This window comes from Dama dama, chromosome 15, assembly GCF_033118175.1.
Source record: "Dama dama isolate Ldn47 chromosome 15, ASM3311817v1, whole genome shotgun sequence".
Classification (NCBI taxonomy): domain Eukaryota; kingdom Metazoa; phylum Chordata; class Mammalia; order Artiodactyla; family Cervidae; genus Dama; species Dama dama.
In genome coordinates this window covers 70,360,467-70,432,555 of record NC_083695.1, presented here as the reverse complement: position 1 = coordinate 70,432,555, position 72,089 = coordinate 70,360,467, and the positions used below count along the sequence as shown (strand labels likewise).

General features: G+C 39.7%; 2 protein-coding genes across 2 annotated transcripts; one reads left to right on the top strand and one right to left on the bottom strand.

Moving 5' to 3' along the window:
- The first annotated feature begins 14,898 nt into the window (after window positions 1-14,898).
- Window positions 14,899-41,498, top strand: PCGF6 (polycomb group ring finger 6). Its single transcript, XM_061162520.1, has 10 exons — window positions 14,899-15,288; window positions 16,022-16,121; window positions 16,214-16,310; window positions 17,105-17,160; window positions 17,261-17,320; window positions 18,240-18,348; window positions 22,851-22,878; window positions 30,678-30,776; window positions 36,836-36,922; window positions 40,247-41,498. Exons 1-10 carry the CDS (start codon window positions 14,926-14,928, stop codon window positions 40,301-40,303), a joined length of 1,056 nt encoding a protein of 351 aa, XP_061018503.1. The 5' UTR covers window positions 14,899-14,925; the 3' UTR covers window positions 40,304-41,498.
- Window positions 41,499-49,150: 7,652 nt separating this feature from the next.
- On the bottom strand, window positions 49,151-61,507 carry INA (internexin neuronal intermediate filament protein alpha). The gene is made up of 3 exons (XM_061162519.1): window positions 60,383-61,507; window positions 52,500-52,624; window positions 49,151-51,148 (listed from the first exon to the last, which is right to left on the bottom strand). The coding sequence occupies exons 1-3, from the start codon at window positions 61,445-61,447 to the stop codon at window positions 50,839-50,841; spliced, it is 1,500 nt and encodes a 499-aa protein (XP_061018502.1). The 5' UTR covers window positions 61,448-61,507; the 3' UTR covers window positions 49,151-50,838.
- Between the last annotated feature and the right edge of the window lie 10,582 nt (window positions 61,508-72,089).

Sequence of the window (72,089 nt, the reverse complement as noted above, 5' to 3'; positions counted from 1 at the left end):
ACTTGGAGAATTTTGAGAATTACTTTACTAGTGTGTGAGATGAGTGCAATTGTGCAGTAGTTGGAACATTCTTTGGCATTGCCTTTCTTTGCAGTTGGAATTAATACTGACCTTTTCCACAGAATATGTGAATAGGTACAACAAAAAGAAGAGTTTAACACACCACTTCCAAAGGCTGACCCTTCAGGAGATGTTTTGCAAGACCGAAGACCTTTTTACTTTACTTCTTCACTGTATCTTCCTCTCTTTCCTGTCTTTTGACTTTAGTTTCTCATTGATTCTCTCTCTGACTCTACAAAAGAATCTGGCATGCAGACCCTGACAAAATGGTTATTTTGAGACATTAGTCTGCCATCTTCTCGGTCAGCTGGCTTTCTCAATAAAGTCATATTCCTTAACTCAACTCCTTGTCTCTTGGATTCACTGGCCTGTCATCGGGCAAGCAGAGGTAGCTTGGACTCAGTAACAACCCCACAGGGTCTAGCTCAGTTTTAGGAGCCCCACAGTGTCCTGCTTGTTCTCACATATGCAGCTTGAAGATGAGCCCAGAAAAACATTTACAACTCTATGAGAACATTTTATTGTCTGCCTTAATCTCCCTTTAGCTAAGGGTCCTTTAAGCTCCCTTTAAGCTAAAGTCCTTTAGCTTCCTTGCTGTTCTGTGCTCTCCTTGAACTGAAATTGCATTGGGGCCCAGCAAGAGTATATATAGTGAGAAGAGCACTAGGAGTGCTCCCTTGCTCTTGGGGTCAGAGTTGTCTCAGAGTTTAAGGTGCTGGCTTGGCCTCCTCTGTGAGCTGCTCCATTGCAACTGTGGATTTGCCTAAGGACTGGTGTGGGACAGAATGGGAAAGCAAAAACAAAGGACATTTTGGATTCCCCTCACTCTCTATGACCTATGGAGGCCCCTTTTCCTGACACTCAGACTGTACTAGAGAATTTCTCTTAGAGTTTTAGCTGTTTGTTCCTGGTGCAAAGTTCTGAGTTTTAGCTTGTTTTTGAGTTCAGGCCAGGAGATACCAGAGGAAAAACAAAATGGGAAATGCAGTGATGGTTCAGTGGTACTTTGAGTTCTTGTTTCCTTCCCTAACCTGTTTGTTGACATTTGAGATAGCTGTTCTATGTATTCTATCTAGAGGTTCTACCTGTATTTAAACTAAGATCATGACATCTGGTCCCAACACTTCATGGGAAATAAATGGAGAAACAGTAGAAGCAGTGTCAGACTTTATTTTGGGGGGCTCCAAAATCACTGCAGATGATGATTGCAGCCATGAAGTTAAAAGACGCTTACTCCTTGGAAGGAAAGTGATAACCAACCTAGACAGCATATTAAAAAGCAGAGACATTACTTTGCCAACAAAGGTCCGTCTAGTCAAGGCTATGGTTTTTCCAGTGGTCATGTATGGATGTGAGAGTTGGACTATGAAGAAAGCTGAGCGCCAAAAAATTGATGCTTTTGAGCTGTGGTATTGGAGAAGACTCTTGAGAGTCCCTTGGACTGCAAGTAGATCCAACCTGTCCATCCTAAAGGAGATCAGTCCTGGGTGTTCACTGGAAGGACTGATGCTGAAGCTGAAACTCCAATACTTTGGCCACCTGATGCGAAGAGTTGACTCATTGGAAAAGACCCTGATGCTGGGAGGGATTGGGGGCAGGAGGAGAAGGGGATGACAGACAGTGAGATGGCTGGATGGTATCACCGCCTCGATGGCCACGAGTTTGAGTAAACTCCGGGAGTTGGTGATGGACAGGGAGGCCTAGCGTGCTGCGATTCATGGGGCCGCAAAGAGTCGGACACGACTGAGCAACTGAACTAACTAACTAACTAATGTGGAAATACAGTGTAAATAAAGTTCTTATTGTCCTGACCAGAACCCAGTAATCTCAGTGTTATTTTACTTTTTTTTCTTTTTCTTTCTTTTTCTTTTTTTTGTTTCCTTTTTTTAATTTATTTTTTAAATTATTATTATTTTTTCTTTTTTAATTTTCTTTTTTTTCGGTGTTATTTTAATTTGTTTTCTCTCATTAGAGAGTTTGAACATCTTTCTATATTTGGGGAGCTGTTTTTATATTACTTTGGGGAATGAAGTTTTCTTTTTTTTTTTTCTCTAATTAAGATCTGTTAGGTTTATTAGCTCTTTATCCAAGAAGTGTTGCAAATATCTTCTCCCAGTTTGTCCATTGTCTTCTAATACTGTTTATATTTTGGGGGCCATGCAGAAGTTTTGTTTTTAATAAAGTCATATTTACAATATTTTATTGCATCTGGATTTTAAATCAAGATGGAAATCCTTTTCTTTCATCTAAGTTAAAGAAGAACTCACCTATGTTTTTCTAGAGTTAACATAGGTGACTAGAGCCTGTATAGTTTCCAAGTAGCTCTCTAATCAGTTTGAGACTGAAGTGAATCTTATATGTGGTGTGAGATATAGATCTAACTTTATCTTTTTCAAAAGTGTTTCATGGGACTTTCCTAATGGTCCAGTGGCTAAGACCCCATGCTCCCAATTCCTGGTTAGGGAACTAGATCCTACATGCCACAACTAGAGATCCCACATGCCGCAAGAAATATCGAAGGTGCCACAACTAAGACCCAGCACAGCCGAATAAAATTTTTTTAACAGTGTTTCAGAACTCCTGCAGCCTCCTCAAGTTTGGCAACTCATAAAACATAGTCACAAGATTCAATTGCAGTTTCTAGTTAAGGCTAATGTTTATGACAGTAAAATATGCAGAGCAAAAGCAAGCAGGAAAAAGATGTACATTGGCAGATTCCAAAGGACAAATGCTGGCTTTTGCATCTATTCCTTCCACAACTACACAGGACATGCTCTCTCTCTCTCATACACACACATCAAACTACAGACATATGTGGTATATCTCTGCAAAGGAATCTTGTTTGAGTTTTAGAGTCTGAGTCTTTTGTGGAGGGGAGCTAGTCATATAGTAGGCCTATCCTGCTACACAACCAGCCATGGCAACAGGCTGGACCCCAGCAATGAAATCAGGTGCATGCAAATCATCAATCTTGCTATTTATGCAAAGCAATCTGACAAGCTGGGACGGCATGGTCCATTGCTCCAGGTGTACACAGCAAAACCATCAATTTCTGACACAAACACTCTGAGGGTCACATTCCAAGATGTTTATCAAAGGTCAATTGTGGTTCTAGGTTCCCTTGAAGACAGGAAGACATATGCAACCAGATCTGCTATTTTAACTCTTTTCTTGAAAAAATGGCTAACCAGGTTTCCTAAGGACTTTAAGAAAAAGTCTTTCTTTGCCCTAGTGTTTTGAGATGCTACTTATATCATATAATGAAGTTCTATATGTACTGACATCTACTTCTGGATTTTCTATTCTGTTCCTGTCTTGTCTATTTACTCACACAATAGTACACATAATGTGTTTTTCATTTGTTTAGTTTTGGCCCCACCTCACAGCTTGTGGGATTTTAGTTCCCAGATCAGCAATTGAACACGTACCCTAGGCAATGAACGTGCAGAGTCCTAACCACTGGACCACCACAGGATTCCCCACAATGTTTTCATTAGAAAGGCTTTATAGAGTGTTTAATGTTTATAGAAATTGTCCATTCCTAGTGCTTTCCTGGTTATTCTTGTGTGTTTGTTTTTCCATATGAAGTATAGCATCAGCATATCTATTTCCATGAAGAAACTTGTTTCTACCTGGCTTCTTTTCTTTTGATAATTTTTATCGATTTTCCAATCTTTAAACGAACATTTTTTCTGCAAAAATAAGCCACATTACAACAAAAATGACAAAGAAAAACCACATTAATCCCAAACATAACATTGATATCACTTTGTTATTATTTCTTTTTACACAATTTTGATCATGTTATTAGAATCTTATAACCATCTTTTTTTTTCCATTTATTTTTATTAGTTGGAGGCTAATTACTTTACAATATTGTAGTGGTTTTTGTCATACATTGACATGAATCAGCCATGGATTTACATGTATTCCCCAACCCAATCCCAATGACTGTAGTATTTAAACAAGGAGATACTTGTAAAGTAATTAGCCTCCAACTTATAAAAATAAATGGGAAAAAATAAATAAATAAACAAGGCGATAGTCATAATTTTTTTCATAACCTATTTGATTATTCTCTTATTAAAAAGTATTCATTATGCCCAAATTTTGGCTGTTATAAACAATGCTAAATATTATGTATCCATTTATTTATTTCTTTGAGATAGAGACTCCTAGAGTGGAATTGCTGTAAGGTAAAAGGTGTGAGCATTTTTAAGTTTCCTGATAAATGTTAATAAATTGCTTTCTTTATGGTTGTACTAATTAAACTACTACTACCTATTTTCACCACATTCTTAGCTTTCATTGTAAACCCTGGCTTAAAATATAATCAAAACTTATCCATTTCAACGTTTGGCCAAAACGCAAAGGTTTAGACCTTCTGACCCACCAATTCCACCTCTAGAATTATGGAAATAACCATCTGATATGCAGGTGCAAGGATGTCAGTGTGATATCAGTCATCTTACAAACATAAGTGTGTTAAAGTCCATGTAAAGAGTGACCATGGGGAAAGACTTCCGTATTTTGCTTTATAAACTTTCACGTTGTTTTAATTCTTCACAATGAGAATGTATTACTTTTTAAAAAATTTGTGATAATATACCTAACATGAAATCTACCATTTTAACTATTTTTAAGTGCACAGTACAGTGGCATTTAGTTCATTCACATTGTTATGCAACCATCTCCATGATTTTTGTCATCTTCCCCAAATGAAGCTCTGTACCAATTAAATGATAGTGGCCCATTATTCCCTCCTCCCCAGTCCCTAGAAACACCTTTCTACTTTCTGTATCTAGAAATGTGACTACTCTTCAGTTCAGTTCAGTTCAGTCGCTCAGTCATGTCCGACTCTTTGCAACCCCATGAATCGCAGCACGCCAGGCCTCCCTGTCCATCACCAACTCCCAGAGTCCACTCAAACTCATGCCCATCGAGTCGGTGATGCCATCCAGCCATCTCATCCTCTGTCATCCCCTCTCCTCCTGCCCCCAATCCCTCCCAGCATCAGGGTCTTTTCCAATGAGTCAACTCTTCGAATGAGGTGGCCAAAGTACTCTAGATACCTCAAATTAGTAGAATCCTTTAATATTTGTCCTTTTGTGTCTAGTTATTTCCACTTAGTATAATGTTCTCAGGGTTCATCTTGTTGTGGCATGAAGCGCATTGAAGAAATGTTTAAAAAATATTCTTTCCTTTTTGAGGCTAAATAATGCTCCATTGTATGTATATACTACATTTTCTTTATCCATCATCTACCAAAGGACACTTGGGTTGCTTCCACCTCTTGGATTTGTGAATAATGCTGCTAAGAATATGGACCTACAAATGTCTCTTCAGGATCCTACTTTCAATCATTTTGGGTGTGCACCCACACGTGGAGTTGCTGGATCTATCTGGCTCTTACACTTTGATGTTCTTCAGGGCTAGAGTTGAGACGCTCTTCTCTCTCTATGTTTTCCCCTTACATTATCTCACTGATTTGCAGGAAATATAAATACCAAGGACTATCCAGTTTTTATCTCTAGCCCATACCTCCCTCCTGTATTTCTAATGCTGCTGCTGCTGCTAAATTGCTTCGGTCGTGTCTGACTCTGTGTGACCCCATAGACGGCAGCCCACCAGGCTCCTCCGTCCATGGGATTTTCCAGGCAAGAGTACTGGAGTGGGGTGCCATTGCCTTCTCCGGTATCTCTAATACTTTGTCCTATATATCTTCTTGATGACTATCCAGCATTTTAAACACAATATATTCAGAGCTGAGCTGCACACCTACTCCCTCCCTATGTCAGTAGTGGGCATGGCCATCATCCGGGTTTCTCAGGCTTGTACTCATTAAGACGTATCAGTCATCTCCAAGTCCTAGTTTGAAATAGATCTCTATTCTGACAATGTATTTCCCTCTTCACTGCCATCATCTAGACCAGATCATTAATTGGCAGCTGTCATGTGGATTACTCCAGGAGGCTCCTAAAGGATCTCTTTACTTTTCTTACCCTCTGTCATAGTTTTCCTGAGGATCCTATAACAAAATATCACAGGGGAATTCCCTGGCAGTCCAGTGGTCAGGACTCAGAGCTATCACTGCTGATCCCTTGTCAGGAAACTAAGATCCCACAAGCCACATAGTGTGACCAGAAAAACCCAAATTATCACAAACTTGGTGGTTTTAAGCAACAGAAATTTATTCTCTCATGGCTCTGGATGCCAGAAGTCTGAAATCAAGGTGTGGTCAGGGCCCCGTTCCCTTTAGAGGCTCTGTGAAATGTATTCAATCCTGAATTCTTCTAGCTCCTGGTGTTTACTGCCTTTCCTTGATATTCCTTGACTTGTGACCATGCTACTCCAATATCAATCTCGGTTTTCACATCACTTTCTCTATGTGTCCATCTCTTTTCACCTTCTGTCTCTCAAATCTCATTCTACCTTTCCCTTATAAGAACACGTCATCGGATTTAGTGCCCACCTGGATAATCCAGGGTTAGAGCCTCATCTCAAGATTTTAATTGCATCTGCAAAGATCCTTTTTGCAAATAAGATAACATTCACAGGTTCACGGGATTCAATGTGGATATCTTCTTGTGGGCCTTTCTTCAGCTTACCACATCCCTTCTTTTTCACCTAGCAACTAGAGTGATTTTTTGAAATGTAATTTTATTTAAAATTTTATATGTCTATAACCCTTCAATGTCTTCCCACCCCAGTTTTAATAATATACAAATTCCTTTCCTTGATCCCCAGGCTCCTTCCTGTCTGATCTCTCCAAACTCATCTTCCATTCATCTGCTCCCCACGTCACCTAGGCAGCTCTCCCCTTCACTATCCACATTTTCATGCAGTTAACTCTTACTATATCTTCTCTCTCCACAGGTTAGCCTATCAACCGGTGTGGGAGTCCACACCTAATTCTAGGATATTAGTTGTTCTACAGTGCTTATGTGCTCAGTTGCTCAGTCATATCCAACTCTTTGTGACCCCATGAACTGTAGCCCACCAGGTTCCTCTGTCTGGGATTTTTCAGGCAAGAATACTAGAGTGGGTTGACATTTCCTCCTCTAGGGGATCTTCCCAACCCAGGGATGGAACCTGCATCTCCTGCATTGGCAAGTGGATTCTTTATCACTGAGCCTCCTGGTACACAACCTACCTGGTACAGTAGGGGTCAGAAAACCTTCTTCTTTCTTTTTTTTCTCAGCTGCACCACATAGCTTGCAGGACCTTAGTTCCCTGATCAGGGCTTGAACCTGTGCTGTCGCGATGGCGTGAGGGGGTGTGGAAAGGTGTGGAGTCCTAACTTAACCACTGGACAGCCTGGGAATTCTCAAACCTGTCTTTCTTTATAAATAAAGTTTTATAAGCACACGTAATTCTTTGTTTACATATTATTTATGGCTGCTTCTTAGCTACAGCAGCAGAGCTGAGTGGCCCACAAAGCCAAACATATTCACTATATGGGCCTTTACAGAAAAGAATTTTCCCAGTCTCTGTTCTAGGATATTGGTTTCCTATTTAGTGCTATCAGGTCCATTATTCGGTTTCCTCTTTTCTCCAAATATTTAACTTCTTTCCAGGAGCTATTGCTGCCTCCTCTAGTAAATTCTCTAAATTTTCAATAACTTGTATTATTGTAGATTGTGTTGCTTGGCCTATTAACAGGACATGGTGTGACTTGTGGAACAGGCAGGTGACATCAGGCAACCACTGACCTTTGTCCATGCCAACTGAGCCCTTCCTAATGAAGAGAAGGAGTGATCTTGCCCATCTGGAGGGAATTTAAATGACTAGCACACTTTTATTTTATAAAGGAGTGACCATTTCTGCACTTCTCCAGCTCCTGTGCCTGGGTCTGTAACAGGCTCGGACTTACAAATGCGAATGGTCTTATTTACTATGCCTAGCAAAGTGCACGGGCTTCCCACCTGCAATGGGGGACACAGGTTCGCTCCCTGGGTCAGAAAGATTGCCTGGGAAATTCCATTGACATAGGATCCTGGTGGGCTACAGTCCATAGGGTCACAAAGAGTCAGACATTACTGAAACAATTGAGCATGCATGCATGCAGCAGGTGCCTATGTCAATGCCAATGTTACTGCCCTACAGACTGGGTACTTATTACATCAAACTGTCTCTATCTCTGTTCAAATACACTGTTATTCATGGAGCAAGATAAGCATGACCCCGTTCTCCTATAACACTGGAGTCCTGACCTGGCTCTACTGTGGGAGTCTGTTCTTACTGGAGTGTGTGACTTACTGATGCTTTGTCCACTCCTACCTGATTACCCTGCAGGGCATGAACCACTATCCTCCAAATTGCAAGCTCTTCTGTCACTTACATACATTCATAGGATCTGGCTAAAGTCCTGTCTGAAAGGAGGCTATCAGCTTTTCCAGTCTTTTCTGACTCCTGTCGAGTAGAGGTTTTGCCTTAGAATTCCAATATTTCTAGTGGAAGAGCATCCTATCCTCTTACAAGGAGAAAATAGAGAAAAAACAAACTCCCAAAGCCAGGAAATTGCTGCTGGATGATTTATACAGCATATGCAAAAGTATTCACTTTCAATTGCTTAGTTAAAGTATTCTCTACCTATCTGGACCCAAAGTGATCTGAAGGAGATTGTTGCTTTGCTTAAACATCTTCCAGTGGTTTGCCACAAACTGGCTCTTTTTCTTTCCTCAATGGGCCCTTCTGATCGTAGTCTCAACCAAGAAGCCATGTGAGAAGTGAAAATGAAAGTCGCTCAGTTGTATCCGACTATACAGTCCATGGGTTTCCCCAGGCCAGAATACTGGACTGGGTAGCCATTCCCTTCTCCAGGGGATCTTCCCAACCCAGGGATTGAACCCAGGTTTCCCACATTGCAGGTGGCTTCTTGACCATCTGAGCCACCAGGGAAGCCCAAGAATACTGGAGTGGGTAGCCTATCCCTTCTCCAGTGGATCTTCCTGATTCAGGAATCGAACCTGGGTCTCCTGCATTGCAGGCAGATTCTTTACCAGCTGAGCTACCAGGGAAGACCAAGAAGCCATGGGTTGCCTTATCTTGCAGAATATCTGGTCTGAATTAAGCTAAACCTGCACTGAGTGTTTACCAATGTAGCCATACCCCCACCCCTAATGACAAAACTCTGCCTTATACACTTTAAAATATTTGGATTTTAAAACTATCAGTTGGAGACATTTCATTAGCTCACACGCGCGCATACACACACACACACACACACACACAAACCCCTTTTAAACTGTTTATTTTTTAAGGACAGGAAGGAGCTATCTAACGTTCCTTAACACGTAATGATGTGTACCTGACATATATCTGTGGGTTCATGAAAGCATGTTAGAAAAATTGTTTAATCTTATTTAGTCTGTTTCTTTCATTCAGTGTCATCTTATTTTTGATGGATAATTTTTTTGGGGGGCAAAATTTTTGATGAACAAAAGTTTGAGGACTTTTTTTAAATTCAAGAGTTATTTCTATTACACAATTTTTATGACCTCTTTTTTGTCTTCAAAGTCTTTGAACATAATTTTGAAGAGAAAGTTTAATGTAATCATAATATACCATTTTCATATTTGCCATTTTACTTTTAACTATCTTTATTGAGAATCATTCACATATCATACTATTCACCCATTTATAGTGTACAGTCCAGTGGGTTTTTGCAATCATCACCACATTAAATTTTCATGCCTTTCATCACTCCCAGAAGAAACTCTGTACTTGTTAAACGTACATACCCCATTCACCCCAGCCACGTCAGTCAAAGGCAATCACTATTCTATTTCCTGTCTCTATGGATTTGCTTCTTCTGGACATTTCATATAAACAAAGCCATACCATATGTGATCCTTTATGACTGGCTTCTTTCACTTAGAAAAATGTTTTCAAAATTCACTCATGTTGTAGCATATTTCAGTACTTCGTTTCACTTTGTGGTTAAATAATATCCCACTGAATAGATAGGCTACATTTTGTTTATCCATTATCTGGTTGACTATTGGAATTCTTTCTTGCTACTATAAATTATGCTGCTATGAACACTCACGTAAGAGCTGTTGAGTGGGCATATATTTTCATTTCTCTTGACTATATACCTAGGAGTGGAATTGCTGGGTTATATAGTAACCTTATTTTTTGGCCATGCAGGCATGAGGGATTTTTAGTTGCCTGACCAGAGATCAAACCCATGTTCCCTGAAATGGAAGTGTGGAGTCCTAACCACTGGACTGCCAGGGAATCCCTGTATGGTAACTCTTAGTTTAGCCTTTTGAGAACTGTCAGGCTGATTAAAGTCTTTGGTGAATTATTTATTTTGTAACAAAAGAAATCACTCCAAGTTCCAAGGAGCATTTATGGATTTTTTGATCCCCCCAACCAGTCCTACCATGTTGGTCATGGATCTGCTTTAAAATTTTGGTGCTCAGAAGGAGTGGACCTGAAAGCATCTGGCAGCAAGAACAGCAGCTCCAACAGAGAGAGAGTTCCAAAGGCTGTACCAGGAAGATTAGAATGGACATTTCTCAGATGGGCCTTAGCCCATGGAGATATTTCCCAATCCACCCTTCTTATCCCAATAAAAACAAATTCACAAGAAAAAAAATTGGTTCCCAGGGACCCACTATTCTTTACAGACCACCAGACTCTGCTATCTCGTAAAGGACATAGTGAATTAGTGCATGAACTAATGTCAATTTTTATTTTTTGGCCACGCCAAGTCGTTTGCAGGATCTTAGTTTCTCAACCAGGGATTGAACCCTGGCCCTCAGCAGTAAAAGCCAGGAATCCTAACAACTGGACCACTAGGGAATTCCCAATGATTTTTAGGTATGTCTTTGCTTTTATTTATTTGTTTTTGGCTGTGCTGGGTCTTTGTTGCTGTGCGGGCTTTTCTCTAGTTGTGGAGCGCAAGGGCTCCTTTCTAGTTGTGATGTGAGAGCTTCTCCTTGCAGTGGCTTCTCTTATTGTGGAGCACAGGCTCTAGAGTGCACGGGCTTCACTAGTTGTGGCTCATAGTTGCGGCATATGGACTCAGTAGTTGTGGCTCCCAAACTCTAGAGTACAGGCTCAATAGTTGTGATGCATGGCCTTAGTTGGTCTATGACATGTGGGATCTTCCCGAATTAGGGACTGAATCCGTGTCTCCTGCATTGGCAGGTGGATTCTTAACCACGGAGCCACCGGGAACCCCCTAGATATGGCTTTCTATTTGAAATATCAAAGCAAACCTCTCTCCCCCGACAAAACAAACAAACAAAAACACCTTCTGATATTCATATTTTATATTTTCTACAACTAATCATGATATATGGACTAGAATTACTGGTTGTGCTAGATCCATTTTTGCTGTTTTACATTTATACCATTCTAACAAGATAGCATCCAGGGTGAGAGTGAAGTTCTGGCTCAATCTAGGGCATGACTCAGTTGTGGCACCTTATCAAAATGTAAAGATCCCAGATAAGTGCTCCAAATATAACTTCGATGTGGTAACACACATGATCACAATGGAGTACAAGAAATTCTCATTTGACAAAACAGATACATTGTGGAAGGCCTGCATATTACAAATATCACATAATTGAGCCATTGAGCCATATGTATAAGTCAGGGTTCTACCAAAGAGATATAATCAGTAGGAGATAAATATATATATATATATATATATATATATATATATATATATATATATGAGATTTATTATTACAAGGAATTCCCTTATATGATGGTGAGTGCTTGCTAAACAGGGTCTGAAATTTGTGGGGCAGGCCAACAGAATGGAAACTCCTGTGCATGGGCTGATAATGCAGTCTATAGAAAGAATCTCTTCCTCAGAGAAATCTTAGTTTTGCTTCTAAGGCTCTTTAACTTATTGTATGCGGTCCATTCAAATTATGAAGGATAGTATCTTTTACTTAGTTACTGATTATAATGTTAATTACATGTACAAAATACTTTCACAGTAACACCTACATAAGCTTTTGAATACTATAGCCTAGCCAAATTGTCACATAAAATGAGCCATCATGGGACTTCCATGATGGTCCAGTGATTAAGACTCTGCCACTCCACTGCAAAGGACACTGCTTCAACCCCTGGTTCAGGAATAAGATCCCACATGCTGCATGGTGTGGCCAACAAATAAATAAGTGATTTAAATTTAAAAAACTAGCTATCATACCAAAGGACTGACAAAGGCTGCAGATACTTTAGTTTACCAACTATACTGACACACCCTTGTGGCAGTAATGCAAGTTCATAATTTACTCAGCTTATCAGCTTTGAAAATACTGCAATTCTTGATTGTATTTTTAAAAATTTAAAGGTTTTCAATATTTCATATTTTTTACATAAAGTAAAATTTTATTAATGTTATTCATATTTTTATATAACACTAATTTAAAATTATTGAAATGCACAGTACAAGCAATTCTTTTGTCAGAGAGCTTTTACAATGTCAATCAAGGTTGGAAACTATGGCTTTTAACGTAATTATGTGGAGGCTTTTGCAGTTTTAGGCCTTTTAAGGAGAGCGCCTTGAATATCTAGGTCTGCCTCTTTCAGTTTCTTCAACCATCCTCTTTCAGTGTTATAGTCCAGTTCTCATCCTACTCCCTTGAGACTCTACACTCCTTATAGGAGGAGACATTTTCTTCCTTCCTTCCATGTCTTCTTGGATCTTGCAAACTTCCATATCTCAGGCTTGATCAGACTTTGGGGACTTCAAAGAGAGGTGAGGCCGAGTTCAGGAGCCATGGATGCAGACTGAAACAGGACGGAACGGGGCAAGGCACAACCTCTAAAGGAATGACACAGCCCTTGAAGATATAACGAAAGTGGTTAGAACCAACCAGGTCCAAGAGAGTAGATTAGACTTCCAGTAAGCCTTGAACCTCATCACACACTCATTGCAATACATTAGCATGCTAAATGACACACCCACATATACTATGTCTGTTTCGAGGTTGACCGTAACTGGGTGGTGGCCCAATTCCTGGAAATCTCTACCCCTTCTCCAAAATATTGATAGTTGGAATAATCCTCCTATTCATTAGCCTATGAAGTTACTCAGTCCATAAAAACAACCACCCCATATTTTGCCTTCTGAGATGGCCCACAGTCTCATTATAGAGTGTGCTGCTGCTGCTGCTGCTAAGTCGCTTCAGTCATGTCTGACTCTGTGCGACCCCATAGATGGCAGCCCACCAGGCTCCCCCGTCCCTGGGATTCTCCAGGCAAGAACCATGGAGTGGGTTGCCATTTCCTTCTCCAGTGCCTGAAAGTGAAAAGTGAAAGTGAAGTCACTCAGTCGTGTCTAACTCTTAGCGACCCCATGGACTGCAGCCCACCAGGCTCCTCCATCCATGGGATTTTCCAGGCAAGAGTACTGGAGTGGGTTGCCATTGCCTTCTCCAGTAATAGAGTGTGTTTCTCTCTAAATAAATTCACCTCTTATCTATCACTTTGTCTTTCACTTACTTCTTTCTGCATTGAGACAAAGAGCCTGAGCTTCAGGGCTTCCTTTGTGGCTCAGTGGTAAAGAATTCACTTGCCAATGCAGGATACACAGATTCAATCCCTGGTCCAGGAAGATCCCACACACCATGGAGCAACCAAGCCTGTGCACCACAATTACTGAGCCCATGTGCCACAACTATTGAAACCCTCACCCTAGAGCCCATGCTCTGCAACAAGAGAAGCTACTGCAATGAGAAGCCTGCATCCCTTAACTAAAGAGTAGACCTGCCAGCCACACCTAGAGAAAAGTCAGTGTAGCAACAAAAACCCAGCACAGCCAAAAATAAATGAATACATTTTTTAAAAAAGAAGAAACTGAGCTTCACTAAATCCTGAGACCAGATGTGTGATCTCAGTTAAAACACCACGGATTCAAGTCTCAATCTGAGTTTTGGCAGCATTTGAAGTTCTAACATAGGGGTTTGAGTTCCAATCTAAGTTTTTTGGTTTCAGCATCAAATCCAGCTCAGTTTTACCCAAATGAGCATAGGAACTTGATATCTTCACCAGTTCCCTGAGAAGTATGTACACCACTCCCAAGACAGCATTAATTTTACTCGGTGACAACACATTCTCTCACAGATGTCATTTCCCATAGCATTATTTCGTTAAGGGACATTTGACTCCTCTCTGAATCTGGCTTCCAAACTTCACGACATTAGTTGCCAATATCTTACCAAGAATAAAGTACACCAGCTCCAAATCTCTCTTCTAATAAGATTGGGGGGTTGGGATGCATTGGTAGGTTTCAGTTCCTGCTTCAGCAGGCCCTCAATAAATATTTGCTGAATTAAGTAGAATGGACATTCCTTTATGTGATGGGAAATCACAAATGGCCTTTGGATTATGATTAAATTTCCACCGTGTGGCAATACAAGCATTAATTCCTCCAAATAAACTTACATATTTCCAAGTAGAAATTTCATACTTCCTAATAGAAATATTCTTGCATAGAACAACATCACTGGTACTCAAGTTGAAATTATTATTATTCATAATGCAACATCGTTATAGCAGCTATTTCAGGGCTCCGCGCATCAATGCAAACAGAATATTGTTGTCTACAAGGAACCAATTACGTCGTTTTTAGTAAGCAGTGTGGAGTGCATCAGTCTTTCGAAGTAGAAAATGGGTGAGGTTATTCTAAGTTGTGACCTGCAAGCCCCGCCCCATATACCTGAGTGGCTCCGCCTACGGCCCGGCTTAGGTGAGGGGCGGTGAACCACATTTCCCAGCGGGCCCTGCAGGCCTCTAGCGCCTGCGCGTTGGCAGCTCAGGCAGGCGGACGGAACTCCCGCGCTATCCAGCCACCTGGTCTCGCCTCGTCTCTTCTCTACCTACGGCATGGAGGGGGTCCCGGCGGTAACCGCAGGCAGCGCGGGCGCTGCCAAGGCCGAGGAAGCCGCAGCCATGCCGCCGCCGCCTCCCGTCTCCCCGCCTGCCCTCACTCCGGCGCCCGCAGCGGGTGAGGAGGGCCCGCCGCCCCTACCCGAGGCGGGGGATCCCGGCTGCTCGGGCTCCAGGCCCCCTGAGCTGGAGCCGGAGCGCAGCCTGGGCCGCTTGAGGGGCCCCTTCGAGGACGAGGACGAGGAGTTGGAAGAAGATGAGGACCTGGAGGAAGAAGAAGAGGAGGAAGAGGAGGAAGAGATGAGCCATTTCTCGCTGAGGCTGGAGAGGGGCCGGCCGGACTCCGAGGACGAGGAGGAGGTATTGATAGCCCTTGTTTGACCACGCTGGCCCTGCTCCGTTAAGGCCGGGCCGGATGTCCCCGCTCGCCGCTGCACCCTTTGGCACTGGAGTCCACCCTCACCTCTCCTTGCGCCGCTTGCTTGTGGCGCGGACTGGCCTGTCCCTGCCAACTCATTTTGTAAGATTCCGGCAGTCACTTAAGCTCCCTCGGTCCGACTCACTCATTATTGAAGCCACTGCGTGCCAGGAATGTAGGCGCCAACGGTACTGTTCTCCTGCCTTCTAGAAGCTTACAGTGGCTGGGAGTACAGTCCAGTTCTACAGGATATTGAGAGTGTGGGGGAAACCCTTCCCCACCTAGTCAATCTCTAATTGGGAAGATTTTTTTTTTTAATTGGGGCAACGCGTACTTCATTGATTCAGACAGTATACCAAGCCAGTCAGAATTTGTGTATTAAACACCAGTATCTGGAAAGTTTGTCCATTTTGTGATAATTCATAAAGTAAGATGCCCTTCATCTGGCAATATACAGTAGCTCCAAAAAGAATGAGATCTTTTTGAAACATTGGTTCATATTGTATTATTGTAACTTTGAGAGTATTTGAAGGGTCTGAGGTGTTACAACTTGTTTCCATGTTGCAAAGTAGACTACACATTGTTAATAAAAAAATTTAGGAATTATGACTTGGTGAGGACTTTTTTTTTTTTTTTTTGGCAAGGACTTGTAACCTGTTTCCATTGCATTTGCAGCGCCTGATCAATCTCTCTGAGCTGACTCCCTACATCTTGTGTTCCATTTGCAAAGGTTATTTAATAGATGCAACTACCATTACAGAATGTCTTCATACATGTAAGTGTATAGTTCATTACATTTCCAAATAATATATTAAGTTTTTGAAATGTCTTGAAAACATTCTAATTCCAACATTTTTTCCCCAACAGTTTGTAAAAGCTGCATTGTCAGACACTTTTACTATAGCAACAGATGTCCAAAATGCAACATAGTAGTACATCAGACACAACCTCTTTACAACATAAGGTAAGAAAAATAAGTAACATTTATATTTTAAGTATACTTTTTCTGAAACATTGAAATTGTGTAGTTGGTAGTAAATTTGTATCTCAAAATGACGAGAAAGGGAAATGCATATTCTTTAAAGAAATACATATAGAGCACTTACTGTGTACCAGGCACTGTGACATCTGCTGTAAACCTTAAAAGAAAAGAAAAAGGTACAGACCTCTTTTCTTGAGAATTTTAATTCCATCACTAAAGTTGATGAAGCTAGTTTAGGCTTGTCATTTTCTGTGTATCTAGAATTCTGTTTTTAAAAGTAATAACAAATATTACTGGCCTCTTTAGAAAAACCTATCTGTCATAGGTCATTGTGGCTTATTAATCAAATTTTCAGTTCATGCTCAGTTTGCTAAGGGAAGAAAAACACTGAAAGTGGACTGCTTTCATTTGTTTAGCAAATGGTATTATGTTTTTACTACTTCATAGAAGAGTATTTTGCAGATGATACACAGAATTTTTAATTACTTTCTCTGCCCTCAAACTCACATTCCTATTTAGGAAATAAGACCAGTTCACATGGAACAATTTAGCAAACTGTTCAAGAGTCTATAATTACTTGTAAGTATGACTACATGTAATTACTTGAAGTTCTCTTAGAAGAGAACCATTAGTGCTACCTAAAAGTAACTCACCTCTGAGAAAGGAGATATTCACTCCTAAGAGAAAACAGTTAACTTACAAACAGCGTCATTCACTCTGTACCAAATGCGTCTTTTCTGAATTCTGAGGTATTCTCCATCCTTTCCTTTTATTAGGTTGGACCGACAGTTACAAGACATAGTGTACAAATTAGTGATCAATCTAGAGGAAAGTAAGTTTATTTTATTACCTAGTTGTAAGTCCCAATATATCTTCTGACTCTACTAGTTACATTTTAAGTGTAATTTAGTCTGTGTTTTATCATTTTTTAGGAGAAAAAAAGCAAATGCATGATTTCTATAAAGAAAGAGGTCTAGAAGTACCTAAACCTGGTAAGTTTGGGTGTATATCATAATGAATTTATAGATTAAAGAATACTAACTTAATAAAATTCACTCCCTTTGAGGTTCTTTTTTGGTGATAGCTGGTTATTTTTTGATCAAAGAGAGAGAAAGATTTTGAATGCAGTGACTTACTGTAATCCAATTTGTAAGGCTTAATGAGTAGAGGCTCTGGAGCTGGATTGTGATCCTGGCTCTGCCACCTTATTAGGTGTATAACTTGGGCAGATGACCTCATTGTTTCAGTTTCTTCTTCTATAAAGCAGGGATAATTGTAGCACTTTATAAAGTTGTTGTAAGGACTCACTGAGTAATGCAAAGCACTTAAAACAGTGCCTGGAACATAGTAACTGCTCAAATGCTAGTTTTTATGGTGATGGTAATGTCACAGTATGGAAGTTAGATTTGAGTTTAAATCCTCATTCTTCCACTTACTATGTGGGTGACTACAGGCAAATTGCCTAATCTCATTAAGTTGAATCTCATTTTCTTTACAGTTAAAGTACATAACAAGTACTTCAATTAAAAAGAAAAGCAATAGTACCTATGCCATGGAATTATAATCAGGGTTAAATATGATAGTGCATATAAAAAGTGCTGAGCATGAGCCCTGGCATTTGTAGTGCTTATTAAGGATTACTCACAGCTATTGTTGCTTTTATGCTGAGCTTTCTCTGTGGCCCTGATAAACTAGCCACATATGTTTGCCTTCCACTATGGAGCGCTCCCCAGGCTTGTCTCTAATTTCACTGGCTTTGACAGATAAGCTAATGTTATTTTAAAAAAGGAGAGTGAGTGCTTTATGATTTTTAAATAGTCAACATAGTTAAATCTGTGCAATTATTTTTCAGAGATCTCAATTTATGAAGTGTTTATTCTAACTCAACTTTTTTGTTTGGCTATCAAATAGCTGTTCCACAGCCAGTCCCTTCAAGCAAAGGAAGAACTAAGAAAGCCTTAGAATCAGTGTTTCGTATTCCACCTGAACTTGACATGTCTTTATTACTAGAGTTTATTGGGTGAGTACCCTAAACCTCTACCTCTGAACTTTAAAATAAAGAAATTTTAAAGTCCCAACAGTTAGAAAGTCATCCTGAGCTAAGGTACTAGAGAGTATCACAATAACTACTTATATCTCTATCATCTGGCTTTCAAAGTCAGCCTTGCTATTATGGTAGAAGGCACTTGGCTACCTCTCCCTATTCATTCCCTGCTTCCCTTAGAGGTTAATAATTACTCTCCTAAAAGTAATGATTGTCATTCCCATGCATTTTTTTATGTGTTTACCACGTGTGTATGTATTACTAAACAATATGTAGAATTGTTTTTGTCCATTTAAAAACCTTAACTGGTGTCATACTATGTTTTCCAACTTTTTTCACTTAGCACTGTATGATTCATCCATGTTAAAATATATAACTAGTTCACTCATTTTCACTGGGTGTTCCCTTAAAATAAACATACCATAATTTATCTTTCCTTGTACTTTGGAGCACTTAGGTTGTTTCCAATTTTTTTTGCTATAGTACACAGTGTTGCTTTAAACATTTTTTTACAGATCTCCTTGTGTCTTTGTGAGATAGTTCTCTAAGAGTGTAGGTTTCTTGAGTCTTAGGATATGTTCAACTTCAACTTTACTTGGTTTTGCCAAATTATTTTCCAAATATTAGATATCTCCCTAATTCATATAAGTTGCTTCTTTCCAATGCTGTAACATATAGTGTACTCCATTATATTGCAGCATTGTTAGACCAACTGTCATCACAGAGTTGGCCTGTATCAAACTGTAGTTTTTGAAATAATTACATGGTTTGCAGGATAAACTAAAATGCCTTTCTTGGAAAATCTAGATCTTCCATTTTATGTCCCTGATGACTATTTGACTTCTCAGTCACTTCCTCCTTATAACTCTAGGCTGCCTGTATTATTTATTTAGTATCTAGCTTGTACTATGTTGTATTTATCTCTTTATGTATTCATCCTGTGTTCTCAAATATTATGGATCCCTGAGAGGTGAGAAACCTTTCTTATGCCTCCACTGAGCCCACTTAGTAGTGTTTTATGATAAATAAAATACAGATTCTTTAGAAGAATAAGAAATCATATAATATCAAACTTTAAAACAGCACTTTCTGTTATTAAAGAATGTGTTCAGCCTAAATGACCAAAAAATGAACTAGTAAGTTAATGGTATGTGGAACATGAGCATGTGCTAGTAACATATGTGCTAGTATGGAACAATTGCCAAAATTCACTTTCTTAAGTGAAAAAAATAAGATGTAGAAGAGAATATATAGCATGTGCTCATTTATGTTTCTCTTAAAAGGGGGTGGTGGACATTGTGTGTATATGTATATATTCCCCCCCACAACAAGGATAGACCATTTCTGAAAGGACATTTAAGAAAATGTTGATAGCAGTTAGTTCTATAAAAGGGCACTGGAGTTTATGAATCTAGGATCAGAAAAAGTCTTACTTTTCATTGTATTTGACTTTTTACTGTGTAACTTGATTTTTAATAAGTTTAGTTCATTAAAATTGAAAATTGAAAGGAATTTGTATTTCTGAAACATTATTTTGGGGAAATGTAACCTTTTCCACTAATGCACAATAGGAACTTTTTTTAAACCTTTTTGGAAAAGTGGCAGTAATGTAAAGATGGCAGATATGTTCCAAGTGTGCTACATTATCTCTGCCTCTGCCAGCAGCACAAATTAGTACTTAATCATGACATGCTTGACCACAGTACTCAAAGTAGTCATTACCATTTACCAGGGCTGTTCGATTTTTAACACATTCCCTGCTGTAGGAAAAAAGAAGCCCTCACTTGGAATAAGAAGATCTCTATTTAAGTCCTAACTCCTTTGTTATATAGCTTTGTAAAATTGAACTAACCACTTGCAGTTAATGCATTAGATGCTTATTAAGGTGCTGCTGTGTGCCAGCGCAGCAGTCTGCTAACTGTTGGGAATGTATTTAAATAAGTCAGCCACGGCCCTTACCCTCATATAACTTGTAGTTTTTAGCTTCTTCAGCTTCCCTGTCTGTAAAACGAGAGAACTGACCCTTGTATGTTGTTGATTATGATGGGTAATCTGTGTACATCAGAAAATAGTCTTTTATCTGTTTTCGAATGGTTATGGGGAAGAAAGCTTCCAATGTGGCAAGAAGTCCTTTTGAAGTCACCAGTCCTCAGAGTTAAATCCCCATGTTTATTACATTGAAAAGCTTGGTGTTACCCCTGAAATCAGGCTACTGAGGGTAACCCATAGGAAGCTCTTTCATGGTAGGACAAATTGCAGGTGAGATTTTTAACCTAATGCAAGTACAAGGGTAAATTTGATCCAGCTAATGACCCTGCTTGAACTGGAGGAGCAAAAATACTTAGCTGGGTTCAGCCTGTGGACAGTGATTTTTCAACCGCTGAAATGGGCATGAAGTGAGATTCCCTACTCCACCTCCAAATTTGGTATGCATCTTTTGTGATCTTAAAGTAGTCTTGTACAGTGCTTCTTTTTGTTTTTCAGTTTCTATGTGTAAGGTAGAAAATTATAAAAAGAAATAATCTTAGGCAGGCAGTATAGTGTATACAGACAAAGCATAACTCAAGGTATGTAACCCTTAGGATGTAGCTTAACTTCTCTGGTCACCGGTTTCCATATTTCTAAATTGGAGATTATAATACCAACTCACAGGATTGTCATAAGAATCTACATGCGGTATTCCTCACATGTCTAAATTACTATAATATATGCATATTGATATAATGCAGGCTTATTCAGAAATAAAGGTTAGTCTGGTGCTGTAATATGTACAGCATCTGCCTGGTAAAGAAAATGGACTCACGTGAGAGTGTATGAGAGAAGATACGGCAAAAATTTAATGTGATCTTAAGCTCAGTGGTGTTTAGTAAACCAGAGAGTTGCTATTCCACTGTATGCTATGCTAGCCAACTAGGGTCTTGTGTTCAGCTCTGGGCACTATATTTAAGAGAGCTGTTGGTAAATGGAGGTGTAATCAGAATAGTAAAAGGTGTGAAAACCATGTCATGTGTGGTGGCAGAAAAACTGAATCTAATTCACAAGAGCACCAAAAGGTGAGACTAGGGCCAGTAGGTATGTTACAGGGAGAAACATTTGATTCAGTGCAAACATTTTCTAAAGTTGCCCACAAATGGAATGAACTGACTTGTCAATAGGAAGCTATCTCTTTAGACATTTAAGCAGAAGCCAGATGCCCATATCATGGATTCTATAGAAATAATTCTTATGATGAAGAAGAGGATGTTTTACTTTATTTGATGTTATTTATTTATCTTTCGGCTGCATGGCTTGCTGGATCTTAGTTCTTCGACCAGGGATTGAACCCACACCCTTGGCAGTGAAAGCACAGAGTCCTAACCACTGGACCACCAGGGAATTCCTGAGAATATTTTGTAACTCTTAAGATTATGTTATAATCTTAGGTTTAAGTCTATATATAATATGTATACATAAATTATGTTTTATATTTATGTCAATATAACATACTTTATAAATAGTTAAAACGTATATTATATTTTAATGTCTTTATATTTGTATTATTAGAATACTCTAGATGATGCTATTGTGACCTTGCCTATTCTTCACATGATAGGAAAGAAAGCATGTGGGCTTTAAGAATTCCCTGGTGGTCCAGTGGTTAGGACTCTGCAACTCTCACTGCCATGACCCATGGCCCAGGTTTAATCTCTGTTCAGGGAACTATGATCCTGGGCAGCATGGCAAAAAAAAAAAAAAAAAGGAATGTGAGCCTTGATACGTACACCTGTGTTTGAAACCCACCTTTATCACTTCCTGGCTCTATAACCCTAAGTAAGTTATTCATCATCTCTGAGCTTAGTTTTCCTTATCTATAAACTGGAGATTCTAGTGCCTGATTTACAGGGCTACTGTGAGGACTGAATGAAAAACATTCATAATATATGAAGACTTAATATAACTCCTGGTGCATAGTAGATGCTCAAAAAAGTTTGTTCCTTGTCTCTTCATGATATGAGTAATTGATTTAATCAAAAGTCTTTGTTCTTGTAGGGGAAAGACAAATTGAGTAAATCATGCCCAGGTGATTATGCTACAAGTAAAACAAGAGGAAATGTAGCAGGTTTCTTGTAAGGACTCTATCTTGTAAATATTACTGTCGAGAAAAAAACACATTAATTATGATAAAGAAAAAGACATTTTACTTTAAACTGGAAAATGTTAGAATGCTATATGTGGGGGAAATCTAAATATTAAGACTGCTTTTGATTCCTGGAAGAAAATACACAAAACAAAATAAACTATGGTATAAAACTGCCTTTACCTTACCACTAGGTGGCAGATATGACAGTTAATTGTATCTGTTCATTTCATAAAGGGTTAGGTGACTGTGTTTTAAGATTAAATTGATGGTTCTCAAATATTTATATTATGTTATTTTTCTGTGTTATATAATTAAATATGTAGTTTAAAAATTGATTAATTTTGCTTTCATTTTTCAGTGCTAATGAAGGCACAGGACATTTTAAGGTATTTTACTCTTATTTTTCATTTGCTTTACAAGAGGGCCCTATAAGACACAAATTTAAGATTAACAATCATGTGGAGACTGTCTTTGATAACAATAAAAAGTGTTTTAGAAATAAAACTTGTTGAAATTTGGAGTATATTCAATAATGCTTTCTTATAGATTTTTGAGAAAAGAGTTATTAAGTAGGGGTTTATTATTATTTCACAACAATGGTCTAAGGAAAAATAAGTGAGTAATTTTTAAAAGTGAAGCCAAATGCTGTGCTGATTTGGTGATTTAAAAATATTTCAAAGCGTTTTTTGCATAGTTGGCATTTAGAGTTAAATATGAACTTATAATTTCATTTTCATGTAACATCTTTGGTTCAGATTAACTTGCCTCAACTTTTTATTTCAATCATTTAGTGAAACTTTAGCAGTAAGAATGAATTCTTCAGTTCTGCTACTGCTAAGTCACTTCAGTCATGTCCAACTCTGTGCAACCCCATAGATGGCAGCCCACCAGGCTCCCCCATCCCTGGGATTCTCTAGGCAAGAATACTGGAGTGGTTTGCCATTTCCTTCTCCAATGCATGAAAGTGAAAAATGAAAGTGAAGTCGTTCAGTGGTGTCTGACTCTTGGCAACCCCATGGACTGCAGCCCACGAGGCTCCTCTGTCCATGGGATTTTCCAGGCAAGAGTACTGGAGTGGGGTGCCATTGCCTTCTCCATTCTTCAGTTCAGAGTTGTCTTAAAAGGCTTTGGTATCACAGGTGCCATTGCACACTGTAGCTCCTGTAGTATGAGTCACTCAGGAAAAGGAGACTTTCTTAAAGGGGGTAAATCAGGCCTTAGAGTTACTTGGGATTATAAAAATATAAAGAAATAACTGACTTTGATCTGCTTAGATTTTCAGTGACTTTGTCAAAGTCTGCACGAAAATATGGGTGAATTATACCTGGTTGGACATAGTGTTTTGTTTTGTGACTGTAGTGGCTTAAAGGACGTGAGTTGATGCATAGGAATAGGTGAGTACTTTTTTGGGCGAAGTATATTATAGGTTTTCCCCAGAGATCATTGTGATGGAGGGGATGCAGTGTTAGGTTTAGTCACTTTTAACCTCTTCTAAGTTGTAAAATACCAAACTTATGATGATAAACTTTAGGAAGTCCTTTCATAGTATGGTGGGTGGGAAAGTAGCATAAAAGTTTCTATATGGGACAAGTATAGTCATAGGCTCCTAGAGTTCACTGAAGACATCTGTGTAGTGACCTGTAATAGCCAGGTGAGCCAACAGAATATAAAAATCTCATGAAGAAAGAACTAAAAATTAAGTTGGAATATTAGCCTATTCCACAAAAGCACATGTGCACTTAGAATATGTATGTAATTCAGAGCCTCACACATCAAAGAAATATGACATTGCCTGCCACCTATGAAGTGTTCTTGCCGAAACAAATGTGAAGCTGATCATATCCCTGGATTACTAATTTACAGGAAATCCAGGGAATACAGGAACTTATTTAATTATTCTGTAGGAATATAATAAGCCAAATCTAGATACTGGAAGACTGCAGGACAAGGACAAACAATTCTGTTTCTTCAACAAATAAAAGGGAAAGACATAAAGAGGGAACATGTAGATAGAATATATTGATTAGAAGAGACTCAAGGGACATCAGTGTATAGTGTTTATTTGGATAGGATTTGAAAACTAAAAAATTTGTGAGACAATAGCCCCCAGTGGTAAGTAACATGAATATCCATCAACTGATGAATGGATAAACCAAATATGATATATCCATGTAATGGAACAGTATTTGGCCTTACAAAGGAATGAAGTAGTGATAGGTGCTACAACATGGATGAACCTTGAAGATATTTAAGTGAAAGAAACCAGGCACAAAAAACCACGTGTTTTTTTATTCCACTTACATGAAATGTCCAGTATAGGCAAAATTATAGAGATATGGAGTAGATTAGTGGTTGCCAGACACTTGGGGGTGAGAGGAGGTTGGGAGTCACTGCTAATTGGTATGCATTTCTTTTTTGGGTGATGTTTGGAAATTAGGTAATGGTGATAGATGCACAACTACATAAATATACTAAAAACCATTGAATTGTATACTTTAAAATGTGGTGAATTTAATGATAAGTGAATTATATCTCAGTAAATCTGTTAAAAAACAAGCCAAGGCCAAGAAAACTTCAAATAGAAGCATTGTTTGTATAAATTTAGTGCATACATTTTGAGGAAACAAAAATATATCTGATAAAAATAATATATACATAAATTAAATTTTTTATTCTCTCTGTAATGACAACCCTAAAAATAAAATCATTTTCTACTAGGTAAAAAAATTGAGACAGTTGGTGAAATTTGTACACTTACTGTAACTGTTACTGCCAAGAAGCAGTTGGGATAGGAAAAGGGTGGGATTTATTTAAAACAAGATTGACTTTGAGTTGATAAAGCTAAGTTTATAGGAGTTTATTTATACTATTATTAAACTTTTGAAGCATTTAGTTTTCAGTGTTAACTAAAGATTCCCGTGTTAATTTGCAGATGTATGTCTGTATGAGGTAATGAATGTATTGTTTTAGAAACAAATGATCCTATTTTTGCATTTTTTGACTGTTTTTACTTTGCTAAAACAGTCTTTTTAAAAAATACTTTCTTAGCTAACACTTTGGCAATCTTATCATTTTTCTTTTAATTCTGCATTTATAGGGGAATTCTAGTTACAGTTTTTTATATTATAGCTGAGTATAAACTACTGCTTAAAAAGCTGCTTTTATTTCTTATTTGGAGTTCAAATAAATATGTCTGGCTAGGATAATGCTTAGTTAAACTTTTCACCACATACACTTATGGCATGACAATCATAAAGTCTGTTTGCTGCATTCACTTTAAAAATATTTCACCAAGCAGTAATACATGTCAGAAAATTTTTCCCAGGAATCGTCTTTTCTGTAACTTTTAATTATGAAAATATTCGAACATACTGAAAAGCAGACAGAATAGAACCTCCATGCATCCATCACACAGTTTTACCAGTTAACTAATGACCAGTTGAATTTCTTTTATAATTCCATCCACTTCCCTTCTTTTTTGGGGGACTTTGCCACGGGCTTATGGGATCTCAGTTTCCGAAGCAGAGATTGAACCCGTGCTATGGCAATGAAAGCTCTAAATCCTAACCACTAGGCCACCAGGGACTCCCCACGCTTCCCTTCTTTCTGATGTTTTTCTGAAACAAATCCCTGGCATTTTGCCACTTCCTCTGTAAAGTATTTCAGTACTCTTAAAAGATGAGTCCCTTTTTTTTAGTGACCATGTATCATACCAAAAAAAACAAGTTACAAAAATGTCAGTGTTGTGAAAGATAAAAATAAAGTGACAGACCTATTCTAGATTAAAGGAAATTAGAGAAGCATGGACAACAAAATGCAGTGTGCATTCTTTCATTAGATTCTGGATTGAAATAAGAACAACATACAAAGGACATTATTAGGACATTGGAAAAATTTGAATTTGGACCCATTTAGATAATTGCATTGTATTGTTATAAATTTCCTGAATCTGTCTATAAATTTCCTAATAATTATAGTTATGAGGGAGAGTCCCTTTATTCTGAGAAGATAACTGCAGGTATATTTAGGGGTAAAATAGCTCAATTTCTGCAGGTAACTTAAAAAATGGGCTTCCCTAGTGGCTCAGACAGGAAAAGAATCCACCTGCGATGCGGGAGGCCTGGGTTTGATCCCTGGGTTGGGAAGATCCCCTGGAGGAGGGCATGGCAATCCACTCCAGCATTCTTGCCTGGAGAATCCCCATGGACAGAGGAACCTGGTGGGCTACAGTCCATGTGATTGTAAAGAGTCAGACACACTGAGTAACTAAGCAGCAGCAACTTAAGAAATAATAAGTATCCATATATGTATACACACATACATATACGTTGGAAGAGATAAAACAAATATAGCAATATGTTAATATTCTAGTTCATAAAGTAGGTGAAGTCTATCTGGATTTTCATTTTACTAGTCTTATAACCTCTTTGTAAGTTTGTGATTTTTCAGAAGATTGAAAGTGGGGAACAAAAAAAGATGTTTCTTGCCAGGTATCTAGTCAGTGTACAAATTTTTATCTTAGTTGCAGTGAGTGTTTTATTTTAAATCAAAATCCAAATAATGTTCATACATTGTGATTGGTTGATAGATCTTTAAATCTGTAAGTTTCCTGTTTCTTTTTTCTCGCAGTTCATCTCTGTTTCTTTTTTCTTGCAGTTCATTGTTGACAAAACTGAGTCGTTTGTGCTATATGGTTTCCTACAGATTGGGTTTTGATGTTGCATCTCTGTAATTTAACAAGTTCTTCTGTCTTGCTTATAAACTGGTAGTTAAGTCTGTGTTGATCATACAGGTGTGACTTGAGGGAACTAAGAATACTTTATAGGTGGGGGTGTTTTGTCCACCTGGAGGCACATGATGTCTGGTTGTTTGTGTGTGTGTGTTTGTGTGTGTGTGTGTTTGTAATGCTCACAAGTATTGGTAGTCAGTGTCAAGTCTGTTAACTTAATAGGGTTTGGAAAATGATGTTGTTATTCCTCCTCTGTTTATTGAGATACTTCTATAAGGGAAACTTCTGATTAGCCAGCAATACCATTCATATAGGAAAGAAAGGATAAATGCTGATTCTTTCTCTTTACTTATCAGGTTCAAAATAATGAGTTGATTCTTTAGCATGCTCCAGTTATAATCAGTGTTTTTGTTTAACTTTGCGTTTAAATATATTTGTGGTTTAAATCCATCTTAATTATCTATTTTGATGTTCAAATTGTCATATCTTAAGATAATCATGGCTGTAATAACAAGATATTTCATATTCAACTCGTACATCTCTTGCCCCAGACACAGAATCGGTCATTTCTCCAAGGTATCCTTGAGTGGTATTTCAGAATTACAATCTGGTTGCTAGGGATTTACCTTGCCACTGGGTTGGTAACTATTTTCAATTGACAGAGGCAGGAATTTTTTCAAGGTAAAATGAGTTGATCTTTTTAAAAGATATTTTTAGTAGTATGCATTTTCTATAGCCAGGAAATAACTGAATGTCTCTTAAATCTCCCTATAGATTTTATCTCATTACTCCAGCTTTCTTATCAAATTGACCTTCTGTGTTAACAGGTGGTAGGGAAGATTATTGTGCTTAATTTCAAAGAAATATAATTCTTCTGGGAAATTTTACTTTTCTGTTTATGTGCAGATGGTAGGAGGCTATTAAATGTAGCAGGAAAAAAAACTAAGTTGACCATTTAGGTGAGAACTGGGTTATATATAGCCTTAAGAAAAAAAAAGCAAAAATCAGAAGGTACATTTTCTTCTAAAAAAGCTGGATCTGAAAATTATAGCAGAAAAAAGCATTACCTAGTGAGCCTGGAGTATGAAGACTAAAGGTAACCATGTGAGAACCCAACTTTGAAAGCTAAGGCCAATGTTTTCTTTCAGATGTTGGCAGATTTCATAATTCTGTTCTGGATAATCTAAAAAGTACAGTATGGGTAACCTCAACTAAGTTGGATTAATCTTAACAAACACATAGGGGTGAAGTGCTCATCAAGAACTAGAAATGAGGAATATTGAACTATCCACTGTTGGTATACCAGAAGCCTACTATTAAGATGGTAATGAGAAATTGACCTTCAGAAATGGACTTGTTGCCAGGCAGGTCTAGCTAGATGACCCAGAATTGCAGCTTTTCAAGGCTTGGTAGGATTCAGGCTATTCCGGCAATGGTACCTACAGTGCAGTACCTTCATCAAGATTGCACTTGGAGCACTGCTGTTTCTGCTCCGTAGTGAGAAAGACTGCCATAGATTTGCAAGATGATTCTTACACCTGTGTTAAAAAAACATGAACCTTTGCCATTTTTGTCTGCATTGTATCAGTATCCATGATGACAACTAGGCCCTCTAATTACATTCGTTCACATAAAGGAACACAATAAATCAGTGCACTAGTAATAACTAAGTACATACTGTGTGCCAGGAATTATTTATAGTTATTTACATATATTAGGGCTTCTCTGGTGGCTCAGATGGTAAAGAATCCACCTGCAATGCAGGAGACCTAGGTTCAGTCCCTGGGTCAGGAAGATCCTCTGGAGGAGGAATTGGCAACCCACTTCAGTATTCTTGCCTAAGGAATTCCATGGACTGGGGAGCCTGGTGGGCTACAGTCCACGGGCTCAAAAAGAGTCGGACACAACTGAGCAACCAACACACACACACACACACACACACTTACTTTTTTAACACCCTTTCCTCATGATAATTCTGTGAGGTAGGTGCTGCTAGTATTTCTGCTTTGCAAATGGGGAAATGGAGACACAGAAAGCTTTAGCAAGTTGTCCAAAGACTTGCAGCTAGAAAATTACAAAACCAAGGTTAAAACCCAGGCAGTCTGCCTCTGGAATATTTGCACTTAATATGCTATCTGTTGCACTATGGTATTTAGGGATAAGGCTATCGTTAGGAAATTTCTTAAGAAACCAAATTACAGAGAAGAGAGCTGAGTGCTGTTACATGGGACAAATACGTGCTTAACCTGCCTGAGTCCTTTTGGTAACAATTCTAGGATTCCTTTTTGCTAGTTCTAGAAAAATACTTTATGTTTTCCTAAAAGATGCCTTTTAGTTCTTATTACCCCAGCTTTTCATTTTTGTTAATAGTAATATCCTTTTATGCATGAGACAAGTGCTCTGGGCTGGTGCACTGGGAAGACCCAGAGGGATCGGGTGGAGAGGGAGGTGGGAGGGGGAATTGGGATGGGGAACACATGTAAATCCATGGCTGATTCATGTCAATGTATGGCAAAAACCACTACAATATTGTAAAGTAATTAGCCTCCAACTAATAAAAATAAATGGAAAAAAAAATAGTAATATCCATTTAATTGCCTCAGAGAGAGAATAGCAGGGTAAGCATTTAGTTTGTTTCTACTTTAAAACCCTATGGTCTCTCTACCCATCACCTTGGACCATTGGATCAGATTCCAGCCATTTATGTTTAGATGTTAATCTTTTTATTTTCCACTACTGCAAGAAAATTTCAAACTCATACAAAGTAGATGATAGTAAAATGAATGCCTGTGTATGTGTATTACTTAATGTCAATAATTATAAAATCATGGCCAATCTCAGTTTATCTTTACCTTTATCACTTCTCCTATATAATCTTCAAGCAAATCCAAGACTATCGTTTTATCAGTAAATAATTCAGTTTATTTCTGAAAGATGAGGACTTCTTATAAAAATATAATAATGATGCTATAGTTTTAAAAATTAACAGTAATTCCTAATCAAATATCCACATGCTATTTAAATTTCCTATGAAAGTTGTTTTATAGATTTTTTAAAATCGGGATCCGAATAAGATCCATATATTGTAATTGGTTGATATCTCTTATTTATAGGCCTTATATCTTTTTTAGTCTATGGATTCCTCCTACTCTTTGGTTGTTTTTTTTTTTCTTGCAGTTTTTTTGTTGAGGAGGCCATGGTCTTTTAGACATTGAATCTTGGGTATTCACTGCAATAAATTTTGCTCTAAGTTTTAAAGCCTTTCTATTAAAAAAATTGTTGACATTTTTTAGAGGAGAAGCTAAGCAAAAATTCTTTTTTTGTATGGGATAGATAAATTAACTCAAACTTTCTTTTGTAAATCTTTTGAATCATCTTTGCTGTGAAATGTGTTTTAAGGTTTGTGCATTTTATGTATTTTTCACCTGAAATTGGTTTGTTTGTTTACTTTTGTAGCCATTGGAAAAGAAGTTTGTCCGAGTTTCAGGAGAAGCAACTATTGGACATGTAGAAAAATTCCTCAGAAGAAAAATGGGTCTTGATCCAGCTTGTCAGGTAGAGTATATGTATATAAGAAGTCAGGGGAAGGGACTGACTTCCCTGGTGGTCCAGTGGCTGGGACTTCACACTCTCAATGCAGAAGGCCTGGGTTCAGTCCTTGGTCTGGGAACTAGATCCCACATGCTGCAACTAAGACCTGGCACAGCCAAATAAAAATAAATATTAAAAAACAGGGGAAGTTGTGAGATTACCTTTAGCATATTGAAGAAGGAACTGTCTCCAGAATTTCATGCAGTGGCTTTTGTTTTATGACATTGTAAATATTGTAAGTAGTAATTGAATATTGGCACACAGTGATCCCTACCCCCAAATTTTAATCATATTTGACTTCCTGGCTGTCTCTTGCTGCCATTGATTACCATCTCTGGGTGTCAAAGAAAAGCTGAGGATATGAGAATGATTAAACAGCTTCTAGAGCCTCAACTCCAGCTTTTTTCTTTTTGATAGTAGAGCAAAAGTATACTTTTCTATCCATTCAGTCTCTTCAGAGGCCATCCTTGTATCAGTATCTAGCTCAGGACACCTAGAAAAGTGAAATATCTATCTAGTATAGACCCTTATTTTTCTAAGGATTGAAAAAGATCTTCTTCCATTGTAGTTGTATAATACTCTCTTTTGTAAGATGAAAATCTCAAACACCATGTATTATTGAATATAAAGTGTAAGTATACTCATAGTTTAGTAATGTGGGCCAGTGAAAATGCACATTTATATAGTTTTGCTGTTTCATTAGTCAAATTTAAAAGGGATTTTTTGTTATTCTTCATCATGTGTAAAATTTTACAGAATAACTTTTTTCTAAAATACCTACTTACTATAGATTAAGTTAGTAAATATTTTAAAACTAGCTGAAATTTTGCTATGCTTTTAGTATCAATATCTGTTGGTACTAAATATATATTGTTCAGTCGTGTCCAACTCTTTGCAACCCCATGGACTGTAGCCCGCCAGGCTCCTCAGTCCGTAGGGATTCTCCAGGCAAAAATACTGGAGTGGGTTGCTGTGCCTTCCTCCAAATATATATTAAATGCAGTTAGATGTGACTTCCCTTACTGACTTTGACATAATGCTAGCTATATCTAATGGTAGCTGAAAACTGGAAATGACTTATTTATTACCTTTATTCTTAGTCTTTTGGTGAGAAATAGATAGCTGTTTACAGACTCCTGAACAAAGAATTGTGAGTGACCCCATAATAGTCTATTATTTCTAAGAGCAGAAATCAGAAGAGTTGCACCTGATTATATAGAATAAGAAGTGGCACCCAAGAGGCTTTCTTTAGGGTATAGATTACTTCCTCTGGGGCTAGATATTGATTGGAGCCATTGATAAATTTCACATTTGATGTTTTAAGAAATTCGGTTGCCAAAACTCTAAATTGACTCTATTGTATAAAAATGTGGGTTTATTTTTTTCCTCATTTCATAGAATTCAAGGCTTTTAACACTTTGAAATTTGTTTCAGTCTTTAATTTTCTCTCTCAGCTCTTGGTTCTCTAGGTAAATATTTTTTTCTAATTCAGGTACTATATAGCTGGTAACATTCATAAATTACTATTTCACCAAAATGTTAAAATAATAGAACAGATAATTATGCAGACCCATTTGTGACTAAAATTGTTGAAGCTTTCTAAATCTAAGAGAAAATAAACAAGAGTTAATTCTAATATGAATGAAACATTGAGCTAGTTAACCATTCAGTTCAGTTTAGTCACTCAGTCATGTCCAATCCTTTGAGACCCCATGAACTGAGCACACCAATGGTTAATAGTTAACCATTAGACAAAATAGTTAACCATTAAACAATTCTTGATCAACCCAGTCACTTGAGTCTTCTGTGCTGACCTTCTTTAAAACCATTTAGTTCCAAATAGAAAATGTATGCTTTGTTTACAGATATATGACCTTCATGAATGGTTATTTACTAGCAGGAATGAATGATTACTAAGGGATTGTTAAATGATAAAATACCTTTAAAGATATTATTTATTTGTGGCAGATAAAAATAAAAAAGGAAGATAGTTCTGAAAGATAAAAAAATATATAGATCACGTGTTCTTAAGAGATTTAAGTTAATTCAAATCAGAAATCAGTAATTATCTGAGTGGATTTTTTTTCATATAGAGACCCCAGTGTCTTTGAATTATCATGATTGACTTAGTGGTATTTTGAATTTATTCATGTCTTACTATATCTTCTTCTTTTTCGTGTTTTTTTTTTTAAACCAACTCTTGTGGGATATTCCTTTGTACATCATTTGATCTTATTTTTGGTTTTATAAAATGCTTATCACATTTATCACTAAATATTTTCTATGTAAAAAATGTAGTAGTAAATTTTGAATTCCATCTTGTAAGATAGGTTTTTTTCCTTAAGATTTATTTATTTACTTTACTTTTTGGCTGTGCTGGGTCTTTGTTGCTGTGCGCAAACGTTCTCCAGCTGCCCTGAGCAGGGGCTGCTCTTCCTTGCAGTGCTCGGGCTTCTCACTGTGGTGGCTTCTCTTGTTGCAGAGCATGGGCTTTAGGCACATGGACTCAGTAATTGTGACACACGGGCTCAGTAATTGAGGCTGTGCACAGGCTTAGTTGCCTCAGGTATGTGGGATCTTCCTGGACCAGGGATAGAACCTGTGTCCCCTGCATTGGCAGGGGGATTCTTAGTCACTGGACCACCAGGGACGTCCTGATAAGTTCCTTTTTATTATTATTTATTTAGTATATTACCTTAACCCTTAACCATACCACTGAATTGTTTCCAAATCATTTATCTTACGGAGATTCCAATCTGTCATATGGTATATCCCTACCATTCATTTACTATCTGTTAACATTAAATTGAGCAATCTATGTGCTTGGCATCCAGTACAGACATGAGACAGAAAATTCATGCTGTCAGGCAACTCAGAATTGTGTGGGAAAGATATAAAATGACAATAGGCTATGATGAGTGCAACAGGAGCACAGAGTGAATGATTTAGCTCTGAATTTGTCAAAGGATTTGCAGAATGGATTTTTTTTTTTTCTTGGCCAGATAAAGAAAAGAACTTTCTATCAAAGAAAAGCGTATATATGAACAAAGAGGGATGAGTGTGGCACTGGCTCATTCAGTGAAAAATTCTGTCTTGGAAGCTTTAGTGTGATCTTGCTTTTAAAAAGTTAAGGATTTTTTTTTTTCCCTTAAGACTATCTTCACATTCTGATTTCTGCTCTGAGATTCAGAAATATTGTCGTTATCCTTCCTGTCTAAGACTTAATACTCCAGAGGTTAGAAAGATTATGCCGAAAGGAGTTAACAAAGTAGACCCGAGGCTGCTGTCTGTAGAAGGGCTGGCTTACAAGGTTGGCCCTTGCCTAGCATCTAGGGAGCTGGCTTGTAAAAAGTTCCCTGCACTAATATGAAAACTTACCTAACTATTGCATGTTTCCCTGTGCCTGGACTGAACAAACAGTGAATACCTGCTTTGCTTCTGGGAGTCTGGAATTTGATAGTTGCTAGGCAGAGAATGCCAGCATGACCAGGCCTCAGTAAAAACCCTAAACTCTGAGCCTCGAGTGGGCTTCCCTGGCAGAGACACCGCACAAATTGGCTGCATTTCTACTGCTAGAGAAAAGAGTACTGTGGGAGTGTTGCTTCCTGGACTGGGAGGGAAGAGCAAAGAAAGCCTGTGCATGGATTTCTGCAGACTCTCCCTATATCTTTTTACCTTGCTGATGATCTGACTATATCCTTGCTGTGTTGCTGTAGTAAATCATAACTCTGAATATGCTGAGTCCTTCCACCAAATTATCAAATAATTTGGGTCATATTTGTGACATCCTCAAAGATGTGACTCTGTTTGAATGAACTAAGTTAATCAACAGGTAAAGTGAGAAGCAGTTTAAATGTTTCTGAGGAGAATGGATATATAATTTATGATATATTTCATAAAATGGAACACTGTGCAGTTATTAAAGTCAGAGAGTTAACTATGCGTTCCAAAAGATGTCTGTGGTATATTAAGGTTTTGGTGTTTGTGTGTGTGTATGTTTTAAGAATATGTAGAACAAAATATGTGACATGATCCCATTTCTATAAAAATAAAATCCCTGCATGCACACGTAGCATCTAGGACCATGTGCATCAAACTGTTAGTAACTGGCTAACCTCTTGGGATGAAGTTGAAAATTTGTAGTAACCAAGTCATAAATGTATACCATATGGTGAAGCCCACTAAGAGTGGTGGTCTCTGGACTGGTGGATACTTAGTAAAAACATAATGTTAGTTTCTAAGTTCTGTAATTTTTCTTGGATCTAAGTTCTGTGCACATCATTAGCTGTTACTGCCTTCAAGTCCTTTGCAAACAGATATTGCTCTACCAACTTTAAAACTGGTAAGCATAAAACAAGAGTTGTTACTAATTGGAGGTTATTCATTGTGAGATAGCACAGGGCTTGACAAACTGACCCACAGGCCAAATCTAGCCTGCCATCTTTTTATAAACAGTGTTTTATTTTAACAGCCATTCTGTGGCTGCTTTTATACTACAGTGATAGAATTGAGCACATGTAACAGTGATCTTGTGGCCTACAAGCCTAAAATATTTATTATCTAGCCCTTTATAGAAAGTTTGCCAATCCCCGGCATGCACTGATTTTTGGAGAAAGATAGACCTGGAAATAGACCTGGGTTCAGATCTGAACTTTGCTGCTTACTGGCTTTGTGATTTTAGGAAAATTTAATGTCTTTACTTCTTAGCATCCCTGTCTGCAAAGTGGGAATTAGAATACCTAACTCACAGGAATGTGAAAATGATATGAGATAACATATGTAAAATAAATAAATGTAATTATGCTGTGCATAGTGGCTGCTCAGTTAAATGCAGGTGCTTTTTTATTCTTACCCAAGCATGCTAAAGGTTTTAGAGGGATTAACATGTTGGCATTGTGTTGGATTTTTAGAGTAAACAGAATTTGAAGTTAGGAATCTGGTTAGGAGATGATTTCAGTGGTTTAAGCCTGAAGGCAGCACTTGAAAAAATGATATGAATGTAAAAGGTATTATGAAGAAAGAAGAAAGAAGCTACACCTGTAGCTTTTTGCATGTGAGATTGCATGTGTAGCTGATTGCATGTGAGAAGAAAGGAAAAGGAAAAATAGGAGTTAAGAGGTGATACTCTGGTTTGGAGCAGGGAAGAATCTCGTGCTATAAGCTAAATAGGAGTCTTAGGAAACGGAGTCTCTTAAGTGGTATGTGTTAATAAGATGTTGAGGACCTGTTCCCATTTTGAAGCAGTGGAAAAGGAGTACTCAGTAAAAGAGTATATAAGGACTTCATTTCTGTTTCTAGCAAGTGAATATACTGGAATCATATACAATATAGTATATGACTGTACAACCATATTGTCCTGTCTAGAGCATTCAGTATAAAAGTAGATTTATCTTAGAGCTTTGACATTACTGAAAAGGCTGAAAAGACCTTGTTAAGATTGTTCTGCCCATAAAACACAATGCCTTATTGTGTACTTTATATCAGTGTTAGACTTTTCATTGTTGGAAAATGAGATATTCCTTAATAAGAAAATCATTCAAACAACTAAAGTTTGACTTTTGAAGCATTATAAGCCCTTAATCACTGTGTCATGGAACTGTTTAAAAATGTAATTTTCTGTGCCATCTTATGTTGAACATATCAAGTATGATTTAACTTGTTCTGAGAGATTCAAGGAAACCATTTGGAATATCTGCTGTGTTCTGTGTTGTGCCATGTCCTCTATGCTCATTCCATTTTATTTGTAAATAAACTCTTTCGTAAGAGCATTAATCAGTCTAAAATAGTTAAGTCAGAACCTCCCTGGCAGTCCAATGGTTAAGACTCTGTGCTTCCAGTGCAGGGGATATGGGTTCAATCCCTGATTGGTGAACTAAGAGCCCACATGCCATGGCCAAAATAAAAAATAAATAAATTAAAAAAAATAGCAAAGTCTAGTCTAAAAATAATTACGCTGATCTTCCTCTTTTTAAATATGGTTTTTTGAAGCAGGAAAGCAAACTTATACTCTTATTTGCCTGTAGGTAGACATCATCTGTGGTGATCATTTGTTAGAACGGTATCAAACTCTAAGGGAAATTCGACGTGCAATAGGTGATGCAGCAATGCAGGTAGGTCTACCATATTTATGCCCAACGGGTAAGTTATTTAATGAAAGAAGCGTGTTCCATGTTATCAGGGTTTTAATAAACATTCTATAATTAAAATTACCTGGACTATAATAAAGCTAATGTTTACTGGATGCTTACTGCGTGTCAGGTACTTTTCTAAATGATTTGTAATGATGAGCTCTCTTACTCATCATAGTTTTATGAGATAGGTATTCTTTTATCCCCAGTTTTAAAGATAAGGAAAGGTACAGGTAAAGTACCTGAATTTCCTTGGAGCTCAGACGGTGAAGAATCTGCCTGCAATGCGGGAGACCTGGGTTTGATCCCTGGGTTGGGAAGATCCCCTGGAGGAGGGCATGGCAAGCCACTCCAGTATTTTTGCCTGGAGAACCCCATGGACAGAGGAGTCTGGCGGGCTGCGGTCCATAGGGTAGCACAGGGTCGGACGTGACTGACGTGACTGAGCACGCACAGGTAAGGTACAGAAAGGACCTGTGACTTATCCACAGTGAGTGAGTGTGTGACCCAGGGCTCAAACCCCAGGCAGTTTGACTTTAGAGCCTTTTCTTCTTCTCTGTCCCGTACTGCAGTAGAGCTTTGAAGACTGCTGGGCAAATGTATCTGCAAGGACGTGTCTTTAAGAAAAATTTGCAGATACTCATTAGTCTGTAGAGATTTCACATACCATTCCTAGCTCAGTTGGTGAGAAGCCATGGTAACTGTTACGGTGTTTTAAGTAGCCTATAATATGAGTGGGAAGTATAGTGTGAAATCTAATAAGGATAAATGAAAGCAAGATAAGACCTACGATTTTAATGAAGACAAAAATCCAGTTTCTTTTGGAATTTTGCCCTCTAGTTCTGAAATCCATTGGGGAATCCAATAGATGACTGGTGTATGGAGATTAAGTACCTTGCCCAAGATCACTTGGTTAGTTAGTGGTAGAATCAAGGTTCACCTGTTGAAAAAGTTGAACTTAAAGCTTAGGGTCTTAATGAAGGGGTAGCTGAATATTTATTTGGGTAATTATTTGATTATTCTTACATGCTTTTAGAAATATAGCACTGTACTAATTGTTTACATTTTAGTAACAAATAATTCAAAAGATCTTCATAAAATACAAAAGTAAAATTGTTGGCTTAAAAAAAAAATTGTTGGCTAAGTAAAGCATACTTAAAGGTATAAACAAGACATTTCCTAAGATTTTTATAAAATCAGACTTCAGAAATCTTAGAAAATATTGTCTTTTTTAAAGTTAAGCTTGATTAGAAATATAAAAAGCTAGGCATAAAATCCCAAAGTCAATGGAGTGGGTAGAAAGTATGACTTCAATTTAAAGAATATTTTTAATTAAAGTCCTCATTGATAACTGTGTAAGTGTCATGTAATCTCAGGACCTCTTAGCTAAATGAATAATACATCTTTGCAGTGGGAAAGCTAGGATGTAGCAAGTGAGGTAGAGAGTGGGAGGAGCTCAGATCTGACAGTTAGAATAAAACCATGCAGGACTTTATAGGCTGTAGTATGAACTTTGGATTTTAATTGAATGAGGTGGGAAACTCTAGATTGGAGAGATTTGAGCCAAGGACAGAAGAGACATAATCTGATTTATCTTTTAGAGGATTTACTCTGGTTCGATTGTTTAAGAAGACCATGAATGGAGACATCTAAATATAAAATATAAATAATATTTATATATTCCTGTATATTTATCAGAATATAAACATAATAAATATAGATATAAATTTGAATTATAAAGATTATCTCATTTCGTAAAATGTAATTTTATACATGTATTGAAGTTGTTTTGAGATTTTAAACGGCTTGTAATTCTGAAACATAACTATATGCAAAAAATCGACATTCTGTAAAATGTAATTTGTATTCATGTAAATGTGTTAATAGGATCCTTCTGTGTGTGTTAGAATACAAATTCATTTACTTTGATTAGACTAATTAGTCTAGAAGAGATCTGATGATCTGTAGGCCAAACATGGTGTGGGATTGATTATACTTTATTTGGCTTATTCTGTGTTTTAAATATTTTTTGAGTTTAAATTCCTTTAGCTAAGCATCTGCTATGATTTACCACTGGTCTCAAGATACCCTATTTGACTACTTAACTGACTCACATATTCATTTATGGTACTTCTCTGGCTTTTGTGGGTATTTGAATTTGTGAACCCCTTTCTAGAATTCTGATGAGTTTTCACTAGAGTTGCCAGTAACAGAAGCCAGATTGCAGTGAGTTGAATAGTGAATGAGAAATGAGGAAGTGGAGCCATGAAAAAGCTTAATAAAGAAGAAAGAAAGGGTGATAGCTAGAGCAGGGTTGGAAATGCAAGGCGTGTATGCCACCACTCCCGCTAAATGTTGCTCAAAGTAGGCCCATTGCCCATGGCATACTTTCTCAATGAGTCTTCTTTTTAAGCTAGTTTTTCAGTTCATAAAGTTTTTCAGTTCATAAAGAAGTCATTCAGTCATGTCCGACTCTTTGTGAGTCCATGGACTGTAGCTCACCAGGCTTCTCCATCCATGGGGTTTTCCAGGCAGGAATACTGGAGTGGGTTGCCATTTCCTTCATAGTAGATTACAAATAGCACCTTAAAAAGGTAGGTTGCTTGCTGGGTGCAGCTTTGGTGAGAGCACAAAGAATCAAGACCTGATATCAAGAAAGGAGACATAGAAAGACTCATAAACATGATATCTGGAGTCATTTAGTGTTGAGTTAAGTTTCCCAACAAGCCCAAAGGACATCACTGTGTTATATAGCTCAGTACAGTTACAGTTCATAATGATGACTCTGGGTATCAAAGAAAGGGTGAATTGTACTGAACATTCTTCAAGGAGGAAGTAAAATGTATCATGTATTAAATGGGTAAGAGTTCTGAAGTTTTCTCACTTACTTTAGTTGTAAGCTGCATTTATATGGGAAATAAATGTTTTATTTCCTAGCAGACCCATGATACTCTATGATAATTGAGTCTTTCTTAGAGAAATCCGAAGTTGGGTGATATATTAAGCAATCTGCAAAAGGAAAAGTTTTAGTTCTTTTTGGAGAACTGTTTAGCCATAAACAACCTTGACAAACTGTGGATACTGGTAGTTTCAGGATTTTCTTCTAAGAGTCATTAAAAAGGCACACTAGCAGGGAGTGTTTGGTTATGAGGTGAGTAGATTAGCAAGTTTCTTTATCTTGGACCTTTATTCTCTTTAAATCAAAGAATTTCACATTAGTGTTGGGTTATGAAAAATAAACTGTCTTTGGCTTGATCATATATGTAAGTGGTTTTCAAGTAACTGCAGAACACTTTTTTTTTTCAGGATGGTCTGCTGGTTCTTCATTATGGACTTGTGGTTTCTCCTTTGAAAATTACTTGAAGATTGTAAGATTATTAGGAGTGGGTGAACAAAATAAGGAGGCTTCTGCAGGATTGCATTCTCACCAAAGATTTCCATGAAACATGTAATTGCTATCATTTTGTGCTGTTTGGGATGTAACTTATCTATTTTCAGCACCAAGAATCATAGGAGTCTTATAAATCATAGGATTTTTAAGTATAACTTGGAATGATAGAATGCGTCTGTTTAGTGAAAGATCTGTTTAGTGAAAAGTCTCTCTAGTAAGTGACTATATAAAAAGCATCCATAGCTCAGGGGGAAATTTTTTAAAGCATTTACTTTTTATGATTTCAGATACTTTGATATAGATTTTGTTTCCTAATCTTTGAGGTAAATCAGTCACTGTTTTTGTCTTCATTGAGCCATAGCCCTTTCAAGTTGGTGATTGGGATTCTGCTCTTTGGAATGGCATCAGTTGGGCAGTCATCCAATTGGAAAAGGAGTGTGCTTTTGAACTGAAAATTTAAAACCAGACTTTGTTTGTTAAATTACAGAATGTACCTCTCAGACAAAGACCAAAACTATAGACCACTTTTGTATGTTGCCATCATATTTTGAACTTATGTCTTTTTTTTTTCTAACCAGCAACACTACTAAAGAGATATTATCCACTTCTAAAAGGGATGAATTATAAATTTTTTTGTGTGAGGAGGCTGTCCCTTGTAGGGTTTAGGTCTTCAGTATAATGAAGGCACATTTAACATACCTTACAACAAGGGGTGCCTCTTTGCAACATTTTTTTGATTGTTAGTTTGATTAACATTAATTTTGAGTACATAGTATGATTGTCAGTACCTTGTAATGGTACTGCTTTTGAAAGTAATTTAAAAATTTGAGTGAATTTAAGGTTTACAGAATACTTGATCATTGTTTCCTCAGTAAGTCAGTTTAATGTTCATTTTCCCATTTGTTGCTGTGATAAAGAATACGGGTGTTTGAGAGCTCACTCAGTTGCATGCAAAAATTTCCATTTTAAAGATTATTTTGCCTAAAATTAGCATTGTGATGCTTTAAAAGAAATATTTTGTAGACCTTATTTCACTGTAAAATTTCTGAATCTGCATAAAAGCAATTATAATTGGAGGAAGATTGGTGATTGTTTTATAAAGAATTTATGAATTCTGTATAAATTTCTTCTAACATTTAATACAATTTTTTAATAAAATTTTATTTTAACCTATTTTGAAATGCTTGTGTTTATTAAGGATTTTTTAAAAATAACTAAAACTCTTGAAGGAACAAGACATTCAAAGCAAAGTTAAACTGTGCCATCAAATAAATATTTTATAAACATCTTTACGTTCCCTGGTTATACCAGATGCCTTTATTTGACAGTGGACAAAGTAAGAGCTATGGAGTTCATTGCCTCGTAAATGTCTCTTGCACAAATTACTTACTATTTTTGTTCTTACCTGGTGTTAACATATGTGTTGGGGATCTCCAAGACCATTCTCAGGTTTAATAGTTCACAAGAAGGACTCATGGGACCCAAAAAGTTATTATGCCCTTGGTTATAGCTTATTACTATAAAAGGATACAGATTAAAATGAGCAACAGGAAAAAATGTATAGGGTAGAGTCCAGGAGAAACCAGTCACAAGCTTCCATTTGTCCTCTTCCATTGGAGATGCAAGGAGAGTGTTTAATTTTCCCAACATGATATGTGAAGTGTTGCTAACCAGGGAAGCTCACCTGAGCCCTAGAATCCAGAGTTTTTATTGGAATTCAGTCACATAGGCATGCAGCCTTGATATCCCAGCAGCCTCCCAGTAGACAACCTGATATGGCATGTCCCAGGTACATAAAAATAGGCATTCACCATAAATCACATTGTCAGCATAAACTATCTGGTGTGACCAAGTTCTCAGGCATACTAAGGTTATTCCAAGGGCTCAGAAATAATGGTTTATAGGAGCATGGGGAGACACTTATTTTTCAAAGCAGAGTATTATATGTAATTAATTAAAGGTCCGTCTTGTCAAAGCTATGATTTTTCCAGTAGTCATTTGTGAATGTGAGAGTTGGACCGTAAAGAAGTCTGAGCGCCAGAGAATTGACACTTTCGAACTGTGGTGTTGGAGAAGATTCCTGAGAGTCTCTTGGACTAAAAGGAGATCAAACCAGTCAATCCGAAAGGAAATCAACCCTGAATATTCATTGGAAGGACTGATGCTGAAGCTGAAGCCCCAATTCTTTGGCCACCTTTTCCGACTCAATGGAAAAGACATTGATGCTGGGAAAAATTGAAGGCAGAAGGAGAAGGGGACGACAGAGGACAAAATGGTTGGATGGCATCACTGATTCAACGGACATAAGTTTGAGCAAGCTCCGAAGCTCCGGGAGGTGGTGAAGGACAGAAGCCTGATGTGCTGTAGTCCATGAGGTCGCACTGAGTTGGACACGACAGAGCGACTGAACAACAACATTAAATGTAATTATTTGATAAATATTTCTGCAATAAGTCAAAAGAATATCACTTGTGTGGACAACAAAATTAAAATTAGAGGAAGGTGGTCTGCCTTTAAGGAATTTGCAGTCTATGGATTACTCACATCTCAGAATTTTACCAAAGGCAGATACTAGTAAACACTATGTTAGTCACAAAGAGTTCCACCCCTTCTTTTTTCCCTCCCTCTTGAACTTGACCTCCAGGAAACCCAAAGAATGAATTTTATCTGGTTATTTTTATTTGGCCTGTTGTTACTACTGTTAGACAGTTAAAACACTGATTGACTGGTTTAAAAATCGGTACTTCCAAAGGCAATGTGACCTTGGGTACATCAGTAGAAATACAGTTTCAGATCAAGGGAGTTAATACTTCTAATCTCCAATGCATCTTTTATCCCGTTCTGTGCAGCATACCTTAGAAATATTGACAGATGGGAAGGCAGTGGGATAGGGAACACTCACAAGGAGAGACTCAGGAAACAAGAGCAAGCATTGACCAATTGCTTCTGTCTTGGAGAAGCAAAAATTTAGTGGTGAGAGGCCATACATGGTAGCTGTCTTCAAATAACCAGAGGGTCAAAGACTTAAGATGAGGAAAAAGCACGAGCAAAAACAAGACAAATGCACTGTCTTGTTGCCTTGGGTTAGCCTTACTGTTTCAAGAGGGATTTTTGCTAGGAACAAAAGCAGAAACAAAACTAAATCCTCAAATCTGCACAAATAAGACTATATGAAGTACAGATTCCAGAGTCTAGATTCAATGGCTAGAGAAAGATTTCTTTGGCACAGCTGGTAGGTTCTCTGTTTTCGCTTAAGCCCTCTCTAAGCAAAGATATCCAGGGGGCTAATTTGTGATAATAGTAGTCAGAGAGAATGTGAGCTTGGCAGGTTTCTCAGTTCCTCCCTAAATGCCATCCCAGTCTTTTCTCTCTGGTATCATTTCCTCTGACCTTGGGCTTCACTGAGCTTCCCCTCCGCTTCTACTGCATTGCCCTTCCCTCCTGATTGAGTCAGATACATTCTTATCTAGTTCCTGATAATCTCTCCTCTGGATTCAGACTTCTTGCACACACACAGTGACTCCTCTACAGCAACTGTGGCTTTGAATTCTTGGAAGTGATGCCACCGACCAGTTTACTTTTCTTGTTCAGCCTATGCAAAGTATAATCTTGGTGACTCGATCCTAGGTGAATATTCTTGTAGGATGACCAGATCATAATTTCTTATTAGATGTATATGTGACTAATTTTAAAAAAGTTATTTTTTCCTTTTCAAGTTCTAATAGTTGGCAACCTCTCTGGTGTATTTTGTTATCTTAGAAGGCTCTGTTAATAGAGAATAATCAAGCTGACTCTGAATGTTAATTTTTGCTGTCTTCAGTAGATCATGGCCAAAGGGTAGGTCCTCATTTTTAACCTTTTTCAATAATATTGTTGTGTACGTGAGTTTGATTATTGGCCTCTCTTCAAAACTGGACAGATGATATCTAAATTTTTAATGTTTATTGATATTAATAGTCAATGCATAAATGAAATGCCATATTGATCTTCAGGAAGCTTGACAAGTATTTATTTACATAGAATGGATATTATGGTTTGATCTTTACTGCATATTTGTTTCATTTTGATGGTTCCTGTGGTTTTACAGGGCTTCCTAGGTGGCTCAGATGTTAAAAGAATCCACAGGCAATGTGGGAGACCTGGGTTTGATCCCTAGTTTGGTAAGTTTGCATGGAGGAGGGCATAGCAACCCACTCCAGTATTCTTGCATGGAGAATCCCCATGGACAGAGGAGCCTGGCAGTCTATAGTCCATGGGGTTGCAAGTCGGACATGACTGAGTGGTTTTACACAGGTTATTATAGTGATACTATTTTTTCTTTTAAGTGAGAGAAGTTTTTTTCTTCTAATGTTTCTAAGAAAATGTTTTTCCAAAAGAAAAGCTGGTTGAACAACATTTTAAATCAGAAAGTGAAGATGTTTGCCAGGAACAGACTTTTTTCCCACCGGTAGGCCTAGAGGCAGTATTTCACCTTGGTTAAGGACATGAATTTTGAAGCCCAGATTCACAGATTTGACCTCCAGCTTTGCTATTTGCAAGCTGTGTGATCCTGAACTTTTATATAATTTCTCTGAGCTTTAGTTTTCCATATCAGTAAATTGGGACAGTGGTACCTAACTCAAAGACTTGTTACAATAATTAATGAATGTGTTAAGCACTCAGAATAGTGGTTGGCATATAGTCTGTTTTCAAATTCAGTTATGGTCCCTTGGTAGTCACTTCTTAAATTACTTTGCTGAATTAGTTTCCAATGAATAAGTAGGCCTGTTAATATTAAAAGATCAAAGTTAAACCATGTGCCCCCCTCCCCATTTTCTGTCCTGTATATTTTCTATATTCACTTCCTTCTATTAATGACCAGACCAAGTGTAGGGATACAGGCCCTGGAGCTGGACCTGAATTCTGCTTTCATCTTAGTTCTAATCTTAACTTTGCTGTTTCTACTTTACAGACTAGGTTAGACCATGGACAGACAACTTCAGTTGCCAGAGACAGGTTCCTTTTGCTGAGCTTATGTCTGACTTAAGATAGAAGATTGTCTAGTCCTAAAGGACATCAGGAATTCTATATGTCATGTATAAATTCTTATGCATGCCCGGAAATCATGAGGAATGGAAGTTACCCCTCTCATTTATTCACACATATGGCATAGCAGACAAACCTGAGTTAAGTTTGTTTTAATAAGCACTTCTAAGGAAAGAGCTGCTTTTTTGTCCTGTGTAATAATCAGCAATTAACCAGACTGCTACTGATTATATTCTAAAACTCCAGCCCTTATACTAATGATTTTGGTTACAGTCTGCTGAGCATTCTCTAACCCCTAGGAGACTGTGATAAAACTGGAATGAAAAGTCTCAGAACAGAGACCACTTGTCTCATCAGGGAAGAGGGTAGCCATGTGGTGATCTACAGTAATTAATCAATGAGGAAGCAAGCCTGGAGACCCTTCCAGGATCAGTCTTCCTTTTCTTTGTAGCCTGAGCGCTCTCTGTTTTGTTTTATTCAGAATCACTGAAGCACTGAGAAACATAATTCTTTAAATATCTGTGGTATGACTCACTCTGTTTTATTATAATCTTGGGGTGTGTATGTGTGTGTGTGTTTCAAGGGATTTTAAGGAAGAATTGATAAATTTTAGCTAGTTCCCACCCCCACCTAGTAAGCTTGTGAAATAGCATAAAACATGAGGGCAATCCAATCAACTTCTAAGAGATCGATAGAGGAGGAGAGCAGCATTTTGATCCACATAGTAACCATTCTTTTCTCCCTTTAAGTGTATGCAGCAAGGGTTGGTAATATAATAAAAACAGCCCTTTGTTTGACTGGATTCAGGAGCACTCACTCCATTTACAAATGGCATAGCCATGTGAGATATTTGAAAACAGCAAAAGGCGTGATGACAGCAACTAACCTGTACACTTAAATCTGAACATGCAGCAAAGCCAGTAATGTACTGTCTAGAAAGAAAAATAAAATTTCACATAGGAACTATGTTTGCAAAGCTCCCTTCAGTTATTTCCATTTTAAATTAGCACTGTGCTTTCAGGTATATAAATTTATTTGGTTCTAAGAAACAAAATGTGTTCTTAAAATTTGGATGTTTTTAAGGAACTTAAAGATTTCTGATGATATGATAATAAAAATAAAATTAGCTGGAAATCAGTGATAACTACTCATAAGCAAGCAACATTTCTAACTATTCTTTCTTTCGTTTACATCCAGGGAGATTTCTGGCTTTTTCTCCAGGCTCTGTTTCGAAATCAATACTACTCTTATTAGATCTGGCTTAACGTTGTCCAAATGGAATTCCTTCTACTGGGTTGACCCAGGTGGCTGTACATAATGGTCTCTGCTGGAGCAGAAGGTATGGTAGACATCATAATTATTTTTCTGATAGACTCATAAATTCTCTATCAGTGAATTCTTAAAATTGAGGTGAATTTAGATGACATAAAATTAATTATTTTAAAGTGAATAGTTCAGTGGCATTTAGTACATTTGCAGTGTTGTGCAGTCACCGTCTGTATCTAGTTCCAAAACATTTCCATCATTCCACAATAAAGCCCCACTTCTATACGCCTCTTTTCCAGACCTAGCAACTGCCAATGTGCTTTCTGTTCTAATGGATTTTAAATACATTAAAAAAAACTATCTCATGTTTGCCTTTAGATCCATGAGTGGTGGTATGGTCTTGGATTTATTACCTCTTGAGGAATGGGCCCCTCTGTAACAGCCCCTTAATTCCAGCTCTTTGATACTGAGCTATAGAATTCCTTTACAAAAATATTTTTAAAGCTCCTTTTAAAAAAAATAGGTAAATAGCATCCACTTCTCTATAATTTTTAGCAGGAGCATGCCGAGGCTCATGGTTGGATGGGCCTAGGCCCAGTTTTGGGCTGCCACCACCTCACTGCAGTGCAGGAAGGCAGTAGGCTCAGGAAATCTGCAATGTGTACCAGTTTGCCTTTGGGACTCAATGTTGCCAAGGGTTTCTGGGGCAGAGAAACCTTCTGTTAAACCCTGGGAGGAAGGAGTGAAAAAGAAGATGAAAAGAAAGATGTTTACTTCCTCAAGTTGGGGGGACTTTCTTTTACATAGAAAGGCAACATAGGAAAGAAAAGCAGGCACCGAAGAGTCAGAAGACCAGCTCTGTTACTCACTATGGGGCATCAGACAAGGGTTTAACTTTGTCATTCCAAGACTCTCTTCCTTCATTTGTCAAATGGGTATACAAATACTATACCTAGGGAGGGTTGTGAGGCTTAATTGAGATCATTCTATGTTTACTGCCTAGTAGAGTGACTGGCATATGGTAAGTAGGTACTGAATAAATAAGAGCTGTTACTAATATATTTCAGGATGTGGAGGATCACATTGCCTAGTGACTGAGTCTATCACTAGTATGCTTCATGGACAGGCTTCCCCATAGTCTCACAGACTCACTCTGTTGTCCTGTCCTGTCCTAACAGTCGATATTGCTGCTCCCCTTTCCGTCTCCTCCCTGCCTGGTGATGCTGAATGCCATGTTTCCCTGTTACTATAATTGTTCTGGTTTAATAATTTATCAACTTCATAATATGCTTTTAATGTCTTTCTTTTATAAACAAGCTCTTGGCAATTAGTGGCAACTCACTGAAAATAGGAGATACAGACTAGTAAGAGTCAGCAATTCTATAAATTAAGGAAAGAACTCTGGCCTTGCATAGAGAAGGATCTAGTAACCACATACTACTATTCTTAGAAGTGGCAACAAATGTCTACATTGCAAGCCCATGTACTGATGAGTCTACTGTTCTTTAATAGTCCCTAAAAGATGTTTGTGTGTGTGTGTTTTACTTTCTGGTTGTGCCACTCAGTATGTGGGATTATAGTTCCCTGACCAGGGATTGGACCTGTATCCTCTGCATTAGAAGTGAGGAGTGTTAACCAATGGACCACCATGGAAGATCCTAAAAGATGTTTTATTTCAAAACTCTCAGTATGCAACTAACATCTTTCACTAGCAGCACCACTAATGTATCTTCAAGTGGCCTGAAAGTGCCTTTAGACAGATGGACTGAAAATGACAACATTGTTCAGGATTCAGCAAGCTCCAGCCTCAACCATCAACTGTGTGTTGCATCCATATATCCCCTCATTGGCAGTCCCCATCCTGGAAACTGGCATGGCATTAGGAGATCTCAACTTGGTATCCATGGACTTCTGTATACCAGAACTAGATAGTTCTAAAGGAGTCACAGGTCCCTTGACCTGTATAGTTTTGTGCATGTATTTTCTTGGGGGAAAGGATCCATAGCTTTCTCCAAGGGAGAAAAGCCTTTTTAATCCCAAAAAAGGTTAAGAATCACTACAGTAGAGGAAGATTCTATTACTGCTGCCCATGTTCTACCTAGGCACGTGGGTTCTGCAAAAGCAGAGCCTCATTTTCAAAGAAGGAAAAGATTCTTACTGTTTTGAAGAACTTTTTTTATCATGTGCCTTCTGTCAGTTCATTCTCAGAAATCTTCAGCAAACTAAACTAGTTAAATCATTATCCAGGCACAGAATACATTGTCTTTCATCATTTGATTGATTTGATTTCTCCACTTCCTGCCATGAACTGTCCACTTAGTGCATTATGTTTCAGACCAGACAGTCTGCAGACTATAGCCCTAAGGCTTCGACAGGGAAAAAAAAAAAATGAAACACTAAACAAGGATGCACAGAACAGAGAACATATGATTTCTGAATTATCAGGGTGTGCAACTGTTCACTGAACCAAAACAGTGCTTCTCTCAGTTAAAGCAGCAGAAACCACAAAACACAAGTTATGTTGGTGGGATTCGTGTGACTTTTAATTCTGATTTTACTAATGTTTTACAGTAAGTGTAAGGAGTAAAGACAGGAATGGAGTGAGGGAAAGGAAGAAGAGAAAAGTATTCTTTCAAGTTCCTTGAATGGCTGAAGGACGTGCTAGGATCAGAAAGTTGAGTAAAAGCATCATGTCCTTTTCACCACAGAAATGGAGATGTGTAACACAGATATGGCAACTCTTCAGATCTGTGGAAGTGACTCTGACAGAGAATTAATTCTGCATCAAACTTGGCACATGTGGAAGACTGGGCAATGCAGCTGCTACACAGCTGGGCAAATGAAAACTGGACTTCTCAGAACCTATTTCCTAGCGTTTGATCAGGACAACCGTGTCCCTTCTCTGGTCTGAGTATCTCTCCAGCGGGGAAGCAAGACCCCACTAACTATGCAGCAATGGGAAATCTGTTGGGCAAAACTCTGTTAGAAGACCAAGATTTCTTTTATTTATTTGCTGGTGGTGTTGATTGACCAGAAGGGACTTTTTACTTTTGGGCAGGAGCATTGTGTCCTGGTGATAAAATAATCTACACTTATACTCTTAAAAGGCATAGGTGTAAGACAAGGCCTTTTTAGAATCTAGACTAGGGAGGGAAATATGGGGATTTTAAGGGAAAAGGCATGAAACAGCTAATTCTCTATCACCACAAATGAACTGCCACGGATAAATGAGACTTTATGTCTTTTCCCCTTCATACAAATACTCACCTCTTCTAGCTTGCACTACTAAATCTAAGGTCAGCTTAATCACAGTTTGGGATTAACTATGACTGTGCTTCTAAAGTTAAGGTGAAAAGCTACATTCTTAATAAACTATTCCTTTTTCCTAATTAAATGGATTTGAATAAGCTAAAAGTCTAAAACCTAGGGACTCTTTTCATTGTTTCTTGGGGGCAACCCACAAACTTATCACTGCCATTTTTTTTTAAAGTATATAATTAAAAGGACATGAAATGGACATGGAGAAGTCATTACACGAATCATAGAAATGGTCAACATGCATCTAATTCTACTTACTGAGCAGAGAGAGCTAAAGGGGTTAAGTTCTTTTGAGAAGAACCTAAATGTGTTTTAAAGGGACAAATACTACACTAGCCTTTTTTTTTTCCTGAATGGAATAAAGGATATATGGAATTGCAGGGGGGTGAGAGGGAAAATACCCATTAAACAAACACCTATCATTTGTGAAACAATTCTATCCGAGTGGTGCTGGGTGTGGGCTGTGGGTTTATCTCTGGCAGTGATCTTATGTTTTAGATATCTAGAGTGAGATTACATAGCTGGGTAACGGCTGGGTATGGTGAGTGAATATAGGTTTTAATTTCAATTCACAGCAAGATGGTGATGATCACAGATTTAGCACCTTAGTTTGTACTTCCTCTGTACCTGAATCATCTATAGCTGTGAAGCCTGAGCTTTAGGTGAGAAAGCTGTATTCTTAGATAACTCCTCTGTGATTGCTCTAGGACTATGGTTTGTTCCAATCTAAGGTGTGGTTTTCTTATTAGAGAAAGTATGTATTCAATGCTAAATATAAGACTGAAGCCTTGAAGACAATGTAGAGTGGCAACAGGTGTTTTGGATCAGGAATAGGCTGTTTAACAAGTCAAGTGTATATTATCCCCTCCTAAGCATTAACTTTTTTTAAGCGAGAGAATTATATTTTTTGGCTTGAAAAGGTGTTTTCTTCTATATTTGATTTCTCGGTTTTCTTAGTAGATATCACTGTCTCCTCCAATATTTCTTCAAAACTTTCTCCTATCTGGGAGGTTTTCTTTGAGGCTACCTTAGAAGCCTCCTCTTCCTCCTCCTCTTTCTTAAGAGACAGCCCAGTGGCTGACCCTTTGGAGGTGGTAGAACTGAGGATTCTAGGTGGGAGCAGATAGCTTGGGTTGGGAAGTGGATTCAGCCCTGAAATGCTTAATCCACTGGTGCTGAAACGTGTCTCTTCGCCTTCCAGCAGTTTCCTGTAAATCCAACAGAGAAAAACTCTTAGGAAGTCAACTTGCAACTTTTTAAACAACTTAACCCTCTATCCCCTATTCATTTCAGAAAGACTCCAGATTCCAGATTTCACAGTTTCTTCATGACATTGAGACCAATAAATATTGAATTTCAAGGCCAAAGACTTGGACTTTATCCAGCACACACACACACACACACACACACACACACACACACACACACACACACCTTTTCATCTAGCACGCGCATACACACACACACACACACACACACACACACACACACCTTTAGCACCAGCTATGTTTAAAGCATTGTCAAGGGGAAACCTATCCTATTTGCAAATACATTAAAAAAAAACCCTTCAACTCCCCTTGGTTTCATTTTTGGCACTTAGAATCTACAAAGCTCTAAGGAGAAGTAATTTACTAATTAACACCTTAAGTGCAACAGGGGTAAGAAGGTAAGAAAACCACAAAGGAACTGCCTAATTCAGCTTGAACTTGAGATCTGTATTTTTTCAGCATGTCAGGATACAAACAAAATGGAATCAGCAACAACAGAAACCAAGGAATTAAACTGTTTCAGATACCAAGCTTTTTTCCAGCCTGGCCTAAACAGCATCATAATAGAATGGCCCCAATATCTTTCTTTTCCTCTCATAATTCCAGTAACTTTTATCATTTAAAAAAAAATCATAAACTCAAAACACTGTCAAATCCTCTGGGAGCTTTGAAGTAGTATACAAAGTGTCAGAAAAAAAGAAAAAGTTCTCAGACAGATCTGAGGTTGAGTCTGAACTCTTTCATTTACAAACACTGTGACTTTCAGCAAGTTACACAATCAGCCTATGTTTCAAGTTTCCTCATATGCAAAATGATAATATAACCTGATACCTAGATAATTTATATGCAGAATCTAATATAGTGCCTAGCACACAGTAGTCATTCAAAAAGTAGTAGCTGCTGTCTTTTTTTTTTTTAAAAGGTAAAAGTTTACTTACACATTGCTTAAGTGGGAATCCAGGGGGATACCTCATCTATGAGGACTTCCTAAGTTATATGAACCCTGTTTTTAGAGTCTGATGGGTTTTCTTTCAACCTCTGTGCACTCACATTATTCCCTTAAATCTCTGCAGAGGTAGGTAGACTACTCCAGGCCTCCAGGTACTAGCAGCGTGGAGCTGGGACCTAACCAAAATGAGGGACATAAGGGTCAGCTCACCTGGAAGGAGCCAGTGATGCCTTTCCTCACCCCCCACTTCACCCATCAGAAATCAGAGCCTAAAACCACTTATCTGGGTGGCGATGCCCTAGGTGATGGGATCTGCCTAGGTGAGCATGCCCTGTGACGTACCTGTAAGCTGCTATCTCAATGTCAAGAGCCATTTTGACATTGAGCAAGTCCTGGTATTCCCGAAGGTGGCGGGCCATCTCACTCTTGGTGTTCCTCAGATCATTCTCCAGCTGCCCAATGTTATCCTGAAAAGCAGCAACACAAATCCAATATACGTAGGCCAAACCGGCTGACATTCATCGAGATTGAGAAAGCAAGGATTCTCAATTCTGCCTACACATTAAAAATCCATACCTGTCCCTCAGCCCAGATTCTGATTCAATTGTCCCAGGATGGGGTCCCAACATCTTAATTTTTCCATAAAGGTCCCAGGAGATCTGGATATGTTTCTACCACAGGGCACAGGGTTCTCAACTAAACACCAGGAAGATATTTATTTTTTACTCACTTACTGTCCCTCCCTTGCTATTGTATTACTGCTGAATCACTCAGTTGTTGAATGTCCTTTTCAAAACCAAAGGCTCAGGTTAGGAGCTTAGATTCAGAAAATTCCAACTGTGGAGAGCACAGAGAGGATGGCAAGTCTCCTCTGCCTCCATTCATTGTGATGGTTTCATGGAAGTCTGCTACTCAATCACTTCACTGACCAAATTTTACATGACAGATAGGGAGGAAGCATAAACACTTCAAGGAATTATTTTTTTTAATCCAAACAGCAGATTGAAATTACAATTTTTTAAAATAAGAAACTTAAGTTCATATAATAATTGTGCTTTAAGTTCCTCCAGGTGCAAAACCAGGCACAGAAGAAAAAAGGTTTAAATCTGTGATTCTTGAGAAATGAGAGGATCTTTTAAAAACATAGCAGATCTGCTCATCTACTTAAAACCCTCCAACAACTTTGGAATTAAGTGCAAACTTCTCAGCACAGCCTATACTTTTCACCTTGCTCAGTATGTTTCAGTTACCGTGGCCTTCTCTTTTGCTCCTTAAACTGACCAAGTTCATTGCTATCGCAGGCCCATTAGACTAGCTCTTTCCTCTGTTTGGAATGCTCTGTGGTGGGTCTTCACATGGCTGACTTCATGTCACACAAGATTCAGTTCAAATGCCCTTTACTCAGGTCTTGGGCATCCAATTAAGTACCCTCTCCACACTGATCTAGCATGTACTTTTACCTTAAGTCAGGGCAGCTGCTAGCCTATGACAGAAATTTGTGAAAACTTTAAAAAAAGTATCTTCAGAAAGAATCCCCCACCTGAAAGTGGCCACTCTGCTTTTTAGTTCTTGTTATATGGGTAATTCTCTGTTGAGGGGGAACGTCACTGTGAATGTAGGATTTTTAGCAGCATTCCTGGCAAGCTCCCACCTAAAAGTGGCCACTCTGCTTTTTTAGCTCTTGTTATATGGGTAATTCTTTGTTGAGGGGGGGCGTCACTGTGAATGTAGGATTTTTAGCAGCATTCCTGGTCTCTATGGACTAGATGCCAGGGCACCTTCTCTCCCAGCTGTGATAACCAGCACTGTCTCCAGACATTGTTAAATGGCCCTGGGAGGGTAGATCACTGTTAGAAATCTACTTTCCTGGGACGTAATCTACATGGAAGCCATCTGTTAGTTCACCCCTGGAAGCCCAGAGCCCAGCACAGTGAACACTTGAGATGCTCAACGAATGACTGTTGAATGAATTTCTTTTCTTATTCTGAGCAAATAACTCATATAATTCAGTTGCAATTCTCAACATGGAGAGTACGGTGGCTGAGAGTTATTTTTATGAAACAGTCATGCAGATAAATATATCAGAAACCTCAAGAAAGTGCTGAGGAATCCTTTGAACTTCCCTTGTAGGGATGATAAAATGCTGGTGAAAGGCAGGGCTGATATGTCAGGGGGTGCAAACTTCCAAATCAAAAGAATCTGCAGAAAGAATTAAAATTCATACCACCTACCTGTTCTATAAATATTGACAGGAATACTGCAAAGAAAAAACCCAATTAACTGATGGGTACAGAGCAAGGAATGATAAGCAGTGAGGAAAATATATAATATACTGAACAATGGTGGAAATATTCCAAAGTGTGTTAAGAGATCATAAGATTTTAAAGGGATTTTTGCCAAGAAATTTTACTTGACGGTTGCTATATGTGAGGTTAAATTAGTGTTAATTGCTCAGTCGTGTCTGACTCTTTGCAGCCCCATGGACCGTAGCCTGCCAGGCTCCTCCGTTCATGGGATTTTCCAGACAAGAATACTGGAGTGGGTTGCCATTTCCTTCTCCAGGGGATCTTCCTGACCCAGGGATCGAACCCGGTTGTCCCGCATTGTAGGCAGACTCCACCATCTGAGCTATAAGCAAATCTTCTAGTGACGCCCTAGGAGTAAGAGAATCAATATACTGTGGTAAGGGGAAAAGAGTCTAAGGTGAAGGAAAAAGGAGAAAGGGGAGAAAGTATTCTGATTATGCAGAGGGGCAGGAGAAATGTTACAGGAGGAAAAAAAGAGGATTTCATCAAGATCTTTGGATTGCATTTCTTGCCCTGCCACAAACATCTAACATACCTCAGTTTTCTATACTTTACTTTCTTTGAAATTTCCACTTCTGTATATGGGAAATTATAATGTTTATTCTTTTCTAAGGTATTCTGAGATCTTCAAGTGAGGATTTCAATTTAATGCACCTCACATTATTATGTGATGAGTCCATTAACTGTTCAATTAGATAATAGTCATTAGAACAGCATTTGGTACCTAGGAACTGCTTAATAAATGTTAGTAATTTTTATTATTGTTACTATCATACCGTGTGACTCTACCCTTTTAATGATATGGACAAGTTGATCACAAGCCTTCCCTACAACCTCTTAGATCAGCGGTCCCCACCCTTTGTGGCACCGGGGACTGGTTTTGTGGAAAACAATTTTTCCATGGATTGAGGGGAGGGGATGGTTTTGGAATGATTCAATCACACAGCATTTGTTGTGCACTTTATCTCTATTATTACATCGGCTCCACCTCAGATCATCATTAGATCCAAGAGATAGGCAACCCCTGGCTTAGATAACTAAAGAAAGCAACGTATAATAAAACTTTAACATTGGAGAGCTGGAGGCAAATCCCATAAAGCACTGGATTATTTTTTGTTTTTCATGAAGATGTACATCTCCGTAACAGTTGGTTTTTTGTTTTTTTTGTTTTTTTTGTTTTTTTTCATTTAAAGGATATTATTTTCTTTCTCCAGATAGGAAGGTACAAAGTTAAAACCTTAAATATCAGAATTTAATATAATACTTCATTCTTCAAAACAGCCATAGGCTATTCAGCTCTGGACACCCAGGTTTCCATAACAGTTTTTAATAACAAATCTAAATAAAAACTTTTCTAAAGTGCTTTGTACTACTCTTTCCTAGGATACTAAACAAAATGCAACCTTTCTCAGCAACTAAGGATTAAGATAATGATCAATTATTTCTCTATAATTCTGTGATGTGTTTTATCTTTTAGGTCAACTAAGGTACATATAAGGTATATATAAAGCTGTGTATTTCTACCCTAAATGGCCCCTGAGAGCAGTATTTGAACTAGTGTTTGCTGCTAGTGGTTTTCTTTGTCCTGAAAGTTGAACTAATCTGCTGCTACTCACTCCTGACAAGACCTGACTCCTGTGGTTCCTCTTCTCTATCTTGCAGCAGGCTTGAAATCCAAATAGCAAAATGCTTTAGAATCACAAAGTAATGTAACAAATAAGCTGGGGGGCAACAGAGGGGCCAACTTCCTAATATGTGATTTAGAGATAGATGTGTCACATCAGTAGGTTAATTAGTTCCTTTTAAAAAATTATTTTTGTTTCACAGCTGTTTTCTGAATAAGAGGTTGCTGGGGACCTGAGTTCTAGATAAATGAGATTTCCTTGAACTTTTCTGCCACACATTTCACAGGTCTATTTTATGGATCAGTGTAGACATAAAGCATGACTTTGCTCTTTTTAGAAGGAACTATGCTGACTGCTGACCACTGCTCTTCAACATGTAGTCTCTTTGTCTGCGCTTTCTTCCCCACCCCAGGCTGTCTTGCATTGCCCTTCAAAAGCCCTGCCAAAGATGGCCTCCAGCTGGAAATCTGAGCAGAGCGCTGCAGTCTGCCCCCTCCCCCAACCACGCAGCAGCTGCTGGCTTAGACTGAGGAGAGAGGCACTCCCATTCCAGGGGTCTCTCTTGGAATGGCTGAGCATCCTCCTCAGGGCCGGAAGGATGTGGACTGGAAGTAAGAGAAAGAACAGGCCACCAGAGCATCTTCCACGGAGCACAGGACAACAGACGGAGCTGTGGGCTCATCACTTTTAGGGGCCCTCACCCAGGGGAACACTAGTGAGGGCGGCACCATCTGATTGAAGGAGGTTGTTCAGAATTACTGCTCTGCCTGATAACGCAGGTGGGGAGGGGATTTCTGTATGTGGTGCACTCACAGGTCACTCTGCTGCCTTTTCTACTCCTATCTGTTTCATCCCACGATTTTTCTACAATACTTTAAAAATGTTGCACTACAAGTATTTCTATAGGCTGGTTTACACTGGGAAAGGTGGTTTAAGTCAGTGCACCCCCAAATAAGTCTGAGGAATTGACAGGCTGCAGTGCTTTTATTGAAACTACATATTCCTGGGCCCCACCTGCAAACTATTGAATCCATATCTTTGGGAGTAAGCCTGAGACTTTCTGTTAAGCCCCCAAGTAACCTTGGTGGGTCAGTGGGTTTAGGAACCACTAGTTTTTCTGTAAAGGCTCTAAAGGGTGGCCCAGGTGACAATAATACAGTGAGGTGGTATGTTTGGTGTTTAGTTGCTAAGTCATGTCCGACTCTTTGTGACCCCATGGACTTGAGCTCACCAGGCTCCTTTGTCCATGGGATTTCCCAGGCAAGAATATTAGAGAGGGTTGCCATTTTCTCCTCCAGGGGAATCTTCCTTATCCCCAGGGATCGAACGTGCATCTCCTGCATTGGCAGCCAGATTCTTTACCACTGAGCCACCAGGGAAGCCCTAATATACTGAGGGAGAGGGGGCAAAAACAGAACAAAAGAAAGCAAAAAGCATAAGGAAGAGTAGAAAAAAAAGAGAAAAGGGGACCAAACGAAGAGCTTTTTCTTGAATTCTAATTTCAGAAATGGATCTATCAGGTTATAGATTTATATGCAGCCACTGCCACCCCCAATCTCCAAGGGGCCAGCCCCTTCCTGCTATTTAATTAGGCTACATTTCAATCTCATACTGGAGAGAAGAGGGCAGACTTGGCTCATCTCCCTGGAGAGCATTAACTGATGGTGTGATCCTGATTGTTCCGCAAGGTCTTTCAAGGAAAGCTTCAGCTTTCCAAGATTGACCGTCGTATAGGGCCAGGGCCCCCAGTAACGTTCAAAAATGTCCTTAGACATCTTTGGTAGAACAGGGACTGTAATGGTGGTGAGGCAGGAACCAGAATCACCTTGTGTCAGAAATGGAAAGCCTTTAGTTAAAGAGGATGGCTCTGTTTGGCTTCTGAGGACAAAAGTCCTAGTGCCTCTTAATTTTTCGTGTCGCCTGATTCAAGCTCTTGCATACACCACTGTATATTCACTATTAATATGTCACCTTGACTCATTCTTCACCCTTTCAAAAGTGTGATAAGCTTTCTTTCCTCAAATAGGCTGTCAGCTCTCTGGGGCAGGGAAAACGTGACTTTAATGGGGCCTTCCTCTGCCTCTAAGAGGGTGGCAAACCTGCAAAGGAAAATGGGTCTACCACTAATCTCTGAAGCAAAAGAAAGAGAACAGCCTCCCATCACTGCAGTGAAAGGGGAGGGGGAGGGGTTAGAGGGCAAGAAAACAATGGCTGAATCTCACTGTGGGGAAGGAGGCTTTTCATCTCAATCAGCGCTGCTAAGATTGTCAGAATAGCCTGATGACACCCTTGTGGCTTCAGGACTTCAGGATCTGCAGGTAAAGATGTGAGCCCCTCCTCAGCTTTTACCCTCCTCATATATATATATCTGTTGTCTGATCTCCTCTTCCATTCACAGCAGGTCCACTGAGTCTATGGCTGATGGGGGCAGCACTGCAGAGCTGCAGATGCCGCAGTTTCTGTTGTTTTTTGTTTTCTGCAGGCTAGTCTGGATGACCCTACTATTGTCTAACACTGAAAGCCTTTTAAAGCAAACAAAACAAAACCAGACAATACTGTCACTACTTCTTAGAATGTAGGGGCTACACCAAGCAAACAGATGACATGGCAAAGCCCAATTCAGATGGTGATTATGGGTAAGTTATCCTTTTTAGAGAAATACTGGGCTAGCCCTTCATAAGATCATGAAGCCCATCCTTTGAAGCTTCTAGAAGAAAACATGAAGTCTCAATTAAATAGATATAATTAGTTCAGGCCATTGAGAGCTAGGTCACATAGCGAAAAGTTCAAGTTAAAGATTTTGAAGTGGAATAAAAGTATTTATTTGAATATTACTGTAATTATAAACACCAAAATAAATAGCCCAAGCAAGCTTTCTTCCTTTATCAAAGGGAGTTATTTATAATGAACAGCAAATACTGCACACCCATAATAATTCTCTGGCTCCAGACAAAAATAGCAATTTGAGGATTCACTGCTTTCTTGATTGTATTTTCTTAACGTTCCTAAACATTATTAATTTTATCAAATGGAAACTTTGAGCTTGGTATAATGAATTATTGCAAGTTTCTGAACTATTAGCATTCTATCCAGTGGAACTTTTATGGCACCTTGAAACTGAACCACACTATTTAGATTCTTTTCCACACTTTTCACCTTCTTCTGTGTCCTTTGTGGTCATAAGCCCAGAATGTTCCATGTAGTAAAACTGAAGATATAGTGGCCTTTGTTTGGAGAGAAAAGAAGGAAAGAGCCAATCGATACCTTCACAGGAGCTTAGAGGACAGGCAAAGACAGGAAAAAAATAAGTGACCTATAACAAAGATGCACTCATCTCTGTGATTTATCACATGCACTTAGGATGGAAAAATGTTAAGGAAATGGTCATTTTCAAGTAGGACTTCACTGCTGCGGGGCAGACTAAGTGGTTTTTGTTAAATGCTAAGCCATCCATGAAAGTGAAAATTGAGGCTGTCCACGAGCTGACCCTTGATTGCAGGTAGACAAGACTGATGTGTTGGTGTTGCAGAAAGGAAAAAAAAATCGAAGCAGTTAATTGCCTAGAGAGTCATAACTGGGACATGAGACAGGAGGGAAATTCTGAGATGGGAAGAACTCGAGATCAGCACCGAGGACAGCGCCCGACCATCCTCCTTTGCTAACGTATACTTTCTTTAGGAAGAAATACCGTTAGTCGCCGAGGGAACTGAGTGTGTGCTGGGAGAGAATAGAGCAGGGCGGTTATAACTAGCCCAATCACTCATCTCCTTGGCTGCCAGTCTCTACTCCTTTGAGGGCAAAAGTCAAGACAATGGGATATAACTCTTGCCAGTATAGTCTCGCATTCTTCCCCACACCCAATGGCAGAAATACTCCCAGGACGCCCAGAAAGCATTTCAAAGCACTTCAATCAAACAAGCCAGACAGCGGAAACAGCACCGCCAACCACGGAAGGCTGTGACCCACCCCTATTGCGCTCACTCCCTCTTTGGGAGGGGGTTGTTCTTCAGGTCGCCAGCGTGTTTTTGCCCACTTGCTGAAGAATAGAAGCTTGAGGGCTTCTTTGTTAGAAGGGCTCAGACAGGGACGCAAGTGAGGGGCAGGGAAAGAGGGGGTCCAGGCCCCTAAAATTAGCGAGAGAGGCTCCAGGGCTTTTTGTTTACCGGTGCCTCTGGGCGGGGCGCTTTCCGTCCCCTCTTTCATCCTCCCCTTGATTTCGAGGGCCCCAACTGTGCGAGAAATACGCGCCGGAGAAAACAGGACTCCCCTCTCTACGCAGCGCTCCAACCTTTACCTGGTAGCTGGCCACCTCGGCACTGTGTCGCTCCTCCAGCTCCAGGATCTGCCTCTCCAGGGACTCATTGGCCCCGCGCAGGCCCTCGATCTCGATGGTGCGTGCCTGCAGCTGGCGCCGGTACTCGTGAATCTCCTCGCGGCTGGCCCGGATGGCCTCGGTGCTGCGCGCCGCCTGCTCATTCAGGTTGGCAAACTTGGACTTGTACCACTCCTCGGCCGACTGCAAGTTCTTGGCGGCCAGCGACTCATACTGGGCGCGGATCTCCCTCAGCGCCGAACTCAGGTCTGGTTTAGCCACAGTCACGTCCACCTCGGCCGCGGCCTGCGAAGACGCCTGCAGAGTGGCCAGCAGCTCGGCCACCTCCTCGTCGTGCACCTGGCGCACGAAGGCCAGCTCGTCCAGCAGCGACTCTACCTTCTTCTCCAGATCCAGGCGGGCCAGCGTGGCGCCGTCCACGTCGCGCTGCTGCGCCTTCAGGGCGCGCTCGGCCCCTTCGCGCCCCCGGCTCTCCTCCTCGCAGCGCGCCCGCAGCCGCTGCACCTCCTCGGCCAGCCCGTCGCGCTCCAGCAGGGCCTGCGCGCGCGCCGAACTCGCCTCCTCCAGCTGCGCGCGCAGATCGCGCAGCTCGCGCTGGAAGAGCTCGCCGACGCGCGACGGCTCGGCGTGGCGCTGCCGCAGCGCGGCCAGCTCGGCCTCGAGCGCGCGGTTCTGCGTTTCCAGCTGGTGCACCTTCTCGATGAACACGGCGAAGCGGTCGTTAAGGCCCTGCAGCTGCTCCTTCTCGTTAGTGCGGATGATCTTATACTCATTGGTGCGCGCCGCCGCCTGACTCAGGTCCAGCCCATCGGACGCCGGGGACCGGCGGTAGGCCAGGCCCAGGCCGAGTGACGAGGCCGAGGAGCAGGCGGCCGAGGAGGCCACATTGCAGCGGGACAGCGACTGCGAGCGGAAGCTCCCCGCGCCGCCAGCCCCGGAGAGGCGCGAGGACAGGCGCGAGCCGTCCCCGAACACCTTGCGGTAAGACGAGGAGGCGCACAGGTAGTGCTCCGAGCCGAAGCTCATGGTGCCGGGACCAGGGCCGGGAGAGCGGCTGCGGCTGGCGCTGGCGAGGAGAGGAGAGGTGCGCCGGGCGGGGCGCGGTGGGGCGGTGTGCACCGGGTTTTAAGGCGTGGGGGGGTGGGGGGACGACTGGGGCGGCGCGTTGGGGGCGGAGCTCCTGCTCGGGTCTGGCGGAGAGGGGAGAGGGGGGCCTCCAGGAGCCGGGGCGGGGAGGCGCAGTGGCTCCTGCAGCTGCGCGCGCCCCGGACCGAGGGCGAGGGGACAGAGTCATTTGTGCAGGAGCCACCGCCTGTCTGATGAGCCCCTCGCCGAGGATCGTCTGGTTTGGAAGTGACTTGTGTGGAGGGGTGCCTGAACCATGGGACGTCCCCATCTAGACACTGCGCGGTTCTATCGCGTCCCTTGACCCTGCCCTCCTTGCCCGCTTTAATCCACCGGGAGGTTAGTGTTTTCTGAGAGGTGTGCTGTACTCTCACGCCCACCCCGGAGCTCCTGGGCGTGAGGCTCTGTTTTTCCAGTTAGAGTGTAGACCCTCAGGGCGCGGCTTTGTCCCCTCCTTCAGCCCGCTCGGGGTTCCCAGGGGAAGAGTGGGTCTACGTCAGAGAGCATCGCATCAGCCGCTCCTCTGCGGCTCTCGGGGGCGCCCGTGTTGGGTGGCTGCACCGAAAGCCTGCAACGCCCCGAAGAAGAGAGGGGAGGGAGGTGCGGCGCGAGAGCCTGAGTTGCAGGGAGTGGAGAGAAGCGGAGGGAAAAGCTGGGATGGCCATGATGGGCGGAGCTGAGGTGCCCCTGCCATTTATGTGTTAAGTGTGCCCTCCTGTTTACCACAGTCCCCCACTACTCTCCACTGATTAATGTCCGCCTTCTTAATCCATCGACTTTACCTGTCTGGCCCGTAGGCGTTTGAGATTTCAGTCTGTGAATATCTTCATCTGATTTGGACAAAAGAGGTCCCTGCAAACATTAAGTTCCAAAAGTGCAGAAGAGTGCTGTTGCCTGAGCTGGCCTGCTTCTCTGCATGGGTGGATTTCCAAGAATGGGATCTGTAAAGATGAAGGCTGGGAGGAAGCAGCGTGGGGTCTTCAAACTTGTAATCTCTCAGGATGTGGCTATGACTTTGAAGAGGGGAGGGGAGGAACTTTTTAGTAGATTCCAGAATTCCAAACTGAAGGCCTTTCTTGATCTTGGAATCTCAAGGATGTAGTTCTAGGATAAATTTTACTTTCATGGAAGAAATATTACCTGAAACAGGCCACTAAAAAAGGGAGGGGGTATAGAGTCCTATGAGACTTTGGAGTGTATTCTTGTCTTTGTGCTTTATGTCATGTAAGATGGCCAGGCCCTACCACAGCCTGGTCCTTGGTTCCTCCTCAGAAGCTAAGACCTGAGCTGCAGGGACTCAATTCTGAGTTCAGTGGACTCAGAAATACCTGGTAATGTGAAGGATGGAAGAGTGCTGACGTCACTGAATGTTCTCTACCAGCCATTATGCCAGGAATTTTGCATAGGTTTACTTCCTTCTGGCTACTCTTCAAGGTGACCTTTATCCCCATCTTACTGATAAGAAGCAGGCTTAGCTGCAGCACCCTACATAAGGTTACTAGCAAGCAAACACATTTTCTTTCCTCACTGCATAATTCTACTTAGAGCAATGAGACTCTCAAAGTCTTATTTCCATGTAGCCAGAATAAAGGTAAGTGGGCTTCAGAAAGGTTTTGGCCAATAACAAAATAGCCGGCTGGTTTGTAATTCAAAGAATCAGAGGTGATGGGTTTGAATTGTGTCTCCTGCCACTTACTAAGCATGAGGGGATAGCAACACCTACCCCAAGGTCATGAAAGACTGAGTTGGCGCATGTGAAGGTGCTTTGTACAGATGTAAGGGGTTAATGTCATCCTTGGCCTCTTTCAAAGAGGTATTGCTTTGCGTCTACCATCAACAGCAAATGAGTCAGGTTTTGTGATGAGACTGCCCGTAGTATCCTTGCACAGGCCTCCAGGCTGCCCCTTGGGAGTGAGAGTATAGCCCTCTTGACTGTGCTACCAGGGGTTAACATGCCTGTGGCTAAGTGGAAACAAGCACATATAATTAGAAGCTTTTCTGGGCTGTGACTCTAATCTCACTTTAACTGTACTACCAAAAGCAAAATCACCTTTCTTTTTAAAATTTTTATTTATTTATTTTTGGCTTTGCTGGGTTTTCATTGCAGTGCATGAGCTTCTCATTGCAGTGACTTCTTTTGTTACAAAGCACAGACTCCAGAGAATGTGGGCTTCAGTAGTTGTGTTGCACAGGCTTCATTCCTCCATGGCATGTGGAAGAGTCCAGGAGCAGGGATCAAACCCATATCCCCTGCAAGGCAGGCAATTTTAACCTGATTTTTAACCACTGGACCACCAGGGAGGTCCTTGCCTTTCTTTTCCATTCTCCAATAGAAGCAGTAATCCAAAGGCAAACACACATAGAGCAGAAGAGGGTGAGGCAAAAACCTGAATCATCCATCAAAGGGGTAGTGGCCCTGGAAAATCTAAAGTGAGCTGCATTTTGCAATTGCTGAATAGCTTAGCATTTCAGAGATTCCATACTTAAATTCCCCCATGAGACTTGGGCCTCCCTGCCTCCTCTTTTTTGGCATACCACTCCATAGACCCAAATATTTGGCTTTAATTATTTTAGCACAGATTTGTACTACCAAAGAGTAATCTTGGCTGAGTCACAAGCCACATCTCCTTCCAGCTGGCCAGGTCTCCTAAGTGAGTGCCTTGCCCTATGCAAGGGGGTGTGTATTCATTTTACTATAATGGCAGATTCGGGCACTGCAGACACATTGTTCAGTTATCCCCAGATTTTCCCTCCTGCCACATCCTCTGTGGCCTCTCTGTGGCATTTGGCAGTGCTCACTACTCGGATTTCAAGGACTCAGTCTTTGGCCTTCTGCTGTTCCCTCATAAACTCATTTTTAGGTATGATATCTCCCAGAGGCAGGGATGCTTGTGGTAAAGAGCTCTAGTTTTGCATCACGGTTCTTCCTAACCATGGGACTTTGAACAAGTCACTGATGCTTTCAAACTGTGGTGCTGGAGGAGACTCTTGAGAATCCCTTGGACTGCAAGGAGATCTAACCAGTCAATCCTAAAGGAAATCAGTCCTGAATATTCATTGGAAGGACTGGTGCTGAAGCTCCAATACTTTGGCCAACTGATGAGAAGAGTGTACTCATTGGAAAAGACCCTGATGCTGGGAACGATTGAGAGCAAGAGGAGAAGGGGGTGACAGAGGATGAGATGATTGGATGTTATCACTGACTCAATGGACATGAGTTTGAGCAAACTCTGGAAGATAGTGAAGGACAGGGAAGCCTGGTGTGCTGCAGTTCATGGGGTCACAGAGAGTGAGACACAACAGCAAAATTTCATTGAACAACAAAATTTGCTGAACCTAAAAAAGAAAAAAAAAAATTTGCTGAACCTTAGTCTCTTCATCTGTAAAATCTCAACAAAACCATCGACCTGAGGAGTCTCCAAACCTGACTGCTCTTTAGAAATACCTAGGAACTTAAATTCAGATTCCTAGGCATTGCCTCCAACCCATTGAATTTAGGTTTGAGAATCCTTGACCTCCTTTTCATGAGATTACTGTGAGGCTTAAATGAGGTTGTGTGTACAAAGTGTGTATCACAGTGCCTCCATGTGCATACTCAATAAATGGTGGCTATTAGAAGTAGCAACTTCTTTTGTTCATTCATTCAGCAAATATTTACTGAGTACAAGGCACTGGACTAAGTGCTGGGACTCTGCTTCCATGGGACTGGAATTTTAGCAAGAGAGATAGAGATTAAGCAACCAATTACACAGTTAATTGTTAATTGTAACTGTGACTGGTGCTCTAAACTGTGACTGGTGATCTAGAGGAGAATACAAGATGCTATGGGGCATGTATTAATAAAAGACCTGACCTATGTTGTTGATTCTCAAATCCCTATTTCCAGTTTCCCACTCCAGACTCACATATCCGACTGCCTTTTGGGCATCTCTTCATGAATGCTTGTTGCCCTTTAAGTGCTTTTATTTAAAAGTCAACTTTTTCTTTCCCTCTAGCCTCTCCCCCTCAGACCACTTTTTGATCTTAATTTTTCTGTCCCATCTGTTCCACTGCTTGTGCAATTCTTGCCCTGACTTTAACTGTTGAAATCCTTAAGGCCCGAGGGTGGGATGTTCAGAGAGAACAGCATTGAAACGAGTATACTATCAAGGGTGAAACAGATCACCAGCCCAGGTTGGATGCATGAGACAAGTGCTCAGGGCTGGTGCACTGGGAAGACCCAGAGGGATGGGATGGAGAGGGAGGCGGGAGGGGGGATTGGAATGGGGAACACATGTAAATCCATGGCTGATTCATGTCAATGTATGGCAAAAAACCACTACAATATTGTAAAGTAATTAGCCTCCAACTAATAAAAATAAATGGGGGAAAAAAAGAAATCCTTAAGGCCCCAATACTGCCTCCTCATGAAGCCTTCCCTGATATTTCCAATGTAAAATGATCCTTCCTTCTCATGAACTTTCCTCTGGCTACTCAGTCTTTGCAATACTCACATGACTCACAGTCACCTCCCATCTTCTGCTGTAATTATTTGTGTATTTGTCTAAACTGAACTAGAAGCTTCTTGAGCACAACTCTTCTATATCTATGTATCTCTCAGCATCTGTTACAGTACTAAACACATGGGAGGAGGAAAAAATGGTTGATTTTTTTCTCCTGTACAACCACTTGGGAAAACTCTGGCATGATACCAAGGGTGCAATTCATAAAAGAAATAAACTTGGCTTCATAAAATTTTTAAAAAATCACTTGCTCTGCAAAAGACCCATTTAAGAAGATAAAAAGACAAACCAAAAATTGGAAGAAAGTATTTGCAAGTCATGTATCCAACAAAGAATTTGTATCCATAGTATATAAGGAACTCTAAACACGGAAGTAAGAAAATAAACATTCCAGTTGGAAAATGGACAAAAGACTTGAGCAGACATTTTACCAAAGGGAATATACAGATGGCAAATAAGCACATGAAAAATAAGTTCAGCATCACTAACCTTTGGGGGAATGCAAATTGAAACCACAATGATATATACTTACTAAAGTGGCTGAGACAAAATACTGACAATATCAAGTGCCTGCAAAGATCAGAGCATCTGGCTCTCTTATTCACTGCTGGTGGGGCTGTTAAATGGTACAATCACTCTGGAAACACTTTGGCAGTTTCTTATAAAGTTAAAAATACATTGACTGTATGACTCAGCAATCTCACTCCTGAGTATTTAGCCTAGAAAAATGAAAACCTGTGTTCACAGAAAAATTTTATGAATGCTCACAGCAAGTTTCTTTATAATAGACAAAACCAGAACACAACCCAAGTGTCCTTCATTAGGTGAATAGATAAACTGTGATACATCCATCTAATGGAATGCTATTCAGTATTAAAAAGGATGAACTCTTGATAAATAATTCTCAGCAACTTGGATGAATCACAGGGGCATTATGCTGAGTGAATAAGGGCTCTGTATTACATGACTCATTTCTATAACATTCTTGAAATGACAAACTTGTAGTGATGGAGAACAAATCACTGTTTGATGGATTAGGGTTGTGGGGAGGATGTGGCTGTAAAGGGGTAACATGAAGGTTGTTTTGTGGTGGGGGAACAGTTTTGTCACTCAGGGTTATATGCATGATAAAAATTCATAGAATGAAAGAGGAGAGAGAGAAACCCTGTGAAATCCAAATAAGGTTTGTGGTTGAATTAATTTGTTGTGTCAGTTTCACTTTCCTAGTTTTAATAATGTACTAAGGTTATGTAAGATGTTATCTTGAAGAATGAGCTGGCTGGATGCATGGTACCTGGGAATTTTCCGAACTGTCTTTGCAACTTCTTATGGGTCTCAAACTACTTCAAAATAAGAAATAGTTCTTTGAAGATAATTAATATATAAAAAATAGGCAAATGTTCTTTGGAGATATTTGATGAAGTATTTAGGTTTGCATTGTCATGATTTATATAACTTACTCTTAGGTGGTTTGGCAAAAATAGTACACACACACACAGATGCAGGGGAAGTAAAGCAAATATGGCAAGAAGTTAACAATTGGTGAATGCAGATGTTTATCGTATTAGTCGTGCAATTTTTCTGTAGGTTTGGAAATTTTCAAAATAAAAAGGTTGTGAAGATTTATTAATATGTAGGTAGGTAGAAAGATAAAGTAAGCAAAAAAGAATGTATTTCCAAATCTGAGGTTGAACTAATGACCTTCACTCTAATGCTCCACCACCTTCATTTAATTACTGAGTGCTCTTCCCCACCCCCCGCCCTCCTGCTCGACAACAGGAAAATCCTGCTTATTCTGAAGTAACAACGGCAACAACAAAATGTCAGAATTGACATTCTGTTGGGAGTATTTTAAGTGCTGCACTGAAACCTCGGTCTTACCATGTGTGTGCTTAGTCGCTAAGTCGTGTCCGACTCTTTTGTGACCCCATGGACTGTAGCCCTCCAGGCTCCTCTGTCCATGGAAATTTCCAGGTAGGAATATAGGAGTGGGTTGCCATTTCCTTCTCCAGGGGATCTTCCGGACCAGGACCAAACCTGGGTCTCCCTCATTGCAGGCGGATTCTTTACCGTCTGAGCCACCAGGGAAGCCTGGCGTTACCATAGACAAATATTTGCTGAACCCTGGCTGTGTGCCAGCTGCTGGAATTATAGCAATGAATATAGCTACAAGTGATAAAAAGTATCCTTTTCTCAGATTAATCTTTAAATATAGACTCGTATGTGTTTTATATATGTTCTACATCTTTAATTTTTTACTTCATAAATTGTAGCCACTTACCCACATCGGTTATACAGATCTGCTTACTTCTTTTTATAATTCAGTATGGTGTTCGGTTAGATAGATGTGCCATAAGTTGTTTCATCAGTCTCTTGTTGGACTTTTACATTGTTTTTAGTTTTTCCCCTATTAAAAATACACTAATTTTTACACTAATTTTTTAAAAAACAAAATACATTAAAAAAAAAAGAAAATACACTACCTGAAAGAAAAAAATATGTATTACCCGAGTGAAATCCAGCCTCTACCTCTACTTTCCTTAAACAGTCAGCCATCCAATATTTATTGAACACCTGTTGTGTGTCCAGCTGCATGTTTGTGCTGTTTGTGTAGGAGAAGACATGAGATGTGGTCATTACCTCTGAGGAACTTGCAGTTAGTTGAGGAGTTATGGCTAATTTGAGGTCATAACTTACAGACATAAATACATAAGGCACTGTGTATTTGACTGCAGGCCATATGTGCTGTGTATTTCAGCCCATCTCCTTCCTGTGTCTGACTTTACACAGTCATATTTGTTCAGCTGAGTTTCTTTAGCCTCCGTGAAAAGATGCTTGCATGAGCATATCATTAAGACAAGTAGGGAGGATTATGCCTCAAACTTTCTGGAGAGGCGTGATTATTATTTTTTTTAATAACAAAGACATGTGAAAGAACATGACATCAAGCTAAGTCATACACCTATTTGTCCTCTATCTATAAAAATTAAACTGTTTCTATCTACAGGAAAAGATAAAAAAAATAGCTGTGAGTCCTTTGGTATGGCTCAGTTGATGGTGACACATCAATCTATGTGGATGTAGTATTGCTCACAAATTGGTATTTATGCAGATTTGCATTGCATTGTTTGATGCACAGTTTTTTGTCCCCTTGCATTTCTTCTATATTTTTGATTAGGGGTTTCTTGGTGACCTTTCTTATTTAAAAATAAAATAAAACCAAAGTTTCTGTGTTTTGGCCTTAGCAGTCTCCTGGTGACTAAGCTGATTCAGAAGACTCTGTGTGTTTGTGTACTTTTCTCTCTCATCCTTTCCCCCTTCCCAGAATTAGCTCTTTGTTTACCTCTTCTAAATCCAAGCATAGGCTGAACCAGAGTTGCCAGGGCCCCAAGAATAGGAGAAGGACTTCCCAGGTGGTGCTAGTGGTAAGGAACCCACCTGCCAATGCAGGAGATGTAAGAGACACAGGTTTGATCTTTGGGTCGGCAAGATTCCCCTGCAGGAGGAAATGACAACCCACTCCAGTATTCTTGCCTGGAGAATCCCATGGACAGAAGATCCTGGCGGGCTACTGACTACAGGGTGGCAAAGAATCGGACACAACTGAAGTGACTTAGCACGCAAGCATGCAAGGAAAGGAGAAACACGGAGATTTGCCCGCTCAGTTACACTTCAGGACCTGAGACAGCTCCTCAGCGTCCCGGTGTGCGCGCCTACTCTCTAGACCTCATGCTGCTGCTGCTGCTGCTGCTAAGTTGCTTCAGTTGTGTCCGACTCTGTGCGACCCCATAGTCGGCACCCCACTAGGCTCCTCTGTCCCTGGGATTCTCCAGGCAAGAACACTGGAGTGGGTTGCCATTTCCTTCTCCAATGCATGAAAGTGAAAAGTGAAAGTGAAGTCACTCAGTCGTGCCCGACTCTTAGCGACCCCATGGACTGCAGCCTACCAGGCTCCTCCATCCATGGGATTTTCCAGGCAAGAGTACTGGAGTGGGGTGCCATTGCCTTCTCCGCTAGACCTCATAGAATGTCAGAATGGAATCAAATTTGAAAAGCCATTTGGTCCACCTGCTGCCTTTGGATGACGCCTAGAGAAAGAATCCCACTTAGCAAGTATTTCAGAACTATTAACTACCTGGCTGTGGGAGATGCAAAGGGCTTGGAGAGCTTCCCCTCCCACAGCATTTCTTGTATCTACATGTCTGCTGATGCCAAAAAAGAATCCTTCAGTTCAACTCAGCAAGCTTATATGGATCAAAATTTTTCCTCCCTGGAAAAAGATATGGCCTTGATACAGGTATGCTGTGTGAAGGGGAATAAAGGGACTCCAGTTCGAATGAGAAAATAATTCCTCCTGAGGGCTTGTCTTGAAGAGGACTAGAGGAAGAGAGCACAATGCATTGAGAAAGCAGGAAATGGCAAAAGAAGTAAAGAGGGGGCCTTCAAAGAAGTCTGGGTCTCTGAAGGCAAATGTGGTGAGCTTCATGCTGTTGACACCAGTGTACCCTGAACACACAGTCAAGAAGTCTTCCACTTTCTTAAAAGAATAGAGGTCTGTTGTCTCCTCTTCCAAATACATTTAGCAAGAGTCACTAGATTCATTTTCAAAAGATATTTATGTAATGATTTAATGTCTTTTGTCTTCATTCTTCCTCACAATAAACTTGGAAGGGTCAGGTTTTGGCGGGCTCTTTTTTTTTTTTTTTGGTCATGCTGCCTGACCAGCGTAGGATCCTAATTAGAATTGAGATCCTAATTTCCCAACTAGGGATGAAGCCTGTGCCCCCTGCAGTGGAAGCACAGTTTTAACCACTGGACCATCAGGGAAATCCCAGAAAGGGTTTTATTATTTTCATTTTGCAAATGAATAAACTGAGACACTGAGAGGTTGGGTAACTTGCCCAAAATGACACAGCTGGACAATGACAGAGCTGGGTCTTGAACTCAGTTTCTGTGACTCCAAGCTGGTGTTCTTTCTATCACACGGCACCCCTAATAGAGTCTTTGTGAGCATGTGGTAAAATGTATATATTGTGAATTTTACTGCTTTCACCATTTTAAAGTGTACAATTCAGAGGCATTAATTATGTTCACAGTGTTGTGTGATCATCCCAGCTATCCTTTGCTAAAACTTTTTCATCACCTGAAATAGAAATTCTGTAACCATTAAATAATAACTCCTCCCATCTCCCCAGACTCTGACCTGTGGTAACTTCTATTCTATGTTCTGTCTCTTTGATTTTGTCTGTTCTAGGTACTTTATATGATTAGAATGATAGAATATTTGTCCTTTTGTACCTGGCTTACTTTATTTAGTGTAATGTTTTTGAAGATCATCAGTGTTGTAGCAGGCACCAGAGCTCCATTTCTTCTTAGAGCCTAATAGTGTCTTATGGTTGCAAAGGAAAGATTCACCAGAAGTAATGAGGGGTTACTGTAAGCAATGTTATAGAATGAAGGAAGACAGAAATCTCAGTACAAGGCTAGAAGTTCAGGAATAGCCATATGGTTGGGCTTACTGGGGACTTAAATACAGTTTAGAATCTGATCAGCACAGCTCAAGGGACCAAAATATTTCATTGCCCCCATAGTGGCAGGAATTTGCTGTTTTCTGATACTTGGCCATTTTGCCTTTTTAGTAATCTGCTTCCTTAGCTCCTGTATGGTCTGGCACTACTTCTTACTTCTTACTCTGTGAAAACCACCTACTTCTTACTCTCTGAAAAGCAATGCTCAGGCTTTTGCTGACTCCGGATTTCTACCATTTCGGTGATATGCTATCTCTTATCCCTATATGTGCTTCATCTCCTGTGCCTGCTGTCAACTGACAAGTCTTCCTCCAAAAATTTGATTCTTTTCTTTTTTTTTCCCCCACTAGAACAGAAATAAAATTTAATTCATTGAAAAGTGCAGCAGTGAACAGGGTCCTTCGAAGGGCATTTTCTAAGTCAAATGACTGAAATGACACAGAGCCAGGGCAGAAGAACTTCCAGGAACAAGATGATGCAAACACAGGAATTCCACAAATTCAGTTTCTGATT

Bases quoted from the DNA above. Each gene is read 5' to 3' on its own strand.
- PCGF6 (XM_061162520.1), top strand. From the start codon at position 14,926: ATGGAGGGGGTCCCGGCGGTAACCGCAGGCAGCGCGGGCGCTGCCAAG. The intron at 15,289-16,021 runs GTATTGATAGCC...TTGCATTTGCAG, and splicing joins ACTCCGAGGACGAGGAGGAG to CGCCTGATCAATCTCTCTGA. The intron at 17,321-18,239 runs GTAAGTTTGGGT...GCTATCAAATAG, and splicing joins TCTAGAAGTACCTAAACCTG to CTGTTCCACAGCCAGTCCCT.
- INA (XM_061162519.1), bottom strand. From the start codon at position 61,447: ATGAGCTTCGGCTCGGAGCACTACCTGTGCGCCTCCTCGTCTTACCGC. The intron at 52,625-60,382 runs GTAAAGGTTGGA...GCTGCTTTTCAG, and splicing joins CCGAGGTGGCCAGCTACCAG to GATAACATTGGGCAGCTGGA. The intron at 51,149-52,499 runs GTACGTCACAGG...TTGGATTTACAG, and splicing joins ATTGAGATAGCAGCTTACAG to GAAACTGCTGGAAGGCGAAG.